Source organism: Zalophus californianus, chromosome X (genome assembly GCF_009762305.2).
Source record: "Zalophus californianus isolate mZalCal1 chromosome X, mZalCal1.pri.v2, whole genome shotgun sequence".
NCBI lineage: Eukaryota > Metazoa > Chordata > Mammalia > Carnivora > Otariidae > Zalophus > Zalophus californianus.
Genome location: NC_045612.1, coordinates 47,841,934 through 47,913,530, shown reverse-complemented (window position 1 = coordinate 47,913,530; position 71,597 = coordinate 47,841,934). Strand labels below are relative to the sequence as shown.

General features: G+C 42.3%; 2 protein-coding genes and 1 non-coding gene across 7 annotated transcripts in view; 2 read left to right on the top strand and 1 right to left on the bottom strand.

The window, feature by feature from the left end:
• The window catches only part of ARL13A (ADP ribosylation factor like GTPase 13A), a 12,047-nt gene extending 4,351 nt beyond the window's left edge, over positions 1–7,696 (top strand). The window contains exons 4-10 of the mRNA XM_035725682.1: positions 2,958–3,207; positions 3,918–4,023; positions 4,571–4,758; positions 5,393–5,483; positions 5,582–5,756; positions 6,909–6,995; positions 7,194–7,696. Coding sequence (XP_035581575.1) covers positions 2,958–3,207; positions 3,918–4,023; positions 4,571–4,758; positions 5,393–5,483; positions 5,582–5,756; positions 6,909–6,995; positions 7,194–7,201 — 905 coding nt within the window. The 3' untranslated portion in view covers positions 7,202–7,696. The remainder of the gene's footprint in view (positions 1–2,957; positions 3,208–3,917; positions 4,024–4,570; positions 4,759–5,392; positions 5,484–5,581; positions 5,757–6,908; positions 6,996–7,193) is intronic.
• Positions 7,697–18,812: 11,116 nt separating this feature from the next.
• On the bottom strand, positions 18,813–71,301 carry TRMT2B (tRNA methyltransferase 2 homolog B). 5 transcript variants are annotated; one of them, XM_027608205.2, is made up of 14 exons: positions 71,066–71,301; positions 64,520–64,779; positions 63,768–63,822; positions 60,461–60,595; positions 59,524–59,623; positions 58,444–58,514; positions 40,532–40,678; positions 37,666–37,760; positions 36,922–37,136; positions 36,466–36,567; positions 35,553–35,672; positions 35,009–35,108; positions 28,288–28,436; positions 18,813–18,905 (listed from the first exon to the last, which is right to left on the bottom strand). In XM_027608205.2, exons 2-13 carry the CDS (start codon positions 64,738–64,740, stop codon positions 28,310–28,312), a joined length of 1,488 nt encoding a protein of 495 aa, XP_027464006.1. In that variant the 5' UTR covers positions 64,741–64,779; positions 71,066–71,301; the 3' UTR covers positions 18,813–18,905; positions 28,288–28,309. The 5 variants fall into 5 exon arrangements, with proteins under 5 accessions (XP_027464006.1, XP_027464005.1, XP_027464007.1 ...); XM_027608204.2 differs by lacking the exon at positions 18,813–18,905 and adding an exon at positions 27,030–27,221; XM_027608206.2 differs by lacking the exon at positions 18,813–18,905 and adding an exon at positions 70,500–70,665 and having other exon boundaries at positions 27,273–28,436.
• On the top strand, positions 45,709–45,812 carry LOC113931617. The gene has a single exon (XR_003522783.1). It is a non-coding gene; the product is annotated as a U6 spliceosomal RNA (small nuclear RNA).
• Positions 71,302–71,597: the final 296 nt, after the last annotated feature.

Sequence of the window (71,597 nt, the reverse complement as noted above, 5' to 3'; positions counted from 1 at the left end):
AAAAACTCTGCAGGTGTTTCTGATGGCCAGCCAGCTTTGGGAAGCCTTCATCTGCAATTTGCCATGTGCTATTTTGTCTATGAGAACAGTGCCTGGTTCTTATTCTAATCCCTAGAGGAGAGAGCCTCTCGTCTGTTTAATGTGTTACTATATAACTTGCCTTGTGCTTGGTGACTAACCTGGGGCTGATTCATAAACCAATAGGTGTATGGTTGTGACTTCGTTCAGAGAATAATTTTGAATGGTCAAGAAGCAAAGTGCTGATGTCACAATCTGAAGGCTGTCTCATCTTTGGCCATGCAGGACAACCAGAGTCAATCTAGTAGGTGGCTTTGTACCCAAAATGCAATAGCTCGCCTCCCCTGCTCCTGCAGATGTTCATGATTGCCAAGAACAGACAATAACCTAGGAAGGAAATTCCCATCTACAAGTTCTAACTTGTGTGAACATTTGAAGATGCCATCTATAAAATAGTTTTGGGGACATTAGCCATTATTGTCAATGACACCATTCACTGTAATTGTTTTGCCTGTCATGGTCCCGTGGGGCAAGAAACCCAAACATGAGCACAAGCAGCTGCCCTAAATGAGGGCATTTAGAGCAGTGCCTCTCAAATCCAGCTATACACTTCAGTTACCTAGGTAGGGAGCTTTAGAAGAAGAAGAAAAAAAAGATGCTTCAGCCCCACCCCAGATCTATGGCATCAAACCTTCAAAGAACGAGGCCTAGTGTCATAGGGTTTCAAAGCTCCACAGGTGATCCTCGAGCACAGTGAGTACTGAGAGCCAAAACTCAGAATCACCTGGGGGGGATTTCACACCTACTGACCCAGGTGCCTGGAGGTTCAGATACTTTGGTCCGGGTGGGCCCACAGATTCAAAATCTTAAGTGCACCAGATGATGCTGAGGCGCAACAGGCATGAGTTTGATTGCTTTCTAAGGCAGTAAGTCTCAAGCTTAAAAGTGCAGAAAGATCACCTGGGGGTTTTCTTAACTAGGAGTTTGTTAAACATACGAATGCTTGGGTCCCAAACATAGAGGTTCTGATTCATTTGGTATAAAGTAGAACTTAACGATCACCTCCGTGTATCTCTGAGTCAGACAGTCCCCAGCCTGTGCTTTATGAAACACTCTGCTAGGCATGGAGAGATAAATTAGACTCAGTACCTGTCCTCAGGGAGTTTGTAAATTAATAACGGAGATAAGAGAAATGTAAATTATCAGGAAACAACTTCTCATGGCTTCTAAGGTTCACCAACAATAGATTGCATTATTGAGGGGACTGGTAAGGTTTCAAGTACAAAGAAAAAAAAAACAGGGAAAATGTTTTGCTCTGGCAGGGAAAAAATAATATAAAGCTTACCTGGATGCAGGAAACAAGATTTAAAAAATTACCTATGGAGTTTCAACCTATTTACTCACTATTTTTAAGTAGTCCAATACAGACATAGCAAATATCACATCAAAGTTGTGACTGAAAATTATATGTTATCCGAAAACTACAATTAAAAAAGATCATTGACTAGCATGAAAACAGGAGTTATAAGATCACATTAAAATGTAATAATATATATACTGTACACACACATACATGTAAATGTGTGTATAATCATACATTTTCAAAGATTTGAAAGCATCTCACTAATTTCTCAACTAAATGACTCATTCTGGCAATCCCATGGAAAATGCCATAGGTAGATCTAAGGCTCTATATAAATAAGAAGCTATTGATTCTGGTGTTCAAACTCCCAGGTATGAGTGTAGAGAATCCATAAAATCATTTTGCTACTCTATTAATGGAGAGAGCCAGGCTAGGACTCTCAGTTCAAAAGACCGAAATGTGTATTAAGCTGCCATTTTGAACTGCATTTCTATGGGAGCTGAAAGAGGCATGGAATGCCCTATGGGATTCTACGCTCTGGCCATAGCCTTGAAATGGCAAACATATCTGAGTTTGGAATGGTTTCTTGGAGGAAATATGAGGAAGAGGACTTCATAATTTCATCCACAGTAACAGACACCATAAACATTTGTTGAACACCTACTACACGTAAGGAGGTAATGCAGAGCCCCTCCCTGACAGAGCTTACAGTTTAGTTGGGAAGACAGGACATGCACAGAATGAGGTTAAGAACCAGTTCACTAGACCACGTGCTCAACGAGAGAGAGAACTGGACAGGTCAGAGAGGCTTCCTGAAAAAAAAAAAAAAGGTGGTACTTGAGCTGGGCCTTGAAGAAAGGGTGGGAGCGAAGGGCCTCTTGTTCATCATTCATTCATTCATTCCACAAATATTTGTTATGCCAGCTGTGTGCTCACAGATACAATGGTGACTAGAACTGAGTCCTGTCCTGTTGTAGCTTATAACTCAGATAACAGAATCATAGAATTTATAACACTAATATGTGCTGTGAGTGGTAAGCCTGGAAAAAAGGCACCTTGTCCAGACCGGGGGATGGTGGTGTGAATTAGGGAAAACTTCCTAGAGGAAACAAGATCTAAACTGATACATTTTCCAAAAAGGCATTAAGCAAACAGAGTAGTGGCAGAGTGTTCTAAGCAGTGGGAAATAGCATCTTGTGAAGGCCCAGGGCAAGACAGAGCATGGCATTCCTGTGGCACGGGAGGAACACGAGCCAAGGAGCAGAGGGAGGAAGAAACTGGGTGTGTACCAGGAGCTCTGTGGACACCAGTCAGGTCTGGCAGGTTAGGAGGCAAAGGAGTCTGTATTTTATCCTGCAAGCAGTGGGCACTCACTGAGGGCTGCTGAGCCAGGAAAGGGTAGCATTGACAGAGCGCTGGTTGAGGAAGATGAATCCGTGAGTGTGAGCAGGATGGCAAGACGCCTCAGTTGGATTCCTCAGGGCAGGCTCTGGTCAAGGTTCAGACTGTTGTTCAACACATTCTTACGTCTAACCCCTGCTTTGTGGTTGCTTCTCCTCTCCTCCCCTATGCCCAGTACTTCCCAGTAGGATGGACAACTGTATGAAATCTGAACTGACTACGCTCTTGCTGGATGAGTATGAAGCTTCTATCTATGACCTGAATGGAGACATGAAGGGCCGAGAAATCTGGCCGAACTACTACGCACAGGCACACGGACTTGTTTTTGTCCTGGATTCCAGTGACTTAGGACGTATGCAGGAAGTGAAGATCATCTTGACACATCTGCTGTCTGATAAAAGAGTGGCAGGGAAACCTATCCTACAGTAAGCCTCTGCTTTTGTGCCCAATTGCCCCTTCCCATGTACCTTCAGAAGAGAAGTAGGCAGAGGAAGGGTGGCCCCTTTGTCACACCCAGCTTGACCTCCTCTTCCCTTCAGCTCAGGGAGGGGAAGTGGGCCAGTCCTCTGGGGGCGGTTTTCAAAAGCCACTTGCAGTCTCTGACCCTGAGTAGGTGGCAGGAAACAAGCCCTATTTTGTCTAACTGATGCCAGTGGACTCCTCCTTTGGCCAACCACCCAAGAGTCATGTAACTAGCGTTCATTCCAGGGTGAGAATTCCGGTGGCCCGCCAATCTTCATCCTTCCCCCACTCCCGATTTGCTTTTTTCATTCCTCATTAGTACCCCCAACTCAAGCCTGAACAGAGGTTGGGAGAGCGTGTAAAAATCTCCAAATCTGTTCATATCCTAGTTAGCAATTCTAATTCAAGTTTGATGGTACACAGTAGAGGAAGTGAGAAACGAGGCCTGGGGATTATCTTGAATTCAAAGTATCTGCCCTCTTCTTCCCTCCGCTGAGAGCTGGCTAGAAATATTTCTGCCTCATCCCATCGGTGATGTTTTCAAAGCTAGTTCCTGGGTATGGAGTAGTCATACTAGACTGGTCCTCTTTCCCTCCTCTGCCTGCCCTTGGCCTCTACTTCTGTTACACTCTTCCTCTTCCCTTCCCTCCCTCTCTCCTACGCCCTGCTCTAGCCTGGCAAACAAACAAGACAAGAAGGACGCCCTCCTACCTTGTGATATCATTGAATACCTACTCCTAGAAAGGCTAGTGAATGAGAACAAGTCCCTGTGCCGAGTGGTAAGTATCAAGCTCCCTTCCTCCCCTCCACCCTCACCCTCACCCTCTCGAGCCCAGCTGATGCAGCCCTTGGCCCATTCCATAATCAGCCCCATCTGCCGGGTCTCCGGCAAAGCCCCTCCCCCACAGGCAACATCTACAGTGATGATTTCTGACTCAACGCTGACAGTAAATAACACATTCTTATATAACACTTTCACATCGGTTTTCTCATTAGGCCTTCAAAATAGCTCTGTACAATTAGAAGTTTCAACATCCTCATTTTATGGATAAGAAAGCTAAGGCTCAGAGGCCACGAGTGACTTGCCCAAGGTCACACATCCGGGACACGACACCACAATCACTTTTTTAAAGGACCTTCACTTTTGTCTTTCCCCATCTTCCTTCTCAGGAGCGAGTGCTGGGTGTCTCCTGGGAAGTCTGAGAGCCTCTCTAGGCATAGCAGAGCTTCAGTGTACCTCTGCTCTTGGCCGAGAATAATTGGGACTTTGGGCTTCGGGGGTTCCAGTCCTGTGGGCTAGAGCCTTCTCTTCTCTTTTTGTCACAGGAACCCTGTTCAGCTATCAAGAACCTCCAAAGAAGGAACCATCAGCCCATAATCGAAGGGCTGCGCTGGCTATTAGCTGCCACTGGGGATAAATACGAAGAGCTGTGTACTTGCCAACAGCCACTCACCTCGAGCGTCCCAACCTCCAAGGGCACCAGAGGCTCTAGGGAAAGATGCTCATCAGACAGGTACTGAGCTGCCTCTATTAGGTGTACTACAAAGAAGAGATGCAGGAGTCAATCTTCAACATATGCAGGGAGGTCTGGGTGGTGTTTGGATTCTGTGCAGTGCTGAGCAAGTGTCTCAAGATCAGCCGGCCCAAATGGGGCCAGGGCAACGACCATGAACATTCCAACATTGTTGGGTCTACCCTCCCCTCATGTTAGTGGGATGAGTTGTAGAAAGGTAAAGCCAAACCTATCCGTACTAGAGCTTCTCCAAAACAGGGTTTCTGTTGCCTGGTTTGCCACACAGAGGTAAACAGGAACATGAGCCCCTTAAGAAGCTGAGTGGAAATACGTTATGGCGAAAAGTCTTAAAGCTACCCTACATTCTCTGCTTTCGGTTCTCTGTCCCTCCCATTAATTAGGAAAGATGAGAGAGAACAGGAGTATGGAAAAGAAGAAGAAAAAGGAAAGAAAAAAAAAGAAAACAGGAGTTGATTAAGGTTTTGAGGACTAAAAGACCTAAATGTCCTCATGCTCTGTCATCCCTTTCAAGGTCCAAAGGCATATGACAGGGATGGGGTAATAGCTACATTCAATTAAGGAGCCTGAAGTGTGTTCATTTTCACTACTGCTTTGTCTTTCCTCTCTTCCCCAGCTTTGCTACCAGGATGGGAATGTTCAAAAAAAAAAGACAGCATCTAGGAAAAGGCGCAGTGGAAGTTAGACCCCTAAAGCCAATCCTAAAGGTAAGTGGCTCTTTAAATGGTGCCGCCCCAGCGACCAATCCCTGAAATGTCGGAGCACCAACTGGCTTTTTTTTCCCCTCCATCTTCTTGCTGTACAGAAAGAAGGTTTAAGGCCTAAAAAGAATTTATCAGTAACATTTGCCTTAGATGAACCTATGGAGGAGGGTGAATGTTCTGGCGGAAATAGAACTCAGAACACTACTGAGCTTTGCTACAATCAAAGGGATGACTTGCAGCCCCCAACTCCACTTGTCGATGATGATCTTTTTGAAGGTAATGCTGGACCAGTAGTCAGCCAGAAAAGAAAACATATATAGGCCTTCTCTCACAACTTATAAAAGAGTATTCCTATTTTGAGTCTGAAACTCTTTGCTCACACTAAGGCTGGTGGTTAGAAGAAGCAGGTGAAGTACAGGGAGAGTGCTTGGGGACTACCCTCTAGTAGCCCAGGATGATGCCCCAGCACCCCAGCACTGGCTGACACTGGGTGGGAGGGGCCGGGTGGCTGGGTGATGGACAATGGAGAGGGTATGTGCTATGGTGAGTGCTGTGAATTGTGTAAGGGTGATGAATCACAGACCTGTACCCCTGAAACAAATAATACATTATATGTTAATAAAAAATAAATAGAAATTTAAAAAATCAAAAAAATTAAAATGTGGAAACCCAATGTTGTATACAACAGCTAAAAGTTGGAAACAAGCTAAAGGACTAATAGTGGGGAAGAGCTAAATAAATTTTGGTGCATTCATACAATGGACTACTACGCAGACATTAAAAGGGATAAGGGTGACTTATATTTACTGACATTGTAGTTTTCCACAGCCTGATATTTTGTTAGAGAAAATGGTAAATCAGAGTCTAGCATGTTCAGCGTGACGTGTATACATGCACAGAATATCTGAAGGGAAATCACCAAAACAGCAGTGGTTTTCTCCAGGGGTGAGACACTGGGTGATTTTGAGAAGTAAAAGGCCTACGTGACTTTCTTTGGATTTTTTGGAAATTCTAGTTTTTATAATAAGCATATACAATCTCTCCCAATACAATAAAGGCGTTTTATTTTTTAAAGCTATGAGACCTTGAGGGCCCATTGTTGTTAATGGCCACTCCTTCTCAGTGTTCCTTGGGACCCCAGTGTCCATGATGGTCAACTGTCAATATTATGTCACCTCTGCTCTCCAAGGGATCTAGCCCTTCAGGCCACCCCAGAGCCTTGGGGTGTTATACCTATACGGAGGGGCCTAGTCTTGACCAGGGCCACTGAGGAGGAGAGAGGCACTGCTCTGGGGACGAGGGGCGAGGATGAGAGCTGAGTGGAAGAAATCTGGTAGAAGAGCAGAGGAAGTGTTTTTCTAGATGTCAGGAACTACCCCTGAATCTCTGTCCAAAACTGAAATCCATTTTTCATTTCTATAACCTCAGAACCCAAGGCAAAAAAAAACCTGGAGACATGGGACACAGAAGAGATGTTACTGGAAAATCCCTGTGAAGAAGCCTTTGGCTCCTGTGGTTAGTATGCCTTATAGGAAGGGGAGAGGGAAGAGAGCAAGACTGAAAGTATGAGGACAGGTGTCTGAAGGGGTGCAGTCTACGCCCCCTTGGGTGTAGGGGCCAACACCCTCCCAACCGGGAGTGATCTGGAAAGGACAGGAAACCTGGTGCTTAGCTTCACTTTGTAGTGACTGGCGGTTTTCTTTCTCTTATTAGACTTTTAACAGAGTACTAAAGAGAAAAATGGAGGGAAGTCCAAAGAAACCATCTCCTATCCTTCTTCCCTCAGTAAATGGGCTCATCTCTAGAACAATCAGGACTGCTCAGTTTTTCATTTTTTGTTGTTTTTTTTTTTTCATTTCTATTTGCTAATACTTCTAAAGTCTCCCCTACCTACAAGTCCACCTACTCTAACATCACAACCCTGTGGACTTCCACTGTTTCTATATATCTGCACTCTAGCCAGCAAATGAAGCTTATACCTGCCCCGAGGGGCTCGAGAAAAGTTAGGTGGCACCCATTTGAGAATGAAGATGACCTTGGCAAAGAACAGAGACGTTATGTCTCTGCACCTGGGTGCTCCTCGTGGAGTCCGCGAACAATTTGTCACGGGTGACCAACTGAAATCAAGCCTTAGAAGTAAAGGGTCAGGTTGGAATTACATTCCCCCCCTCCCCGAGGTTCTTGGGTGTAAGGGGACTGGCAGAAATAAACAGAACTTCGCTGCTGAGAACTGTGCCCTGCTGAATCGTTTTTAGTCATGCCTCTGAAAAAAAAAAAAAAACAAAAAAAACAAAAAACAAAAACTCGGTTTTAAATTCCCAGCGATGGTCTGCGAAGCCTGGCTACAATTCCCTTGCTACCGCTCCAAGAAATGGCAATTGCCACCTCTTCCAACACTTTGGTTAGGTCTGCAAAAACTGTAGGAGCGGGGCGCCTGGGTGGCCCAGTCGTTAAGCGTCTGCCTTCAGCTCAGGTCATGATCCCAGGGTCCTGGGATTGAGCCCCATATCGGGCTCCCTGCTCAGTGGGAAGCCTGCTTCTCCCTCTCCCACTCCCTCTGCTTGTGTCGCCTCTCTCGCTGTGTCTCTCTCTGTCAAAGAAATAAATTAAATCTTAAAAACAAAAAACAAAAAACAAACAAAAAACTGTAGGAGCTTGAACACATTCAACCCTCCATCCCATGGAGGGGGAGGGTAGTATTTACTATTACTGCGACTATTACTTTCACCACATGTATCGGGTGCCGGGTGCCTTCTGGACGTCAGGCCTAGGTACAGGCTAAGTTCTTCACATTCATGATCTTATTCACAACAACCCTTAAGGGTGGGCGGTATCCCCTCCTGCATTTTCCCAAATGAGGGAGCCACGGAGCAGACAAGTTAAACAACTTGCCCAAGGTCCCGCACCCTGTTAAGAAGCAGAGCAGGGAGTTGAATCCAGATCGGACTCCAGAGCTGGCAGCGGGCCAGAAAGATCTTCCTATGCTTTTCTCAGACTCCATGCAGAAAGAGAAAGCTTACATCCAGGAAAAGTGCTCAAGTGTAGCCATGCCCGAGTCAGGAGAATTACACTGATAGGGACAAGCACACCAATAATTGTAGCAGACGCAGGTGACTGAATCCTTCTCTCTGGCCAGGTGCTGGGCTAAGTGCTGCACATACTATTTGCCTTTCTTCTTCACAAGCTATGAGGTCGGTACTATTGTTATCATTTACAGAAGCAGAAACTGACACTCAGAGAGGTCAAATCATTTGTCCCGGGGCACCCATGAGGAAGTCGCAGAACCGGTTTTCAAACTAAGGTCCAACTCCAGAACTCAGGCTCTTAACTCCTACCTTATATTGCCTCACCAGTCAAAGATAAGCCAACTAGCCCCTAATTGTTTCTGAGGGATAGAAACCTCGCACTGAATGATCAGTCTTACAACCCCATCTAGAGGGTCTGACGCTAAGGCCGCATCATTTGCTATTACGCATTACACATGGCCTTATCTCCAAAAGAACCACCCGAGGCACCTTCTGGATCTTTTTTTAAAGATTTTATTTATTTATTTGAGAGAGAGAGCATGAGCGGGGAGGGGGGGCAGAGGGAGAGGGAAAAGCAGACTCCCCGCTGAGCGGGGAACCGCACGCGGGGCTCGATCCCAGGACCCCAAGGTCATGACCTGAGCACAAGGCAGACACCCAACTGACTGAGCCACCCAGGTGCCCCCCTCTCGTGGATGTTGGATAGAACTCTGACTGAGGCTCAGCCTATTAGTCATGGAGCTGGAAGTAAACTCACAGAGCCTCTAGTCCAACCTCAGTTGTCAAATAGATGAGAAGTTTGGGGTACAGAGAGGTTAAGTAACTTGCCCAAGATTGCACAGCCAATCACTGACAGAGCTGCTCTTAAAATCCACATCTCCTGTGTGCCCGAGCCCGTATGGTATCTTTCCCGTCCCCAAATACTGCTTCCTCCTTGGGTCTTCTCTGGCCACTCTTGACCCACCTACTTTCTTCCAATTTGCCTAATAAATGTGACTGGAGAATTCTGTTGACAATCATTCTCACCCAGGGATTCAGCAAATATCTCTACTGAAGAAGAGTTTCATCAAACAGGACATGTAATTCAACAAACTCGTCTTAAGAAAACTGGATCATCCACATTTGTCTCTACGGCATGTATGTTTATGAGGCAGGCATACTTTCCCAGCCAAGAGGGAAGTGTGGTTAAAAGGGGGTGGGAGTGCTACCTATAAATGTGGGCAAGTTGGGGAATTTAAGTTGAAACAACCTGATAAAACCGCATTTCAGTATATTGGCCCGATTCCCTTTGTACAATGTACGTGTTCCTGAGCGTCAACCAAATTTTTCCTACATAGAATCCATCAATCACACAGTTATTTAAAGAATACCCCCAAATACAGTCGGCATACCTCTCTTTATTTTTTGAGTGAATCTTAATTTTGTTGCTGCAGGCTGTTACTGTACTTTCCAAATCCCATATCAAGCTGGGTAACCCTGGCAATTTCCCCCAGTGAAGACAGAAATAAGAGTACCTACCTCACAGAGTTGTTGTCAGGATCAAAGGGGAAAATCCATATAAAAATTCTTAGCATAGTGCCTGGCACATATTAAGTAGCTCATTAAATGTTAGCTACTCTTATTATGATTAGGGGAGAAGCTTAGATCATTAGACAGCTACACCCCCCCCCTTCTGGGAAAGGGATCCTCTTTTCTGCAAAGGACAACCCAAAGAGCCTTGGATTCTAATGTAAAAAGAGCATGGAGTGGTGGAGGGTGGGAGGCATGGGGCAGCTGGGTGATAGACATTGGGGAGGGTATGTGTATGGTGAGCGCTGTGAATTGTGCAAGACTGTTGAATCACAGATCTGTATGTCTGAAACAAATAATACATTATATGTTAAAAGAAGAAGAAGAAGAAGAAGGAGGAGGAGGAGGAGGAGGAGGAGGAGGAGGAGGAGGAGGAGGAGGAGGAGAAGAAAGCAGGAAGAGAATGAAGGGAGGGAAATTGGAGGGGGAGATGAACCATGAGAGACAATGGACTCTGAAAAACAAACTGAGGGTTCTAGAGCGCAGGGGGTTGAGGGGATGGGTTAGCCTGGTGATGGGTATTAAAGAGAGCATGTACTGAATGGTACACTGGGTGTTTATACGCAAACAATGAATCATGGAACACTACATCAAAAATAATGATGTAATGTATGGTGATTAACATAACAATAAAAAAGAAAAAAGAGCATGGAGAATTTAGGGTGACTATATAACCACTGCTAACCACTGCCTCCCATATCCTTGTCTGAAAATTGTAAATCTGCCAAAGAGGTCTTATAAATCCACGTCTCAGCATGGCAGCCCAAGACCTAGATTAAGGATAGTTTCTTGACCCTCGGGGGCAAATTTTCTTTCGGGCAAGTGGTTGCCTTGGGAATTTCTCTCCTTTCATTGTCAAGGTCTTGGCCTCCCTCCTCTAGGACTTTTAGAGCTTAGCTCCTTGTCAGAGGCACTTTGTGAGCAAAAGACCCTGGTCCATCATTCCAACAAGCCCCATATGGCTCTGAGTACTTGTCCATTTTGTCTTGCAGGACAGGCCTGGGTTTTCTGACTAGAGAATTCAATATGCAGGGATAGAGGGGAGTCCCTCTGTTTGGAATGGTTTTCAACTCCTGGCATCTACTCACCACTCTTCATGTATATGTTGTTTCTACCTGCCTGGAGTACCCTGTCAGCCGTACTGGTATCCGGTGTGATCTGCAGAACACAGGTCATATAATGAGTACACAGTAAGAGTTAAGAAAGAACAGTGATCAGTTAGGATTAGGGCATGGAAACCAGTAGAAGCCATAGCTATAAATCCCTGACTGCTTGAGTGTTTGGTGCTTGGACCATACGAGTTGTGTTTTGAATATCACTCTTCCCTCCCAGGAACCAATTAGAATCACTCATTTTCAAGGCAGTTGCTACTAGTGAGACCTAACCAAGCGCACTGAATAGAACACTCTTCTCAGGAGAATCCTGCCAACTAGCATTCTTAACCATAGAGTGCCACTGGCCATGGGTGGGGTAGAGGTCACACCTGGACTCACCTGCTTTGTTGTGCATCCCTTTTAACCCTTTACTGGATGCCCAAACCTGGGATTTCTGACAGGAAGGGGTGTAGAGAGTGAGGGCTATGGCCCAGCTTGCCAGGCCTGGAAACCATCCCCATATCCTACTTCATTTTTCACAGGGGTGCCTCGAAGAACTTTAGCCATGGCACCCCTAACTGGTGCCTTACTTCTTTAGCTATAATAATCCACCCTCCCACTCTCCTTGCCTTTTCTCTTGTATTTCTATGTGAAATGCAGGTGGAGGGAACCCAGGTGAGTGAGAAAGCAGCAAGGACTTCTTGCTGTTGGCACGGAGATAGTACAAGCTGGGGGTCGTGGGGGTCAGGGGCTTGTACTTCCATCCCTATGCCTCTGAAGTGCACGGCTCAGGGCCAGGGAGCCCAGGAGGCTCTGCTGTCAGGTGGTGGGCAGAGTGATGTTAACAAAGCACTCAAAATGTGCTGTGTGAGGATGATTCAAGGATCCCACGCCATCCCACGCTCATGCTAGTCTCCACTTCCAGGAACTAAAATAGACCTCTGGTGCTAAGAAACAGCAAGCCTTTTATATCTGCTTAGAGAAAGGAGCCCAGTCCTAAGAACTATCATGCAACGGAATGTTACCCGGCCATTAAAGATGACGATTACGTACGCTGCAGAAGTGGGAAGCAGAATGTAAAATAATGTTAAATGAAAGCAGCAAAACAGAAAACAGCCTGCACACATGCTGATCACAGCTATGAAAAACATACATAGAAGGGTTCATCCCTAAAGAACCTAAGAGAACAAAGAGTGCCACAGTCCTTTTAGACTCCACTCCCCCTCCACCAACCCCTTTTGAAATTGTCATCTGGTCACACTAAGGTTACAGAAACACCTGCCTTTTAGCTGATAACAGGAGTTCACGCCACAGTTCATTGGATCCAGGGAATAGAGAAGGAACTGATTGCTCAGGGGGCTGGTGCTTTAAAATGAGCTGGATCCTTACTCTTCCCACTCCTCTCATGTTCAGGGCACCATTTCAGGCTTAGCACTACAGTGAGAGATTCCTTCCGAACACCCAGCTGACCAAACTCTAAGATGGGAGCTGAAGACAACATATATATTTGGACCTCTTTTTTTTTTTCTTCAGTTTTTGTTTATTCTTTCAGTTTTTATTTTAGGTCCAGTAAACATACAGTGTTAGTTTCAGGTGCACAATATAGTAATTTAACACTTCCACACATTGCCCGGTGCTCATGACAAATGCACTCCTTAATCCCCATCACCTATTTTACCCATCCCCCCACACCCACCCACCCTCTCTGGAAACCATCCATCAGTTTGTTCTCTATAGTTAAAAGTTTGTTTCTTGGGACACCTGGGTGGCTCAGTCAGTTTAGCACCTGCCTTCAGCTCAGATCACGATCTCCTAGTCATGAGATCGAGCCCCGTGTCAGGCTCCCTGCTCAGCGGGAAATCTGCTTCTCCCTGTCCCTCTGCCACTCCCCGCCCCGACTTGTGCTCTCTCTCTTTCTCTCAAATAAAATATTTTTGAGAAAGGAGTGTTTCTTGGTTTGCCTCTCTTTTTGTTCCCTTTGCTCGTTTGTTTCTTAAATTCTACATATGAGGAAAATTATATGGTATTTGTCTTTCTCTGACTTACTTCACTTAGTATAATATTCTCTAATATTCTATTTGTCATTGCAAAGGCAAGATTTTATTCTTTTGGGGGCTGAGTAATATTCCATTGTATATGTATACCACCTCTTCTTTACCCATTCATCAGTTGATGGACACTGGCTGATCCCATCATTTGGCTATTGCAGACAACGCTGCTATAAACATTGGGGTGCGTGTATCCTTTTGAATTAGTGTTTTCATATTCTTTGGGTAAATGCCTACTAGTATAATTGCTGGATGGTAGGGTAATTCTATTTTTACCTTTTTAAGGAACCGCCATACTGTTCTCCAGAGTGGCTGCACCAGTGTGCATTCCCACCAGTAGTGCAAGAGGGTTCCCCTTTCTCTGCATCCTCGCCAACACCTGTTGTTTCCTGCATTGTTGATTTTAGCCATTCTGACAGGTATGAGGTGATGTCTCATTGTAGTTTTGATTTGTATTTCCCTGGTAAGTGATGTTGAGCATCTTTTCATGTATCTGTTGGCCATCTGTAGGTCTTCTCTGCAAAAATGTCTATTCATGTTTTCTACCCATTTTTAATCAGATTATTTTTCCTTTTGGGTGTTGCCTTTTAGAAGTCATATTTTGGATACTGACCCATTATCAGATATGTCATTTGCAAATATCTTCTCCCATTCCATAGGTTGCCTTTTAGTTTTGTTGTTTCCTTCACTGTGCAGAAGCTTTTCATTTTGATGAAGTCCTAACAGTTTATTTTTGCTTTTGTTTCCCTTGCCTCAGGAGACATACCTAGAAAGAAGTTCCTATGGCCAATGTCCAAGAGGTGACTGCCTGTGTTCTCCTCTAGGATTTTGATGGTTTCCTGCCTCACATTGAGATCTTTCATCCATTTTGAGTTTATTTTTGTGTATGGTGTAAGAAAGTGGTCCAGTTTCATTCTTTTGCATGTAGCTGTCCAGTTTCCCAACACCATTTGTTGAAGAGACTGTCTTTTTCCCATTGGATATTCTTTCCTGCTGTGCCAAAGTTTAATTGACCATATCGTTGTGGGTTCATTTCCAGGTTTTCTATTCTGTTCCATTGCTCTATGTTGTCTATTTTTGTGCCAGTATCATACTGTTTTGATCACTACAGCTTTGTAATATAATCTGAAGCCCCATAATTGCGATGCCTCCTCCTGTGCTTTTCTTTTTCAAGGTTGCTCTGGCTATTCAGGGTCTTCTGTGGTTCCATACAAATTTTACGAGTGTTTGTTCTAGCTCTGTGAAAAAATGCTGTTGGTATTTTGATAGGGATTACATTCAATGTGTAGATTTCTTGGGGTAGTAGAGACATTTTAACAATATTTGTTCTTCTGATCCATGAGCATGGGATGTTTTTCCATTTCTTTGAGTCATTTTCAGTTTCTTTCATCGGTGTTTCATAGTTGTAAGATTACAGGTCTTTCACCTTAGTTATTAGTTTTATTTTTAGATATCTTATTGTTTCTGATACAATTGTAAATGGGATTGATTCCTTGATTTCTCTTTCTGCTGCTTCATTATTGGTATATAGAAATGCAACAGGGGCGCCTGGGTGGCTCAGTCGGTAGAGTGTCTGACTTTTGATCTCAGGTCTCGATCTCAGGGTTGTGAGTTCAAGCCCTGCATTGGGCATGGAGCCTACTTAAAAAAAAGGAATGCAACAGATTTCTGTACATTGATTTTGTATCCTGCAACTTTACTGAATGCATGTATCAGTTCTCGCAATGTTTTGGATGAGTCTTTTGGGTTTTCTATATAGAGTATCATGTCATCTGCAAATAGTGAAAGTTTTACTACTTCCTTGATGATTTTGAATACCTTTTATTTCTTTTTGTTGTCTGATTGCTGTGGCAAGGACATCCGGTACTAGGTTAAATAACAGTGGTGAGAGTGGGCATCCTGTCTTGTTCCTGACTGTAGGGGAAAACCTCTCAGTTTTTCCCCATTGAGGAGGATATTAGCTGTGGGTTTTTCATACATGACCTTTATTCAGTTGAGGTATGTTCCTTCTAAAGCTACTTTGTTGAGGGTTTTTATCATGAATGGAAGCTGTACTGTCAAATGCTTTTTCTGCATCTATTGAAATGATCACATGGTTCTTATCCTTTATGTGGAATATCACACTGATTGATTTGCAAATGCTGAACCATCCTTGCAACCCTGGAATAAATCCCACTTGATCATGGTGAATGATTCTTTTAATGTATTGGTGGATTCAGTTTGCTGATATTTATTGAGAACTTCTGCATCCATGTTCCTCAGGGATATTGGCCTGCAGTTCTTTTTTCAGTGGAGTCTTTATCTGGTTTTAGTATCAGGGTAATGCTGGCCTCATAGAATGAACTTGGAAGTTTTCCTTCCTTTTCTACTTTTTGGAATAGTTTTAAAGGAATAGGTATTACCTCTTCTTTAAATGTTTGGTAGAATTCACCTGTGAAGCCATTTGGCCCTGGACTTTTGTTTGTTGGGAACTTTTTGATTACTGATTCAATTTCTTTGCAGGTTATCAGTCTGGTCAAGTTTTCTACTTCTTCCTGTTTCAGTTTTGGTAGTTCATGTTTCTAGGAATTTATCCATTTTTCCCAGGTTGTCTAATTTGTTGGCATATAGTTTTTCATAATATTCTCTTATAATTGTATTTCTGTGGTGTTGGTTGTTATTTCTCTCTCATTTGTGATTTATTCAGGTCCTTTCCTTTTTCTTTTTTAAGAAAACAGTGGCTAGTCATTAGCCAGCAAATGACTGGCTAGTGGTTTATCAATTTTATTAATTGTTTCAAAGAACCAGCTCCTGGTTTCATTGATCTGTTTTAATAGGTTTTTTTTTTTAGTTTTGTATCATTTATTTCTGCTCTAATCTTTATTATTTGCTTCCTTCTGCTAGCTTTATGCTTTATTTGTTGTTCTTTTTCTAGCTCCTTTAGATGTAAAGTTAGGTTGTTTACTTGAGATTTTTCTTGCTTCTTAAGGTAGGCCTATATTGCTATATACTTCCCTCTTACGTCCGCTTTTGCTATATCCCAAAAGTTTTGGATCATTATGTTTTCATTCTCTTTTGTTTCCATGTATTTTTTCATTTCTTCTTTGATTTCTTGGTTCATCCATTCATCCATTCATAGTTTAGTAGCATGTTGCTCAACCTTCATGTATTTGTAGTCTTTCAAAATGTTTTCTTGCAGTTGACTTCTAGTTTCATAGCACTACCATCAGAAAAGGGGCGTGGTATGACTTGTCTTTTTGTATTTGTTGAGGCCTGATTTGTGACCTAATATGTGATGTATTCTGGAGAATGTCCCATATGCACTTGAAAAGAATATGTATTCTGCTGTTTTAGGATGGGATGTTCTGAATATATATGTTAAGTCCATCTGGTCCAGTGTGTCATTCAAAGCCATTGTTTCCTTGTTGATTTTCTGGTTCGATGATCTGTCCACTGATGTAAGTGGGGTGTTAAAGTCCCCTACTATTATTGTATTATAATCAATTAGTTCCTTTATATCTATTAATAACTGTTTCATATATTTAGGTGCTCCCATATTGGGTGCATAGCTACTTACAATTGTTAAGTCTTCTTTTTGGATTGTCTCCTTTATTATGATATAGTGTCCTCCTTTACCTCTTGTTACAGTCTTTGTTTTAAAGTCTAGTTTGCCCAGGGGCACCTGGGTGGCTCAGTTGGTTGAGCGTCCAACTCTTGGTTTTGGCTCAGGTTGTAATCTCAGGGTTGTGAGATCAAGCCCCGCGTTGGGTTCCACACTTAGCGGGGAGTCTGCTTGAGATTCTTTCCCTCTGCCCCTCCCCCCACTCATGCACTCAAGCTTGTGCGCACTCTCTCTCTCAAATAAATAAATCTTCAAAAAAGTCTAGGGTGCCTGGGGGGCTCAGTTGGTTAAGCAACTGCCTTCGGCTCAGGTCATGATCCTGGAGTCCCGGGATCGAGTCCCGCATCGGGCTTCCTGCTCAGCAGGGAGTCTGCTTCTCCCTCTGACCCTCTTCCCTCTCATGCTTTCTATCTCTCATTCTCTCTCTCTCTCAAATAAATAAATAAAATCTTTAAAAAAAAAAAAGTCTAGTGTGTCCAATATACATATTGCTACTCCAGCTTTCTTTTGACACCCGTTTGCGTGATAAATACTTCTCCATCCCCTCATTTTCAACTGTGCATATTTTTAGGTGTAAAATGAGTCTCTTGTAGGCAGCATGTAGATGGGTCTTGTTTTTTTTATCCATTCTGACACCCTATGTCTTTTGACTGGAGCATGTATATTTGGACCTCTTTTAGGTCAGGCTGCTGTGTTTTGAACCAGGCTAACTTATACTGAAAGAAAGGAACTGCTTTTTGATAGGCTGCCAGAAATTCCTTATTGTAAAATAATAGCTACCTGCTACTCCTGCCCCCTTGTCACCTTGTCACAGGTAATGCTTATGCACATAACTGGGTATCTGGGTGAGCACTATTCTATCCCTGGAGCCCTGGCCTGAACACCTGCCTGAACACACTTGGTTTTACTAGAATTAGCTTTCAATCAATATGCTTAGTTTTTAAAAGACTGTTTTGGGTTTTTTTTTTTTAATTTCGAAATAATTTTAGATGTGCAGAAGAGCTGTAAACATAGTACAGAGTTCCTGTATACACTTCACCCTGCTTCCCCTAACATGAACACCTCACATAACTCTGGTACATTGATCAAAACTACGACACTAACAATATAGTACAATACTATTTACTAAACTACAGACTTCAGTCCAACTTCACCGATTTTTCCACTAATGTCCTTTTTCTGTTTAGGATCTAATCTAGAATCCTACTATGCAGCATTTATAGTATGTGTAGTTTAAAAAAAAAAACTAGTTTCCTTTTAGGAGGTGGAAAAGGTAAGCCAGTAGAGGTTGTGTGCAATTTATGATCCTGAGCTATTCTACCCAGAAGGAAACTTTATCACTTCTGTACCAAAGCCCTTAATTCATGACACCTCATCACGGTTATTTTCAGAAAACATGTCTTACATTAGCACTTCTCACAGCAGTACAAAGGGATTTGACAAGTGGTTTATTTTAGTAACCAATATTTTGAGGGTGACAAAATGAGAGGGATGGCCTTATCTGTTTTCTATGCTTCATTTTTTTCTCCAAACTCTATTTAAACTTTTTACTAGAAGTTGCAATATTTGACTATAACGTAAATGCTGAGAAACACCAACACTAACAGGGAAGAGACTCTTTCCAGTGTGTCGTTGGTTTTATTTGCCTGAAATTAAGTATTGAAATCTTACAGAAACCAAATTGATTGGGTTATTTTGGCTTGTTAATCTCAAGAGAGGGAAGGGAAAGCAGGCTATGACATCCATTTATTCCTTTAACAAGTAATTGGATTATTAAGAATAACTCCCACCCTACTGCACGCAAACTAGGAGCCAGGCAATTTGCAAGGTGCTTTACAAATAATGTCTTGCTGAATGGGTCACGACAATCCCATGAGCTACATACTATTATTACCCTTCTTTTACAGGGAGAGGGGCAGGGAACAGAGGGCTGGAGAGGTTAAGTAACTCACCCAAGGTCACACAGCATGTAAGTGATGGAGCCGGGATTCAAGGCCAGGTCAGACTGATTCCAAAGCTGGTCCTCTTGGCCAGTATGCTATATTGCCTCTCTGAGCACCTGCACATTTCAGACACTGGACTGGGTGCTAAACAGAGATGCAACAGTGAACAGGAGATAGCCCTTATGCCTTCAAAGCTTACAGTCTAGTTGGAGGAGGAAAACTATTAAACAGCTAAGTATATATAATAAGGACCTCTCTTCTCAGGTATTCCTTGGATTGGTTACAAATCAGCAAGCAGTAAATGCCAACACTTTTAAATATTTAAATTCCTTTTTTTAGGTCCTCAGAGCAAAGGCCTCTCCCACTCTGTGTACTCTGAGGATCCCTAACAGTTAGGAATGGACTTGATATTGACATGTTCCTCCACTATATGAATCTGGGCTGGATGTCAGCATTGCCATCCCACTTAATCTTTGAGAAGAAACAATGGGAAATATAATGTGGAAATACATATAATGCTAGAACCAAAGCAGCTGATGGAAAATTTTTAAGTCTGGGACATAATTATATTCCATTTCGATTGTCCTTTTGCACTTGAATTAATTGGTAAGCTCTGAGGGAGCTTCATTTGGTTCATGACTGCATTTTATGGCCATGCCATTTTGAAATACAGCTCTTAGAAAAATGACAATGACGCCCCTGTAAATTATAAATTGGCAATGTGATTTTGAAGATGAAGGGTCAGAAGACTTACAGCTCAGCAAATGACAATCATTCTCTTCTCCCTTCCAAACCCCAAACCATCAAATACCCTAACCCCATGGTTCTCAACACTTGGCTGCACATTGGAATCACTGGGGAAACTTCAAAATTACCAATGCCTATGTCCCACCCCAGAGGCTGTGATTATTTAATTGGTGCTGGGTGTGGCCTGGGTTTTGGAAACTTTAAAAGATCCCTGTGGAATTTTATTATGCAGACAAGTTTGGGAACCACAGCCCTAATCAGAGGATAATAACCCCGACCGCACATTACAATCGCCTTGGGAGATCTTTTAAAACCCCAGATCCTTGAGCCATACCCTAGATCAATTAAATCAGAATATCTGGGGTTAGGGACCAAGCCCCAGGAACCAGGAGCTTTTTTTAAAAGCTCCCAGATGAGTCCATCATGAAGCTGAGACTAGGAACCACCGCCGTAGGTAAAACTCCAAACCTGCACTCAGGGCAATGGCAAAATTGCACTCATAGGTTCAGCAACTCTAGGTTGAGCCTAATGAGAAGAAGCTACTTCTGAAGACAGGTCAGAAGCAGGCTGAGGAGAAATCCTTAAAACAACTGTCCTACATTAATGTTAAAATGAGCTCACTTTTAGGGGTGCCTGGGTGGCTCAGTGGTCAGGCGTCTGCCTTCAGCTCAGGTCATGATCCTGGGGTCCTGGGATCGAGCCCTGCATTGGGCTTCCTGCTCAGTGGGGAGCCTGCTTCTCACTCTCCTGCTCCCCCCCGGCTTGTGCTCTCTCAATCTCTCTCCCTGTCAAATAAATAAATAAAATCTCTTAAAAAAATGAGCTCACTTTTCTCTTGCCATGGGTGAGGGTTACTTTAAGGCTTGGCTAGAATTACTAGCAACTGATGGTATCTCAAGCCCACTCTCTACCACACCTACCAAAATAACTGCTGGAAGAATGGTAAAGGGAATGCTTTCAAGGGATGAAAATCTTTTTTTTTTAAGATTTTATTTATTTATTTGACAGAGAGAGAGAGAGAGCACAAGTAGGCAGAGAGGCAGGCAGAGGGAGAGGGAGAAGCAGGCATCCTGATGCGGGGCTCGATCCCAGGACTCTGGGATCATGACCTGAGCCGAAGGCAGCTGCTTAACCAACTGAGCCACCCAGGCGAAAATCTTTTCAAAGGAGTGCAAACCAGTGCTTAGAGACCCGGGGTGGGTCTAGACGAGGAGGAAGCAAAAAAGCAAGATATTTGGCCTATGCATTACACACCTAGTTTTTTTATCTGCAATCTGATGTGCACTGTCACTCATCAAGTCAAACACCAGGCTTGGAGACAAAAACCCCAGACCATGGTTTTCAGCCTTACTTGCACATTAGAGTCATCTAGAGAGTTTTTAAAATAACAATGTTAGGGCCACATCCAAAATGAAGGCAATCTGACTTTCTAAGGAGGTGACACCCAGGAACCTGTTTTGAAAGGTCCCCAGGTGATTCTAATGTGCAACCAAGGTTGAGGAACAGTTGCTCTGAACAAGTGGGTCTCAAACTTGAGTGAGCATCAGAATCCCCTGGGAGTATGTTACAACACAAATTGGTGGGCCCCATCCCCAGTTTCTCATCGAGTTGGGGTGAAGTCTGAAAGTTTGCATTTCTAACAAGCTCCTAGGTGATGATGCCACTCCTGCTGGTCCAGGGGCCACACTTTGAAAGGCAAAGCCCCACCCAGACCACTGGTTCTCAAACCTGGCAGCACATGAGAATCACTGGGGTGGGGGGCATTTTTTAAATACTGACACCTAAGACCCTTCTTAAACCAATTAAATTGGAATGTCCTGGGTCCAAGGCTCAGTACTTTAAATTGCTCTCCAGGCGATACTAATGTGCAGTGAAGTTCGTGATCCACTGCTCTAGACCTAGATATTTTACAGTTGGAAGAGATTTAGTACAAACCCTTAAATCTCCTGGTAATTTACAGCTACTTTAGCTACTACTGGTATACATATCACAACTCCAATTTCCATTGTTCTTTCTTTTTTTTAAAATATTTTATTTATTTATTTGCCAGAGGGGGGGGAGAGTATAAGCAGGGGGAGTGGCAGGCCAGGAGCCTGATGTGGGACTCGATCCCAGGACCCTGAGATCATGACCTGAGCCGAAGGCAGACGCTTAACCATCTGAGCCACCCAGGCGCCCCTCCACTGTTCTTTCTTAATCATTACTATTAACAATGTGACCAATTCCAGGTCACCAACTTGTTCTACCAGTTTGCATAGGATGCTCCTGGTTTTAACACTGAAAGTCCCAGGTTGAGTAAATCAAGACAGTTGGTCACTGTACTAATGTTTTACAACTCACAGACAGAAACACAGTACTATTAGATTTTGCTTTTAACATTCAGCATCCAGGTCTTGGTTTCTAAATACCATTCTCCATTAAAAGGAACCAGGGTTCCGTGGAAATGGCTGTTTCCAGGACTGGGGCAGGGAAATGTATGGTGAGCGTAGGAATCTTGTACCAGAATCTAAGGAAGTGCTCGAAGACTCATGCAGGAATGTCAAAAGGACATGGGAGTTTAGCCATTCTGACAGGTGTGAGGTGATATCTCATTGTAGTTTTAATTTGCATCTCCCTGATGATGAGTGATGTTGAGCATCTTTTCATGTATCTGTTGGCCATCTGTAGGTTTTCTTTGGAAAAATGTCTATTCATGTTTTCTGCCCATATTTTAATTGGATTATTCATTTCTTGTGTGACTATAATCAACAACACAAGAAAGAAAAGGTGTTGGCGAGGATGTGGAGAAAGGGGAACCCTCTTGCACTGTTGGTGGGAATGCAAACTGGTGCAGCCACTCTGGAAAACAGTATGGAGTTCCTCAAAAAGTTAACAATAGAACTACCCTTCCATCCAGCAATTGCACTACTAGGTATTTACCCGAAGAATAAAAAAATATTAATTCAAAAGGATACATACACCCCAATGTTTATAGCAGCGTTGTCTACAATAGCCAAACTATGGAAACAACCCATCCACTGACTGATGAATGGATAAAGAAGATGTGGTACACACACACACACACACACACACACACACACACACACACACACACACACACACACACACACACACACACACACACAATGGAATATTATTCAGCCATAAAAAAAAGAAATCTTGCCACTTGCAATGACACGGATGGAGCTACAGAGTATTATGCTAAGCAAAATAGGTCAGTCAGAGAAAGACTTCACTCCTGTGGAATTTAAGAAACAAAACAAATGAGCAAAGGGGAAAAAAAAAAGAGAGAGAGGTAAGCCAAGAAACAGACTCTGAACTATAGAGAACAAACTCGTGGTTACCAGAGGGGAGGAGGGGGATGGTGGGTTAAATAGGTGATGGGAATTAAGGAGGGCACTTGTGATGAGCACCAGGTGTTGTATGGAAGTGTTGAATCACTATATTGTACACCTGAAATTAATATTACACTGTATGTTAACTAACTGGGATTAAAATAAAAACTTTAAAAAAATGTACAAAAAAAGGACATGGGAGCCAGCCTGAAAACTATCACTGGCCAAATGAGAAAATTTGAGCTAATATTACAAAGAAAGTGTCTGAACTGAGTGTAAAATACTGAATTTAAATAAGAAAAACACTGAGTCAATATAAAAATAAATCAATAAAACTGCTACTATTGGAAATAACTATTACATCAACTTCTGGCTCTGAAAATTCGTGTTCAAGGGGAATTAGGCTTTTACTTCCCCTTTTTGATTCATATTCCATAGATGAGGAAAAGCTCATCAAAACACAAGAATGCCTTGGGGCGCCTGGGTGGCTCAGTCATTATGCATCCGCCTTTGGGATCGAGCCCTGCATCAGCTCCCTGCTCTGCAGGAGGCCTGTTTCTCCCTCTCCCACTCCCCCTGCTTGTGTTCCCTCTCTCACTGTGTCTCTCTCTGTCAAATAAATAAAATTAAAAAAACGAAACAAAACACAAGAATGCCAGCTAAGAAAAATAGACTGGATGACAGAATTAGGAAATCAACATTTTCCAACCCCAATTAAATCACCAAGCCAGGGAATACATTTTAAAACTCAGAAAACCAAATTACTGAGTCAGGAAACAATAATCAACGGATGCTAAAATCTTTAGGTGAGATGTTACTGGGGAACAGGACAATCATATGGTACCAAAGTAACACCCAACAGATTTCTTGTTAATTATAAAGAGAAAATCACATGGGGAGTTCTGAGGGCCACTACCTAAATCATCACCTTCACTAAGAGTGGACAACTTACATTACATGCCTCCTGCTAAGATGTGACATAAAGCACACGACATTGCTCATGAAGCATTCTTATAAAAAATGGTTTAATCGAATCAAATCAAGCCTCTGATCCCAAGCACTTCTCATTTACAGGAAATTCAGGGGCTGGAAGGAAGAGCTAAACACCACCATAAGGAAACAAAGCATCCTATTCTGGGATACAGGACCAGTTTTTAAAGCAGGACAGTCACAGGATGGCTGGTGACACTACAATTAGATTCCTAATGTGGGGCAGAGCCAGTCTCTTAAAGTCAGTGCCATTAAAAAAAAAAAAGTGGAGAGACTGTTCTAAATTAAAAGAAACACCACACCCAAATGCAACATATGAACATATAGCCATATATATGGCTATCAAAGACATTTAGGAATTGTGCAAGACTGTTGAATCACAGATCTGTACTTCTGAAACAAATAATGCAATATATGTTAAGAAAAAAAAAAGAAGAAGATAGCAGGAGGGGAAGAATGAAGGGGAGTAAGTCGGAGGGGGAGACGAACCATGAGAGACTGTGGACTCTGAAAAACAAACTGAGGGTTCTAGAGGGGAGGGGGGTGGGGGGATGGGTTAGCCTGGTGATGGGTATTAAAGAGGGCACATTCTGCGTGGAACACTGGGTGTTATGCACAAACAATGAATCATAGAACACTACATCAAAAACTAATGATGTAATGTATGGTGATTAACATAACAATAAAAAAATAAAAAAAAAAGACATTTAGCAGGGCGCCTGGGTGGCTCAGTTGGTTAACCACTTGCCTTCGGCTCAGGTCATGATCCCAGAGTCCTGGAATCAAGTCCCGCATCAGGCTCCCTGATCAGCAGGGAGTCTTCTTTCTCCTTCTCTAATAAATAAATAAAATCTTTAAATAAAAGACATTTAGGGGCACCTGGGTGGCTCAGTCGGTTAAGCATCTGCCTCTGGTTCAGGTAATGATCCGAGAGTCCTAGGATCGAGCCCCGCGTCAGGCTCCCTGCCCAGCAGACAGCCTGCTTCTTCCTCTCCTTCTGCTGTTCCCCCTGCTTGTGCTCTTTCTCTCTCTCAAATAAATAAATAAATAAATAATCTTAAAAAAAGACATTTAGGAGACAGCTGGGGAAATGTGAATACAGAGCAGTGCTACTCAGCCAGCCCATAGATGTAAATGAACTATGTCACTAAGCACATTGTTTTATTCAGTTTTTATGACATACTTTCTCAGTGAAGTATGTGGTTCACTGATATACTATGGTCCAAGCTCCTTATCTCCCTGTGTACCATCAAGCGGTCTGCAAACCATACTTCAGGAAGCACTGGATTCGATATTAGATAATATTTGTGAAGATCAGTGAGGTACTGTTAATTTCTTTTAGCTGTGCTTATGGTATCATGTACCATATAGTTACATAGAAAAAGGTCCTGCTTAGAAGATGTATGCTGAGGGATTAAAGGTGAAGTGGCATGTCTACAACTTACTTTCAAATAGTTTACCAAAGAGCAGATACACAGATAAAGTAAATATGGCAAAATATTAACATTTGCTGAATCTTGGTGAATATATTGGTGTTCGTTGTGCTATTCTTTCAACTTTCTTGTATATTTGAAAGTTTTCATGATAAAGATGACAGAAGCATGATTCTAAAATCATCTTACAAGATAATAACACTAACAAAATTAGCAGGAAGCTGATTATACAGCCAATTTTATATTCCTCGGGGAATATCTAAGTTAAAAACAGAAAGATAAGTAAAATTAGCCAGAAGAGGTAATGAAAAGTGCATTCCAAGCTGAGGAACAGAGTATGAAAAGGACCAGAATGGGAGAAATTTATCTTTTCCAGGGAAAGGAATTTAATGCATAGAAAAATAAGGCTGTCCAGATTATGAAGGGGTATAGAGGGTGCATCAAGAATTTTGGACTTAAAAAAAAAAGAATTTTGGACTTTTTGGGGCACCTGAGTGGCTCAGTCAGTTGGGTGTCTGCCTTTGGCTCAGGTTGTGGTCTCGGGGTCCTGGGGTCACAGCCCGAGTCAGGCTCCCTACTCAGTGAGGAGTCTGCTTCTCCCTTCTCCTCTACCCCTACCCCAAGCTCATGCTCTCTCTTACTCTCAAATAAATAAATAAATAAAATCATTTTTTTTTTTAAGAATTTTGGACTTTTTAAAAGCAGTAAGAAGCCAATGACAGATTTTAAGCACTGGAGAAACATAATGACATTGGTATTTTAGAAAACTCACTATGGCTGTAGAGAATGGAATGGATGGGGCAAGAGTGGATACCACAGCATCAGTTAAGAAGATGGTTTTTTGAGGGGCACCTGGGTGGCTCACTCAGTTAAGCATCTGCCTTCAGCTCAGGTCACGATTGAGCCCCACATCAAGGCTCCCTGCTCAGCGGGGAGCCTGCTTCTCCCTCTGCCTCTGCCCCTCCCCCTGCCTGTGCTCTCTCTCTCAAATAAATAATAAAATAAATAAAATCTTTTAAAAAAGAAGATGGCCTTTTGAGCAATAATGCGGTAAGAAACGATGGTAACCTACAGGGATGGAGACTTGGTGATATGTTGGATGGGGGAAGGAGACAGAGAAGAAGGACTCAGATATAATTCCCAAGCTTTTGGCTTGAGTGACTGAATAGATTGGTATATTCATCAAGACTGGGAATATAGGAGGAAGAACAAGTTTGGGGGACAGATATGAAGCATGCAACATTAGATATGTTGAGTTTGGAGTACCCAGAAGATATCCAGGTGGAACCCCCTTTGTAGGCAGTTGGGTATGAGACTGAGAGACCTAACTCTGGTTTCTGGCTTAGGTAACTAATAGACAGTTTTGCCACTTACAGATATGAGGAACAAAAGAGAAGATAAAAGTTGCTTTCCCATTACATAAAATGAAAAATAGGGAAATGAAAATAAAACTTATCGGACTGCCATAAGTCAACACTTTTTTTAAATCACTTTACATTTCCTTCTAGCATTTTTTAAATGGATATGTATGTAGTAGCTTTAATGGCTACATTTTTTTCTGAGAAGGAGGCTTCTCCGTATTTAGGATTGAGAAAAATACTAGTTGACCCAATATAATTTTGTAAATCAGTTTTGTACATGTCTTTAGGCTGTTAAAAGATTTAAAATACAATCCAAATTGTTGGAGAAGTAACCAGGGACAACTCCAGAGTTGAAGAAATCATGGACTAGAGGATGTCAGTTTCCATATCCAGTTTATTATATACTAGATCATTAGAGGATTGTGGAGCTTTCTGCATCCATATACTACATGGCACAGTTACGGGTATTCAGTCTCTTCTTTGAAGATCTTCTTTCCCAGTGTCTCTACTATAACCAATTCTCCTTCCATATGTGAGAGCTGATTGGTGCTATTGTTCCTACCATTTTTGAAGGGTATTCTAGAAATTCAAATCCTAGAAAACCCAAAGGGATGAAGCTCTGAGATCACACAGTCACCCTGCAAGCACATTATAGCTTATGCTACTTTTTTTAAAAAAGCTAGATTTGTTTCTAGTTCTAATCCTTGGCCACTTAAGGAATGCAGAACATATCTACCAAAATCTCTCAGCAAATACAGAGACCAAAGTCAATGTGTTATTATTACCAGCTGCAGAGAAAAGCTTAGTTGTATTGTCTCCACACCACAAACAGAGTCAGACAGAGGAGATTAGACTGAACTAGGATCAAGGCAGCCATGACAGGCTGACAGCAATAGGAAAGAACAGTCTAGATCTAGGGCCGAGGAGTGGCCACAACGAAGCCAACATCTGTGAGAGCTAGGGAACCTGAAAACTAAGGTTATAAATCTGTATCAGATAGAAGGCCTGCTATAGTTGACCCTTGAACAACACAGGTTTGAACTGTGCAGACAGACTTATACACGGATTTTTTTTCAATAAATAAGATACAGCAAATGTATTTTCTCAATAACATTTTATTCTCTCTAGCTTCCTTTCTTTTAAGAATACAGTATATAATACATGTGACATACAAAATCTGTGTTAATTCACTGGTTCTATTATCAGTAAGGCTTCCAGTCAACAGCAGGCTAATAGCAGTTAAGTTTTTGAGGAGTCAAAAGTTATAGGTAGATTTTCGACTGTGTAGGGGGGTCAATGGCCCTAACCCGTGTTGTTCAAGGGGCACCTGTATATTCTTCCTGCTTGAGATCCAAAGGTTGGTTTCTCCAGTAATGCTCTCAGGATCTGCAATGTAGCAAGATGCCAGACCTGGAAAGTACTAAAACTCCAGCCTTAATAAACAACCTGCAGGGGCACCTGGGTGGCTCAGTTGGTTAAGCGTCTGCCTTTGGCTCAGGTCATGATCTCAGGGTCCTGGGATCGAGCCCTGCAACAGGCTCCCTGCTCAGCGGGGAGTCTGCTTCTCCCTCTCCCTCTGCTGCTGACCCCACTTGTGCTCATTCGCTCTCTCTCAAGTAAATAAAATCTTTAAAAAATTAAAAAATAAAAAATAAACAACCTGCAGTCCCGTAGGAGGCTGCTTATCGAGCAAAGAGGAGCACCAGCTCACAGTGTAGGGTGTGGGGGAAGAGATCCACAGGCACAGCTTTTCTCAGGACAAAAGGCTCACCAACAAGCTTCTTAGCAGAGTCTGGAGGACAGCACAGCCTGGAGAAAAAGATCATAATATTAGTTCCTAGATACCAAGGAGAACCTATAGGAACACCACTTCTTAAAAATTAAGCCCTTCCAGGGCACCTGGGTGGCTCAGTTGCTTAGCCGTCTGCCTTCAGCTCAGGTCATGATCTCAGGGTCCTGGGATCGAGTCCTGCATCGGGCTCCCTGCTCAGCGGACAGCCTGCTTCTCTCTCTCTCTCTGCTGCTCCCCCTGCTTATGTGCTCTCTCCCTCTTTCTCTCTCTCTGTCTCTGTCAAATAAATGAACAAAATCTTTAAAAAAAAAATTAAGCCCGGGGCACCTGGGTGGCTCAGTTGTTAAGCGTCTGCCTCCGGCTCAGGTCATGATCCCAGGGTCCTGGGATCGAGCCCCGCATCGGGTTCCCTGCTCAGCGGGAAGCCTGCTTCTCCCCCTCCCACTCCCCCTGCTCGTGTTCCTGCTCTTGCTATCTCTGCCTCTGTCAAATAAATAAATAAAAAATCTTTAAAAAAAAATTAAGCCCTTCCCTGTGTTCCAACAGTCCCCTATGTTTCTCTCTATAACACCATTTACCATATTTAATGTAACTACCTGGGTTTTTTTTTTTTTAACCATCTTCCTCAGTGGAGTATAATTTTTTTAAGGGTGGAAACGAGGCAAAAACTGTTTATTATTCATCTCTGTGTTCCCAGGTTGTGATACAGAGTTCAACAGTGAATAGAGCAAGCAGCCTAAGTCATATATGTTTCTGTATGATTTGTACATGAAAGGTAATTAACAAATATTAATGGATTATTCTATTGAAATTTTTCAAAGATTACTCATTTCGCTTACTTCAAAGGCAGTCCAGCAAAAATAGGCACAAAAATTCACCTATAAACTCACCAAGGAGAACCACTGCTGACTTCTCAGGATATATCTTTCTAAATATGTATATTTAAATTGGCTTCTTAAAATGGAGTCACACTACATATTGTACATACTGCTTTACAACTAGTTTCTTCAGTTCATCAGAGATCATATCCATCTCTCCACTATATGTCAGTCTACCTCACATTTATTGGTATTTCATTAAACGTGTGTACCATAGTTTATTTATCTAATCCCTTGCTATTGGAAATTTAGGCTGTTTCTAACACTTTACTATTTCAAAAAGTCCCTCCATGAATATCCTTAATAGTTTTATCTTTGCACACATTTTTAGTTGTTTAGTAGAATGGCTGAGTTGAAGGGCTTATATGTTTGTAAGGCCCTGAGACATGTACCACTAAACTGTTCTAAAAAAGGTTGTACCAATTTACTCTCAAACCAACAAAGCAGAAGAGTTCTTGTTTCCCTGGCTGACTCTCAACAGTTTAAATAGCACTGTCCCACTGAAATCAGAACAAGGCAAGATATTCACTATTGCTTCTACCATGGAACATTTTCTAAAAAAATTTTTTTTAAGATTTTATTTATTTGAGAGAGAGAGAGAGAGGAAGAGAGAGAGAGAGCATACACAGAGGGAAAGTGAGAGGGAGAAGCAGACTCCCTGCTGAGTAGAGAGCCCCATGTGGGGCTCCATCCCAGGACCCTGAGATCATGACCTGAGCTGAAGGCAGATGCTTAACTGACTGAGCCACTCAGGCGCCCCTACAAGGGAACATTTTCTTATCCAGTGTAATAAGAAAGAAAAAGTATTGGAAGGAGAGAGACAAAACTGGTTTTGATATGGTGGTCACATGGCCAGCTACCAAGAAAATGGCCAGCTACCAAGCAAGAGAATCAACTAGAAAACAAATAAAACTAATAAAAGAATGTGGAAGTTGGACACAAGGTTGGCAATAACCACTTAGAAAAAGTAATGAAAAAGATCCCATTCATAATAGCAATAAAAACTTTACAGTATCTTATATTAACCTTAAGAAGACCTATATTAGAAAAATTACACACACACACACACACACACACACACACACACACACACACACACACACATATATATGGCTTTAGAGAATTATATAACACTAGAGTAATTGAAGAGACATACCACATACTTATAGTGGAAGAGACTGAGCATCTTTTCACGGTTCATAAACACATTTATATTTTCTTCTGTTCATTTTTCTTTTGTACTTTTTTTTCTTTTATTTTAAGCTTCTATTTAAATTCCAGTTACTTAACATATAGTGTAATATTAATTTCAGGAGTAGAATTTAGTAATGCATCACTTACATTCAACACTCAGTGCTCATCGTAAGTGCCCTCTTTAATACCCAGCACCCATTTAACCCATCTCCCTGCCCACCTCCCCTCCAGCAACCCTCAGTTTGTTCTTCATAGTTAAAAGTCTCTTTTATGGTTTGCCTCTTTTTTCCCTCCATGCTCATCTGTTTCATTGCTTAAATTCCACATATGAGTGCAATCATATGGTATTTGTCTTTTTCTGACTAGTTTCGCTTAACACTCTAGCTCCATCCCTATCATTGCAAATGGCAAGATTTCATTCTTTTTGATGGCTGAGTAATATTCCCATGTGTGTGTGTACACACACACATATATACACGTATATACACATACACATATATACACATATATATAGACACACCACAACTTCTTTATCCATTCATTGGTCAATGGACATTTGGGCTCTTTCCATAGTTTGGCTATTGTTGATAATGCTACTATAAACATCAGGGTGCATTTGTCCCTTCAAATCACTACTTTTGTATCCTTTGGGTAAACACCTAGTAGTGCAGTTGCTGGATCACAGGATAGTTCTATTTTTCAGTTTTTGAGGAACCTCCATACTGTTTTCCAGAGTGGCTGCACCAGCTTGCGTTCCCACCAACAGTGTAAGAGGGTTCCCCTTTCTCTGCATCCTCATCAACATCTGTTGTTTCCTGTGTTGTTAATTTTAGCCATTCTGACAGGAGTGAGGTAATATCTCATTGCAGTTTTGATTTGCATTTCCTTGCTGATGAGTGATGTTAAGCATCTTTTCATGTGTCTGTTGGCCATCTGCATGTCTTCTTTGAAAAAATGTCTATTCATGTCTTCTGCCTATTTCTTAACTGGATTTTTGTTTTTTTGGGAGTTTGATAAGTTCTTTTTTTTTAAATATTGTATTTATCCATTTGTCAGAGAGAGAGCGAGAGAGCACAAGCAGGGGAGGCAGAGGGAAAGGGAGGCAGGGAGAGGGAAAGGGAGAAGCAGGCTCCCCGCTGAGCAGGGAGCCCGATGTGGGGCTCGAACCCAGGACCCTGGGATCATGACCTGAGCCGAAGACAGACGCCCAACTGACTGAGCCACCCAGGCGTCCCAGATAAGTTGTTCATACATTTCGGATACTAACCTTTCATTAGATATGTCATTTTTTTAAATCAATCTCTAGGAGTTTGTTATAAATTAAGGAAAAAACTCTTTATGATATAAACTACAAATATTTTTCCAGTTTGTATATTGTCTCCTATCTTTGATTTTGGTGCTTTTTATCATGCAAGTTATTGATTTTTTTTAACGGTTTTACTGAGAGATAATTCACATACCATATAGCTCACCCATTTATACTGTTCAGTGGTTTTTAGTATACTCAGAGTTGTCCATCTATCAGAACAATCAATTCTGGAATATTTTCATTAACCCAAGAAGGTATCACACCCTCCTTAGCCCTCACTCCCCATTTCTCTGCAACCCTCCAATGCTCAGCCCTAGGAAACCATAAATCTACTCTGTCTTTTGAGATCTGCCTAGTCTGGACATTTCCTATAAAAGGAATCATACAAGATGTGGCCCTTTGTGCCTGGCTTCTGGATACCTGTCCCTTATTAGATAAATGATTTGCAAATATTTTCTCCCATTCTATTAGTTGTCTTTTCATTTTTTGATAGTATCATTTGCAGCACAAAAGTTTTTTTAACTGTGATGATGTCCAATTATACACACACACACACACACACACACACATATTTGATACATATATTTTTTGTTGTTGTTGTTGGTTGGGTTTTTGATGTCATATCTAAGAAAGCTTTGCCTAACCCAAGGTCACAAAGATTTATTCCTGTTTCAACCCTTACATTTAGTTCTATGATCTGTTTTGAATTCATTTCTGTGTATGGTGTAACAAAGGGAGAAGTTATTTTTTATGTCGGCAGACTTAACTACCTTTTAGTATATGGCTTTTGAATTTTCATAGTTAGAAAGGGCTTCTGCACTCCAGGATTAAAAAGAAATTCTATGATTTCCTAGGCTACATTTATGGTTTCCCCTTTTTACATTTCAATCTCTGACTCCTTTGTAATTTATCCTGGTATATACAGGGTGAGATACAGATCCAACTTTTTTTTCACCCTGGCTACCCAGTTGTCCATCACCATTTATTGAACAGTCCATCTTTTTCCCATTGCTGTGAGGTGCCACCTTTATCATATACTCAAAAACATTTTTAAACAGTGTAACAAAAATTAAAATAAAGACAACTGGAAGAGGTAAACATGCAAGAACAGACAAGGAAATAAGACTGTGAAAACACATGGGCCTCATGCTTTTATTTTGGGTAGAAGCTCTTTGACGGGGCGCCTGGGTGGCTCAGTTCGTTAGGTGTCTGCCTTCAGCTGAGGGCATGATCCCAGGGTCCTGGGATCAAGCCCCGCATCGGGCTCCCTGCTCAGCAGGGAGCCTGCTTCTCCCTCTCCCACTCCCCCTGCTTGTGTTCCCTCTCTCGCTGTGTCCCTCTCTGTCAAATAAATAAATAAAATCTTTTTTTTTTTTAAAAGCAGCTCTTTGACAACTTTCTCCATTCTTTTCCGTGGTTACTGGTCTGTGTAGGCTTACCTATATCCTCTGCAATTAATATTACCCATTTTCATTTTCCCAGAAAATTGCCCATCTAGGTTTTTAAATGTATTGTGAGCAAGTTGTACAAAATACTTTCTTATAATTTTTAAAAACTTCCTCATAGGGGCGCCTGGGTGGCTCAGTCGTTCAGCATCTGCCTTCAGCTCAGGTCATGATCCTGGGGTCCTGGGATCGAGCCCCGCATCAGGCTCTCTGCTCGGCAGGAAGCCTGCTTCTCCCTCTCCCACTCCCCCCGCTTGTGTTCCCTCTCTCGCTGTGTCTCTGTCAAGTAAATAAATAAAATCTTTAAAAAAAAAAAACTAAAAACTTCCTCATAGCTGTAGTTATGCTTTTTCTCATTTTTTTATATTTTTATGTTTTATTCCTTTATATTCTTGATTAGACTTATTTATCTATTTTATTTTCTTCTTCCAATAACATCTTCTTGCTTATTTGTCAAGTCTATAGGGTTTTTTTTTTGTTGGGTAGTTCATTCATTCATTTCTGGATTTGTCTAACATTATTAATTTCTCCCTTTAGTTTCCTCTAGGTTTATTGTTTTTTTCTAGATCACTGACTTGAGAGCTCAATTCATTTACTTTTAATTCTCACTTATTTCATCCAGGCACATCACCTGTACTTCATACCCACCTATGTTGTTCAAATATTGCAAATTGTATTGCTTATGTAAAAGGGAGAGGGAGGGAGGGAAGGAGGGAAAGAGGGAGGCGAGGAGGAAGAGAGAGACAGAGAGAAGGAAGAAAACTTTTCAAAATTCAAAAAGAATTGACCAGGGCCAGAACTACAGCAAAGAAAGAGGCATTCACCTTGGGTGCAAAATTTAAGAGGGTGCAAAAAACTCAGTAATCAAACAAATAATATTTTAATGCAATATTTTGGAAAATCAAATTGGAAATAACCTGCAGACTGGTTCCCTGCTTTTTTTAAATAAAGTTTTATTGGAACCAGGACCAGGATTAGAGTAAGGTGAGTGAGACAGGGTTTAGCAAGCACAGGAGTGGATTTTGGTTTTTTTTAAAAAGATCTTAATGTGGGGCGCCTGGGTGGCTCAGTTGGTTGGGTGGCTGCCTTCAGCTCAGGTCATGATCCCAGGGTCCTGGGATCAAGTCCTGCATCAGGCTCCTTGCTCAGCAGGGAGGCTGCTTCTCCCTCTGCCTGCCGCTTCTCCTGCTTGTGTGCGCTCTGGCTCTCTCTCTCTCTCTCTCACACAAATAAATAAACAAAATCTTTAAAAAAAAAGATCTTAATGTGTTTTTCATCATGGCTTTCTTGGGACTAATTTTGATTTTTGAAAATAATGCATTATAAATGTATCTTAATTACTGAGATTTTGTGCACCCTCTTACTAAATTTTGCACCCAAAGTGAGTTGCTTTACTTGCCTTACCTGAGACCTGGCCCTATAACTAACTGCTGATAGTAGTATAATGACTTTTTTCTGTCTCTTTATATTACTCTGTTTTCTAAATCTGTACAGTAAGTACAGATTACTTTGATATTCAGGAAAAAATAATTTAAAAAAGAAGTCAATTGGGGTGCCTGGGTGGCTCAGTTGGTTAAGTGGCTGCCTTCGGCTCAGGTCGTGATCCTGGGGTCCTGGGATCGAGTCCCGCATCAGGCTCCCTGCTCAGCAGGGAGTCTGCTTCTCCCCCTCCTCTCTCTCCATCTGTCCCCACTTCTCATGCTCTCTCTCTCAATAAATAAAATCTTTAAAAAAATAAAATAAAAAAAGAAGTCAAGACTCACTCAATGATGTTCCTTGTGGTTTCACCATGGGGCTTGCAGGAAACAAAAATCAGTGTGCGGATAGCCCTGCAGTTTCGAATGGCTTGAACCACCTGATAGTCTGAAGGAAGAAACACATTGCTATTAATATAATTACTTTTGTTTTAAAGATTTTATTTCAGACAGAAACAGTGAGAAAGAGAGAGAGAGAGCACGAGTTGGGGGAGGGACAGAGGGAGAAGCAGGCTCCCCACTGAACAGGGAGTCCCATGTGGGGCTCAATCCCAGGACCCTAGGATCATGACCTGAGCTGAAGGCAGACGCTCAACCAACTGAGTCACCCAGGTGCCCTGCGATTAATATAATTAAGTTATCATGGTCTGGGTTATCAGAAACTACCAACTGGCTAGCACCTAGGATTGGTTAGAAATAGAGAAGTAGGGTCAGAGCCAGCCCACTGGGAGCCCCCTTAGCTCCCAGTAAGTAGGGAGTAAAGGACTAAAGATGGTGGACATCATGAGAACACCCAACTAGTTCTGTTAACAGGAGAGCTATCCATTCTTACGCAGTCCTGCCCGGGCTGGGTTCACCACAGCAACAATGAAGTGCCCATCTTCCTTTGACTTTAGTAGCTGTGGTAAAATCTTCTCTGCTCGACCAGCGTGGAATTCACAGTTCGTGATGCCTGCAGAAGAGAGGCCCCCAGGACAGAAGTCAAAACTCAAGCCCAGTAGTGAGGAAAGGGGCAAGGGAGGGAGAGTTTCAGCTTCACAGAAATGTACAGGAGCCAGGGCTCTGCCATCTTGCCTTTGGGTCTGGCATACCTCCGAATAACAAGGAAAAAAACACTTTTGGACCTGCCTCATTGTTGCCAACACATTTTCCTTTGCAATATCTCAGTAGGCCTTTCAGCTTGAGATACTAGAACATGTTATTTTAAAACTTAGTGACACATAGCACATAAGTACCTATACCAAGAAGAAAACCTTGACTTTTACTCAAGTGCTCTTTCTGCTACATTAGAGATTTTCAGAGCCTCAAGAGTTGTCTGGAGGTAGGGTAGAGAGAACAAGGAGATCTGCTTTCTATATTGTAGTGTGGCATACGATTTTGTTCAAAGAAAAGGTTCTGTGGCTAACAATTGTTTGAAATCTACTGTATTATGTTATAATGCCTCATGAGTCTAATGTCAAGAAGGCTCCTCTTCTTTATTATCCAAAGTTTTGCCAAGTTCTCTTCCTATCATCTAGGCCTGTTCACTGCCTCGGGCTCGTCTTCTGGATAGAAAAAAAGGGGGGAGATTAGCTATTGGGACCTCTTTTAGAAAACCATCAGGACCCAACTCCAATCACTCCAGGACACCCTCCCTCCTTCTCCATAGGTCATGGGTATAGTCGATGCCCTTTCCCACACAATGCTTTACACAGCACAGAAGCAACTGGAGCTCTTAATTTCTCTCCAGAACACGAGCAGTGTACCATTGAAGGCTGCAGTCCACCTGGCATCTTCTACTGCCTGTTCCACCAACTCAATCCCAAGGACCTGCGAGGCATACTGAGCCAGAGAGAAACCAATCACACCTGAGGAAGGAGGAGGAGAAGAGGAGGATATTTTAGGATTTTATTTTATTTATTTTATTTATTTGAGAGAGAGAGAGAGAGAATAAGCAGGGGGAGCAGCAGAGGGAGAGGGAGAAGCAGGCTCTCCACTGAGCAGGGAGTCCGATGTGGGGCTGGACCCCAGGACCCTGGGATCATCACCTGAGCTGATGGCAGAGGCTTAACCGACTGAGCCACCCAGGTGTCCCTATTTTAAGATTTTAAACCAATGATGGTATGCCTGCACCACCCACCATCACCTCCCCACTTGAGCCCTGGGTGCTGGGTAGATGGAAGCTAAGTAGCATGTAGATTCTGCCCTGGGCTGCCACTTGCCAGTTCCACAGCAGATATCAAGGAGGATGGTGTTAGAGTTCACTCCGCTCAGCTCCCGCACTGTCCGATATAGCACCTCTGCACCAGCAGTGTTAATCTGGAAAAAGGCATCTGGAGAGATGCGGATCTTCAAGCCCAGGAGATCTTCAAAGAGGTGGGGTTCCCCAAATAGGAGCTGATAGGGGGATTGCTGATGGCTGCAACGCGTCATAGTGCTGGAAAAGAATTTTTTTTAAAAGGTTTTATGTATTCATTTGAGAGACAGAGCACAAGCAGGGGGCAAAGGGAGAGGGAGAAGCAGACTCCCCGCTGAGCAGAGAGCCCAACGCGGGGCTCAATCCCAGGACCCTGGGAGCATGACCTGAGCTGAAGGCAGACACTTAACCAACTGAGCCACCCAGGTGCCCCTGGAAAAGAATTTTTAAAAAAGCATTTTGGAATAGCAGACCATTCCATCTCTACTGGTTTGCAGGGGGTGGGGGGGGGAGTGGGCAGCATCTCAGCCAGGAGACACAGCCCCCATGGCATGGCCCTGAAAATTCCGGAAGAATTCCCTCTCGGGGGATGGAGGTATATGCAGACACCCTCTCATCTAAATTTGGCCTGGGTTCTGGGACCTGGCTGGTGTACAGGGGCCGGTATCACTTAGCCCAGTTCCCCCCCAGTCAGCAGCCCTGCCTCAGCAAGCCACAGCTCAGAATATGGCAAGCCACCCTGCTTGCTGTCTGGCTACCCCAGGTTTACCTTTCCTGGAAGTAAAGTGATGTCAAGTCACAGACTGCTCCTGGCCCAGTAGTGAAAAACTTCTTGACAGCCTCCTTCTGAACATTGAGCTCCTCCTGCCCAGATCACAAAATCAGGAGTCAAGCACAGACTCATCTCTGACAAATTTTCTCTCCAAACTCTACAATAATAATCAGCCTTGCAATAGTCAGACAAGAAGGCACCTTTCTCAAATCCTATTATAAATAACACTTAAGATAAAGCAATGTTCTACATGACAAAAAATACACTATTTACACATCTTGGCAGAAGCATCGCTTTGCTTATCAGCTTTTGACAAATCCTATACAATAGACATGGTGCTTTCTCCAATTTGAGCCTCCTTAATAGTCTTCTAAAGAAAGTGTGAGAGTTATTCCTACTGTAAACAAGGAACTAAACTAAGTTTTTGCCTCATTATGAAGAAGCAATAACTTTTCAACTCCCTTTATGTCTCTCCACTTCAAATATCCCAACCACCCACTCAAATACCACCTCAGATGTGAGTTCTCAAAAAAAAAGAAAGAGGGCATGGGAGGGAATGATCAGGGTAACTAAATTCTTTCTTTGAATTCAGAACATTTTAAAATTCTTACATCACTGCAGAGAACCTAAACATTAGCTTGACACAGGACAGATCACAATAAACTATGCTGGAGCTCTAGAGTTAAAAGGCCAAGAATTGTATTTTGGGGATAAATACCCAGTAGTGCGATTACTGGATCATAAGGTATTTCTATTTTTAACTTTTTGAGTACCCTCTATACTGTTTTCCACACTGGCCATACCAGTATATTCCTACCAACAGTGCAGAAGGGTTCCCTTTTCTCCACATCCTCGCCAACACTTGTTGTTTCTTTTATTTTTGATTTTAGCCATTCCGACAGGTGTGAGGTGGTATCGCACTGTGGTTTTCACTTGCATTTCCCTGATGATGAGTGATGTTGAGCATTTTTTCATGTGTCTGCTAGCCATCTGTATGTCTTCTTTAGAGATAGTCTGTTCATGTCTTCTGCCCATTTCTTTAAATTCAAGAACACTAATTCAAAGGGATACATGCACCCTAATGTTTATAGCAGCATTATTTACAATAGCCAAATTATGGAAGCAGCCCAAGTGTCCATCAACAGATGAATGGATAAAGAAGAGGTGGTATATATATACAATGGGATACTATTCAGCCATAAAAAAGAATGAAATCTTACCATTTGCAACAACATGGATGGAGCTAGGCAGTATAAATGCTAAGTGAAATAAATCAGTCAGAGAAAGACAAATACCATATGATTTCACTTATATGTGACATTTAAGAAACAAAGCAAATGAACAAGGGAAAAAGAGATACAAACCAAGAAACAGACTTTTTTTTTAAGATTTTATTTATTTATTTGACAGAGAGAGAGACAGCGAGAGAGGGAACACAAGCAGGGGGAGCAGGAGAGGGAGAAGCAGGCTTCCCACAGAGCGGGGAACCCGACATGGGGCTCTATCCCAGGACCCTAGGATCACGACCTGAGCCGAAGGCAGACGCTTAACGACTGAGCCACCCAGGTGCCCCCAAGAAACAGACTCTTAACTACAGAGAACAATCTGATGGTTACCAGAGGGGAGGTGGGTGGGGGGATGGGTGAAGTAGGTGATGGGGATTAAGGAGTGCACTCGTCATGATGAGCACCGTGTGATGCATAGAACTGTTGAATCACTATATTGTATACCTGGCCTAATATAACTCTGTATGTTAACTACACTGGAATTTCAATAAATAAATAAATAGGGTTTTTTTTACATATGTAGATTAAACTTACTAATGTATTTTATCATTGTCTGTGCTCACCATTATTTACTGCATCTCCCATTAAAATAGCATTGTGTATTTTCCTGTAGTTCTGTCAGTTATTAAGTGTACGTAATTTTAAATTGTTGTATTTTCCTTTTAAATGGAACCTTCTACCTTTATTAAGTCTTCTCTTTTATCTCTAGTAATACCTGCTGCCTTAGAATCTACTTTGAGGAGCGCCTGAGTGGCTCAGTCATTAAGCATCTGCCTTCAGCTCAGGTCATGATCCCAGGGTCCTGGGATGGAGCCCTTCATCAGGCTCCCTGCTCAGCGGGGAGCCTGCTTCTCCCTCTTCCACCCCCCCTGCTTGTGTTCCCTCTCTCGCTGTGTCTCTCTCTGTCAAATAAATAAAATCTTAAAAAAATACATAAAAATAAAAGGCCACAGGAATTGTGTGTCAACTATACTCATTTTTTTTAAATTACAAAAAAAAAAAGGTCAGGAATCAATGACGTGGGTTCAAGCCCTAGCTTGGCTATTTACTGGCTCTTCACCTTGGGTACTTCTGTGCCTCTATTTGCTCATCTGAAATGAGGATGACAATACTTTTCCTTCTCTCACCTACTTTACAGGTGGGTTGAGATGATCACATTAAGTACAGGAATATTTTAACATGGGAATGTTTCAAAGCCCTAAGTGAATTACAAATGTAAAGTATTATTTGAGTTATGAAATTCTGACTATATTCTCCTCTCTATTGAATTGGCTTTTAGAATCAGTAGAGTACCTACCAACTTCCACCGGCCAAGTTCTTGTGAAAATACTTGGAAGTCCTCACATGGTAATTAACTTGGTAACCTCACCTCAGTCTCTGTGGTTTGATTATGCCAGCAGCATGGTTAGAGTACCTCGCTATCTCCTCCTCACCCCCGACCCCTCTTCCCAACCCACACAAATATTCTGTGGATGTGTAGTTTCTGCAATCTGCCCCGAAACTTCCAAAACCAACTGCAGGATAGTGAAAACAAGGGCTGCTACAGAAGCCACCCTTTATCATTCTGTGAGTCTCACCTGTCTTAAATCCTGGGGATGGAAAGTGATGATGGCCATTGTGTGCCCTTGGCTATTGGTGCGGACTATGAGCTCACGCCAGTACCCACCTTCATGGAACAGAAGGCAGGGCTCCATTGGGGACTGTCGAAGGAATACTTCATAGTACTAGGAAGAAAACAGTATTGTTATGCAGACAAATCTAACAAGTTTCACAGGTGATTATTCATGCTGAGTGATTGTTATGGACTAAATTACATCCAGCCCCATGGATATGTTGAAGCCTTAGCCCCAGTACCTCAGAATGTGACCATATGTGGAGATAAGGTCTTTAAAGAGGTGTTTAAATTAAAACGAGGCCCTACTACAACTGATTGGTGTCCTTTCAAGAAAGAGAAAATTGGGACACACACAGAGACACCAGGAATGCCCGAACAGAGGAAAGATCATGTGCAGACACAGAAGATGGCCACCTACAAGCCAAGGAGGCAGGCCTCGGAAGAAACCAAACTTGCCAACATCTATCTAGGATGTCTAGCCTTCAGAACTGTGAGAAAATACATTTCTGTTGTTTAAGCCACGCAGTCTGCAGTACTTTGTTATGTACCTAGTAGACGGATACAGATTTTGGTACCAAGAAGTGACATGCTGCTGTAACAAATACCTAAAAATATGGAAGTGGCTTTAAAACTGGGAATGGGTAAAGACTGGAAGCGTTTTGAGGGACATGCTAGAAAAAGTCTAGATTGCCTTGAAGAGACTATGGGCAGAAATATGGATATCAGAGGTGATTCTGGTGAGATCGCAGAAAGAAATGAGGAGCATGCTATTGGGAACTGGACAAAAGTTGATTGTTATAAAGCAAAAAAGAACTTGGCCGAATGGTGTCCTAGTGTTGGGTGGAAGGTAAAAATTCTAAGTGCTGAACCTGGATATTTAGCTAAGGAGATTTCTAAGCAGTGTTGAAGGTGTGGCCTGGTTTCTGCTTGCTGCTCATAGTAAAATGTATGGAGAGGAGAAAGATACATTGAAGAAGGAATTGTTAAGCAAAAAGGAACCGGAACTTGAAGGTTTGGAAAAATCTCAGACTATCCATATAATATGAAAGCATGTTCAGGAGGCAAAACCGAGGTCTGGCTGGACAATCCTTTGATAAAGTGATTACAGGTGTGACTCATGGATCCAATCAGCCATCTCTGCAGAAGCCAGGAATAGAGATGAAGTTTTATCAACAGAAACAAGGCCAGCTTTGACTAAAGGGGACAGAGACAAGATATAATAAAGGAAGGCTATCAGACTTCTGGGATTCCACAAGACAGGACAATAGACCTATCTGACTGCCAAAAGGTGTTATCCTTCAAGAAAAGAGAAGAATGACCCCAAGGCAATTCAGAGATCAGCAGGACTGCTGCTACCACTATAGGCCCAGAGGGGACAGGCCCCAGGGGGGCAAGGTTGTAGCCTCAGTTTCAGTGGGCCAGACTGCCAATGTCCAGGGCCTGAAGCATGAGCCTGCCACACCAATGGGCCAAAGGACACAATATCGAGCCAAAGAGGGTAATTCTTGAGCCTTAAAATCTAATGGAATTTGCCCTGCTAGGTTTCAAACTTGCTTGGAACCTATGATACCTCTCCTCTTTCCAATTGCTCCCTTTCGGAATGGGAATGTTCACCCTATTATCTGTCCCACCATTGTACTTTGGAAGCAGATAACTTGTAATGGTTTCACAGGTTCACAGCTGAAGATTTTTTTTTAAAGATTTTATTTATTTCAGAGAGAGGGTGTGAGCATGAGCAGGGGGAGGGGCAGAGGGAGAAGGAGAAGCAGGCTCCCCATGGAGCAGGCAGCCCTACGCGCAGCTCGATCCCAGGACCCTGAGATCATGACCTGACCAAAGGCAGACACTTAACCCACCACTTAAGCCACCCAGGTGCCCTTGAAGATTTTTGCCTTAGGATGAATTATGCCTTGAATCTCATCCACATTTGATTTAGATGATATTCAGATAAGGCTTGGGATTTGGGGTCGATGCTGGAATGGGTTTAAAATTAGGGGCTGGGGATGCCTTGGTGGCTCAGTCGGTTGGGCATATGCCTTCAGCTTGGGTTGTGATCCTGGGGTCCTGGGATCAGTCCCGCATCAGGCTCCTTGCTCGGCAGGGAGCCTGCTTCTCCCTCTGCCTGTTGTTCCCCCTACTTGCGCGCTCGCTCACTCTCTCTCTCTCACTCCCGCTCTATCTTTGGCAAATGAGTGAAATCTTAAAAAAAAAAAAAAAACTTAAAAAAAATTGGGGGCTGTTGGGGGTGCCTGGCTGGCATGTGACTCTCGATCTTGGAGTCATGAGTTCAAGCCCCATGTTGGGTGTAGAGCTTAAAAAACTGGGGGCTGTTATGAAGGGGTGAATGTACTTTGCATGTAAGGAGAATATGAATTCTGGGGGTCCAACGGGTAAAGGGTTATGGGCTAAACTGTGTCCCCCTAAAACTCCTATGTTGAAGTCCTAACCTCCAACACCTTAGAATGTGACTGTATTTGGAAATAGGGCCTTTAAAGAGGTGATTAAGTTAAAAATGAGGTAGTTAGGATGGACCCTAATCTAATCTGACTGTTATCCTTATAAGAAGGGGAAATTTGGACACACAAAAAGACACCAGGGATGCAGGTGTGCACAGAGAGAAGACTATGTAAATATATAGTGAGAAAGTGGCCATCTGCAAGGCAAGGTGAGAAGCCCAGAAGAAACCAAACCTGCTGACACCCTAATGTTAGACTTCCAGCCTCCAGACTTTGAGGAAATAAATTTCTGTTGTTTAAGCTGCCCAGTCTGTGGTATTTTATTATTATGGCAGCTCTAGCAAACTAATGTACTGATATAAGAAACAGGATCCCTGCCCTGCAACCTCACAGAGGAATATTATCCATTGTATTTTCCAAACACTAAGCTCCATGAAGGCTTAGAATTGTATCCTTAGTCTGGTACATAGTAGGTGCTCAATAATTATTATTGAAATAAAGTATGACTGAATGAACAGGAAAGGTGTTTCTATGTAGAGTCTCAATTTATTCTATGTACACTATGAAGTACAATAATCTTCTATTTCTATGAATTCCTCCTGGAAGCAACTCCTAATACAGCACTAGGTTGCTAGGATTCCACTCTTATTTTTAACTTCCTGATATACACCCATCATTTCTATATTCCTTCATATAACCAGGTACCAACTACACCATGGCTTAGCTGGATGCTTCATTTCCTCCTTGTGAGTACAAGTCAGATGCAATCCTGATTTAGTAGCTGGGATAGCAAAAATCCTTAAAGCTAAACTTTTCAAACACAAGCCAGTGGCTAGCACAACAGGACACACTGATTTACTAGCTCCTTTCATTTTTGTAATACGTGTGTTCTAGTTCCACTGTATTTTCAAACAAACCCCCAAACGATGCATGAAAGGAGAAGTTATACCAAAAAAAAGTGCTGTCTGAGAGGGTAAAGTCAATTAAGGCCACACTTAATCACTTTTGCTATACTGTCATAAACATGCAATATAAGATATGCTTAACTACACTGAACATATTTTTCAAATTTTGAGGTTGGTGATTTTAATAAAAAAGACCGGTTCAACTGTTAGTTACTGGCTGGTTGGAAAGCAATGTTTTCTGGAAGCAAGATTCAAAGGTCACTGGGGTCCCGGAAGGATAGGAAATTGAAAAACTGAGTCCGACCTGAAAGATAATGGTAAATAGATATGAAATACAGCTCCCCCACTGTATGAACCGAGACCTTGGTTTCTTCATTTATAAAATGGAGACTGAAACTCTTATTCCTATATGGCAAGGCCTAACTATGAAGAGTAAAAGGGGCTTCTAGTTAAAATAACAGAATATTCCTTATAAAAATCCTACTAAAATGGGAGCCCCTGGGTGGCCCAGTTGGTTAAGCGTCCGATTTTTGATTTTGGCTCAGGTCATGATCTCAGGGTCATGAGATCGAGCACCGCATTGGGCTCTGTGCTGGGCCTGGAGCTTGCTTAAGATTCTTTCTCTCCCTCTCCCTTGGCCCCACCCCCACCCCTGCATGCACACATGCACGCACTCTCTAAAAGAAATCCTACTAAAATGAAATAAAGGAATAAAAAAGGCACAAGCTGATTTAAGCTCATTACTCCACCAATTCTCCCTTCTCTTTCTCCTGCACCATCATTTTCTTGCCTTACTACTAGAACATTCCCATAAACATATAAGCAAGCTCTTACTCTCCCACCTTTAACAAAGAAAGGGAACTTCCTGACCCCACTATCCCTACCAGCCACTGTTATATTTCACTGCTCCTCCTTGTAGAAAAACTTAAAAGAACCGTATTTATTCACTGCCTTCCACTCCTCTCCTTCTATTCACCCACTAGAATCAGGTCCCCACCACTCCACCAGAATGGTTCATGTGAAGGTCACCAATGATGTCCTCATTATGCAATTCAACATACATCCATCTCCACCAGTACTATCACTGCTCTATATCATCTCTCACTTGGATTACTGCAACAGCCTCCCAACTGGTCTCTCCTTGTTTCTATCCTGTCCTCCAATAATCCACACACAACACAACAGCCAGAGTGATTCTGTGAAACCCAAATCATATGACACATCCTGCCCATCAAAACCTCCAACGGCTCAGAATAAAAGCCAAAGTCCCTACAATGACCTCCAACGCACTACATAATCTTGCCCCCATTAACCATCCTACCCCATGTCCAACACTTCTGGGCCTACTTTCAGTTCCTCTAAAAAGCCTGTCACGTTCCCATCTTAGGATGGGCTTTCTCTTTTCCAAGAAAGCTCCACCCTCAGACCTCTACATAGCCGACCCCCTCGCAGCCTCTAAGTTTTATTTTTATTTTTTAATTTTTTTTATTAGCCGCTAAGTTTTAAATGCAAGGTTTCTCATCCTCAGCACTGCTGCCCTTTTGGGCTAATTCTTTGTTGTGGGGAGCTGTCCCATGTGCTGGGGGACGTTTGACAGCATCTCTGGCCTCTACCCACACTAGACGCCAGTAGCACTGCCCAATCATCCCTCAGTGATAACAACCAAAAATGTCTCCAGATATTGCCAAATGTCCTGTGCAAGGCAAAACTGCTCCCCAGTTATTCAAATACTGTCTTCTTCATGAAGCCTACCTTGAGCCCTTTTAAAATTATAACCCATGCTCACTTTGGAAGCACCTATACTAAAATTGAAATAATACTGAGATTAGCATGGCCCCTGTGCAAGAAGGACATGCAAATTCATGAAACATTCCATATTTTTATCATCTCAAAGGATAAACACTGACAAAATCTGTTACTTATAGAATCATGATTTAACTCCCTACCTCTTCTCTAAATAAGCTTACTTAATATTTTTAAGTTCTAGAACAACAACAAAATTACAACCTAGGCTTCCTCCAACCCTAGAATTTCTTATCCTCCTGATCCTGCTGTACTTTTCCTGTGGCACTTGTTTTAATCTGGCTGGGCCCCTATAACAAAAATACTGCAAACTGGGTGACTTATAAAAAGAGAAATGTATGTCTCACAGTTTTGGAGGCTGGGAAGTCCAAGATCAAGATGCTGGCAGATGCAGTGTCTTACAAGAATGTGTTTCCTCACATTCCCTGCATATTTTCAAACCACAATGCTCTGAAACGGGAACTCAATCACAAAACGAAATTTGGAAAGAACTCAAATACATGGAGGCTAAAGAGCATCCTACTAAAGAATGAATGGGTCAACCAGGAAATTAAAGAAGAATTTTTAAAAAATTCATGGAAACATGAAAATGAAAACACAACTGTTCAAAACCTTTGGAATGCAGCAAAGGCGGTCCTTCGAGGGAAGAAAATAGCAATATAAGCCTTTCTCAAGAAACAAGAAAGATCTCAAATACACAAGCTAACCTTACACCTAAAGGAGCTAGAAAAAGAAGAGCAAATAAAGCCTAAACCCAGCAGGAGAAGAGAAGTGATAAAGATCAGAGCAGAAATCAATGAACTAGAAACCAAAAAAAACCAGTAGAACAGATCAACGAAACTGTAAGCTAGTTCTTTGAAAGAACTGATAAGATCGATAAACCCCCGGCCAGACTTATCAAAAAGAAAAGAGAAAGGACCCAAATAAATAAAATCATGAATGAAAGAGGAGAGATCACAACCAACACCGAAGAAATACAATCTTAAGAACATATTATGAGCAACTATATGGCAACAAATTAGGCAATCTGGAAGAAATGAATGCATTCCTAGAAACATATAAACTACCAAAACTGAAACAGGAAGAAATAGAAAACCTGAAAAGGCACATAACCAGCAAGGAAATTGAAACAGCAATCAAAAAACTCCCAACAAACCAGAGTCCAGGGCCCAGTGGCTTCCCAGGGGAATTCGACCAAACATTTAAAGAAGAATTAATACCTATTCTTCTGAAGTGGTTTCAAAAAATAGAAAGGGAAGGAAAACTTCCAAAGTCTTTCTCTATGGGGCCAGCACTATCTTGATCCCAAAACCAAAGACCCCACCAAAAAGAATTGCAGACCAACATCCCTGATGAACATGGATGCCAAAATTATCACCAAGATACCAGCCAAGAGGATCCAACAGTACAGTAAAAGGATTATTCATCAGGACCAAGTGGGATTTATTCCTGGGATGCAAGGGTGATTCAACATCCGCAAATCAATCGAGGTGATACATCACATTAATAAAAGAAAGGACAAGAACCATATGATCCTCTCAAAGATGTAGAAAAAGCATTTGACAAAATACAGCATCTTTCTTAATTAAAACTCTCCAGCATGTAGGGATAGAGGGAACATACCTCGATATCATAAAAGCCATAAACAAAAAGCCCACAGCAAATATCATTCTCAATGGGGAAAACCTGAGAGCTTTTCCCCTAAGGTCCGGAACAAGACAGGGATGTCCACTCTCACCACTATTGCTCAACATAGTACTAGAAGTTCTAGCCTCAGACAACAAAAGAAATAAAAGGCATCCGAATCAGCAAAGAAGAAGTTAAACTCTCACTCTTGGCAGATGACATGATACTCTAGGTGGAAAACCCAAAAGACACCACCCCAAAACTGCTAGAACACATACAGGAATTCAGCATCATGGCAGGATATAAAATCAATGCACAGAAACCAGTTGCATTTCTATACACTGAGAAAGAAGAAAGAGAAATCAAGGAATCGATCCTATTTACAATTCAACAAATGAATAGATAAAGAAGACGTGGTGTATATATACAATGGAATATTACTCAGTCATCAAAAATAATGAAATCTTGCCACTTGCAACGATGTGGATGGAACTAGAGGGTATTATGCTAAGCGAAATAAGTCAATCAGAGAAAGACAATTACCATATGATTTCACTCATATATGGAATTTAAGAAACAAAACAGAGGAGCATAGGGAAAAGGAGGAAAAAATGAAACAAGATGAAACCAGAGAGGGAGACAAACCATAAGAGACTCTTAATCATAGGAAACAAACTGAGGGCTGCTAGAGGGGAGGGGGGTAGGGGGATGGGGTAACTGGGTGACGGACATTAAGGAGGGCACTTGATGTAATGAGCACTGGGTGTTATGTAAGACTGATGAATCACTGAACTCTACCTCTGAAACTAGTATTACACTATATGTTAATTAATTTAAATTTAAAAAAGTTAAAAAATTAACAAAAATCTGTTTCCTCCCTGGCAACCATCTCTTCCTTGTAACTTCCCATGGAGGAAAGGACAAGCTAGCTCTCTGGGGTCTCTTTCATAAGGGCACTAATCCCAATCATGAGGGCTCTGCCCTCATGACCTAATCACCTCCTAAAGGCCCCACCTCCTAATACTATCACCTTGGGTGTTAGGATTTCAACATATGATATCTGGGGTGACACAAACATTCAGACCATAGCCACACTTATCACCTTCAAACATACCATATAATTTACTTTATTATGGTTTTTTTCCTGCTTTTTAAAATTTTTATTGTTATGTTAATCACCATACATTACATCATTAGTTTTTAATATAGTGTTCCATGATTCATTGTTTGTGCATAATACCCAGTGCTCCACGCAGAACGTGCCCTCTTTAATACCCATCACCAGGCTAACCCATCCCCCCACCCCCCTCCCCTCTAGAACCCTCAATTTGTTTTTCAGAGTCCATCATCTCTCATGGTTCGTCTCCCCCTCCGATTTCTCCCCCTTCATTCTTCCCCTCCTGCTATCTTCTTCTTCTTTTTTTTTCTTAACATATATTGCATTATTTGTTTCAGAGTACTTTATTATGTTTTTTAAAAAATCTATCTCCCTGACTAAAATGTAAGTTCTACAAGGGAAGGGATATTTCCTTCATTATTGCATCCTAAGCACCAAGAAGAGTAGTGCCTGGCACTTGTAGGTACTCAATAGCACTTGTTGAATTAATAAATGAAAGGGAGAACAAAGATAATGATAGACAAGAGCAAAACTAAAATCACAGAAGATGGAAAGCAGACTGAAGTGATAACTGAAGCAAGATGAAGGAAACTACATCCAGATTGCCTATAAAGGGGGACCTGATGAGATATAAGTTTTTTTTAAAGATTTTATTTGAGAGAGAGAGAATGAGAGAGAGAGAGCACATGAGAGGGGGGAGGGTCAGAGGGAGAAGCAGACTCCCCCCTGAGCAGGGAGCCCGATGTGGGACTCGATCCTGGGACTCCAGGATCATGACCTGAGCCGAAGGCAGTCACTTAACCAACTGAGCCACCCAGGTGCCCCACTCCATACAACCCTGGGAAGGCTCAAACCTGAAGGTGCCAGTAAGGCACAAGGGGGAGCCTGTGTGGCTCAATCGGTTGAGCCTCAGACTCCTGATCTCGGCTCAGGTCATGACCTCAGGGTCTGAGATGGAGCCCTGTATGGGGCTTCGTGCTCAGCATGGAGTCTGCTTGTCCCTCTCCCTCTTCTCCTCCCTCTGTGCACTCTCAATTTCTCTCAAATAAATAAACAAAATCTTTTTTTTAATTATTTATTTATTTAATTGACAGAGAGAGAGACACACACACAGCGAGAGCAGGAACACAAGCAGTGGGAGCAGGAGAGGGGGAAGCAGGCCTCCTGCTGAGCAGGGAGCCCGATGTGGGGCTCAATCCCAGGACCCCGGGATCATGACCTGAGCCGAAGGCAGATGCCTAACGACTGAGCCACCCAGGCGCCCCAACAAAATCTTTTTTAAAAAGAGGGTGTAATTGAAAGTCTAGACACAAAACTGGTAAATATCCTCATCCTACCAAGAACATCCATCTTCCTGTAGCAAGAGACTGGAGATCTTTTTCTCAGGAGAAAATGAACCCACAAAAGCACTGAATTTGGAGATACCAGGCACTGTTAAGAGTGACAGAGGGGTGGAAACAGGAAGATTCCATGTAAGCCTGCATTCTAAACGGTAGGAATCCCACCACTTTCCCACTCTTCAATTCTAAAAGGCCAGCAGCCAGGCAGGAAACTTGGAGATAATTCTCTCAAGAAACCGAATAGCTCCAGGGTAAAGATCACCTGAGACAAACATATTACATAACCACCAGGAGTAAAGCCAAGAATCAACAAACCCACTCAAGCTGAACTGCCAATCAGGTTTTTAAGGCCTCACTCTTAAATATGAATAGTCAGTCAAGTATCAACAGCTGTTTGGTTAAAGTCTCCAGTGTGGGGGCGCCTGGGTGGCTCAGTCGTTAAGCGTCTGCCTTCGGCTCAGGTCATGAGCCCAGGGTCCTGGGATCGAGCCCCGCATTGAGCTCCCTGCTCGGCGGGAAGCCTGCTTCTCCCTCACCCACTCCCCCTGTTTGTGTCCCCTCTCTCGCTGTGTCTCTGTCAAATAAATAAATAAAATCTTCAAAAAAAAATTTAAAAAAATAAATAAAGTCTCCAGTGTGAAAGACAATGACCAAAACAGGAAAAAAATTCCTGAAGGAACAGACGATTCAAAGAACAGAAAAAAATACATACGCACACAAACACATACACACACTACATTACTTTTATATTACTAAAAAAAAGAACAAGATGTTATACAAAAGGATCAGAGAACAAGAAAAATCTTTTGAAATTTAAAGGTAGGATAGCAAAAAATTTCAATAAAGATGTTGGCTTTTTTAAGATTTTATTTATTTGACAGAGAGAGAGAGCACACAAGCAGGGGGAGCAACAGAGGGAGAGAGAGAAGCAGGCTCCCTGCTGAGCAAGGAGCCCAATGTGGGGTTCAATCCCAGGACCCTAGGATCATGACCTGAGCCGAAGGCAGGCGCTTAACCGACTGAGCTACCTAGGCGCCCCTAAGATGTTGGCTTTTATATCAAAAAAATTTCACGGAAAGGAAAACAAAAGGGCAGAGATAGAAAATAGAAGAGGAATGAGCAGCAGATTACAGACTCAATCCATGAGGTCCTAAATTCAAATAATAGGAGATATTAGGAAAATATTGAAAATGAGGGAAAGGAGGTAAGAAATAATACAGGAAATTTTCCCACATCTGAAAGTATTAGCTTCCAGATTGGCAAGTCCTAATTTGTACCCACCACAATGAATGAAAAAAAAAAAGGCCCACTGGGTCATGAAGTTTCAGAGATAAAGAGATAAAGCTTCTAGAGAAAAAGAGGAAATTACCTACAAAGGATCAGGACTTAAAGTAGCATTTAGACTCACACAACACTGGTGGCCAGATGACAAAACCATATCTTCAAATTTATAAAGGCAAATTATTCAAACCCAAATCTAGAAATCTAGAAGAAGTTTCAGTCATATGTCAGGAAAGAAAAGACATTTATAGACATGAAAAGACTCTAAAACTTTACCTCCTAGGCACACTTCCTCAGGAATCTAATGGAGGTTGTACTCCAGCCAAATGGGAAAGGAAAGACAGGAAAAAGGAAGACAGGAGAGTAGCAAAAGGAGTCCTGGGATAATAGCCATGCAAAAGACCCTGAGAGCCTAGGATGGAAGATTCCAAGAAAAAGGTCTTCAGGGAAAAAAACTGAACTCAAGTTGTTGAGCATATGGAGAAGGCAGATAAATGTTTGACAGAGCTCTTAGAGCACTTGAGAAAAAAAATTAGCAATAGGTTCACAGAAAACTAAACCAATGGAAAAATGAGGTAATTATCCATGCCAATAAAAAGTTATAAATATCCATCACACCGAATAGGACTATGCAGCTATAAAAAAAAAAAAAACAATTAAGTGCAGGGGCACCTGGGTGGCTCAGTCGGTTAAGCATCTGCCTTTGGCTCAGGTCATGATCCCAGAGTCCTGGAATTGAGCCCTGCATTGGGCTCCCTGCTCAGCAGTGGAGAGTCTGCTTCTCTCTCTCCCTCTGCCCCTCCCCCCGCTCGCGCTCTCACGCTCTCTCTCTCCCTCACTCTCTCTCAAATGAAAAAAATAAAATCTTTTTAAAAAATGAAGTGCAATATTATGTGAAAAAAGTCAGGTGCAGGGGCGCCTGGCTGGCTCAGTCAATAGAATATACAACTCTTGATCTCAGGGTTGTGAGTTCAAGCCCCACATCGGATATTGAGATTACTTAAAAATAAAACCTTAAAGGAACACCTGGGTCGCTCAGTCGGTTAAGTGTCTGCCTTCAGCTCAGGTCACAATCCCAGGGTCCTGGGATCGAATCCCGCATTGGGCTCCCTGCTCAGCGGGGAGCCTGCTTCTCCCTCTCCCTCTGCTGCTCCTCCTGCTTGTGCTTTCTCTCTGACATATAAATAAAATCTTTAAAATAAATAAATAAACAAAACCTTTAAAAATTGTTTAAAAAAATGGGTGCAGAACAGGGTCCATATTAAGCTACCTTTTAGCTAAGAAAAGCTTATTTTTTTAAAAAAATATGCAAAAACAAAACTTGTTACTTATAGAAGGAGGGAGGGAACTGGGTAGAAGGGACAGAGATAAAAGCTAGACCTCTATAAAGGTACCTTTATTATGTAGATTTGACTTTGGAACCATGTAAATACTTCACAAAATTGTAAAATAAAATTTAATAAAAATGAAAAAACTCAATCCCTAAAATTTGAAAGGAAGCAAAATAAAAAAAGTAAAAAAGAACCTGTGCATCAAGTATCAAGTTAGTCTTAAAAAAATTTTTTTTATTTATTTAAAGAAAGAAAGAGAGAGAGAGTGCAAGTAGGGGGAAGGGGCAGAGGGAGAGGGAGAGAATCTCAAGCAGACTCTGCGCTGAGTGCAGAGCCCAACATGGGGCTTGATCTCAGGACTGTGAGATCATGACCTGAGCCAAAATCAAGAGTGGGATATTTAACCTACTAAGCCACCCAGGCACTCCAAGTTAGTGGCTTAACCACAAAGAGAGGTAGTATTTAAGTGGCACAATGATGTGACAAAAAGGAATTGGATATAAATCTTAAGCTCTTTTCAGTTATCAGTTGTTGGTAATAATATTGGTACTTATGTTCTGAAATTATAATACATACAGTAGGATATATATATAGTAGAATAGAATAAATAATTATGTTAATGTCAGGACTCAAATTTTCATTGTAAGACAAAAGATAAAAATATAAAAATTAAAGGATTTCAGTAAAAGTTCTGTCATTCCAAATTTAATTTTAATATATCACTCTGAACTAATATTTTCTCTTTAAGAAAATATTCCCTGGCTCTGTCCACTAGAAAGGCCTTGAAGCATTACCAACCCACTATAAGTAAGCACCCCTAGCACCCATACCGTGCCTCCAAATGCCATTTCCCGCTAAAAGAGACAAGGATTCCTTGAAGAAATGGTTGATTCCCAGTCTCAGGCAGAAAAGACTAGATGTGCTAGAAATACCTTATCATTCCAGAACTACTAGGGCCATCCTAGGGCTGAGACAACTTAAAGCAGTTCCAACTGGCTACAAACAAAACAATTTGAGTACCAAAAAATAATAGTAAATTCAGGGGACTAAAACATATCAAGGATGTTAAAAATCCATGATTTCGGGGCACCTGGGTGGCTCAGTGAATTAAGCGTCTGCCTTCGGCTCAGGTCATGATCCCAGAGTCCTGGGATCGAGACCCATGTCAGGCTCCCTGCTCAGTGGGGAGTCTGCTTCTCCCTCTCCCTCTGTTCTTCCCCCCGCCAGCTTGTGCTCTCTTGCTCTCTCTCTCAAATAAATAAAATCTTTAAAAAAAATCCATGATTTCATGATACTGAAACAAACAAATTTAACTGATCATCTTTTGAAGAAGGTGAAAGAACCAAGGATTTACCCTGTCTTGATTGTATCAGTACATCAGGGTAACCAAATAGCTGATAAGAAAAAGTTATTTTTAGAAGAATTCTAACTAATAAATGAAGACATGATAGACTAGGTAATGATCACCAATGACTGCGAAAACCATTAGGTGAAAACCTGACAGGAAATTTTTTAATGAGTGGATCAGGCTGATGACACTGAATTCACAATTCAATCTTAATATCACCAAAAAAGAGCCCATCAGACATATACACATTAAAAATATTCTCACCTCAAGTTAAATCTGAATCTAGTCATCTAGATCTACCAGTTTATAGGAAATACAGGGGACAGAGGAAGAACATTAAATGACATCATGAGAATTCAATCAGCAAAATCCAGAATAAGAATTTCCACAGGAAAACCAACCAGTTTCTTCAAAAAATAAATTGCAAGGACAAAAAAATTAAGAGGGAAGGATACTTACAAATTAAAAGAGAATGAAGAGACATGTTAATCAAATGCAATGTGCATACCTTGTTTGAATCCTGATTTAAACAAACCACCTACAAAACTCGAACCATTTATGTGATACGTCAGTGTCAAACCTGAATATTTACTGGATATTTGATATTATGGGACAAATGTTTATTTCTGGATGTAATAATGGTATGAAGTTATGTTTAAAAAATTAGGTTCTTTCTTTTAGAACTCACACTGAAGTTTCACATTTTATATGATATAATGTCTGGAATTTGCCTCAAACTAATCCAAATGGGTTGGTGGAATGTGGGGTGGGTAAGAGTATAGATAAAATAAGATTGGACACATACTGATAGTTTTTGAAGCTGGGGAATGGGTATATGGGGTTCATCACACCATTCTTTACTTTTATATGTTTGCAATTTTTCACAATGTAAAATGAAAGGAAAATTTGTACAATAAAGAAAAATAAAATCTTAGTACATGTACTTGGCTCAGGAATGAATATCTACGTAGTCATAACAATAGAAACACTAAATACTAATTTAACCAAGAATTGTGCTATAAAAATAGAAGAAGGGTAGTTTGGGAAGAGAGACAAAGTAAGGGAGAGAAATTCTTATATGCCATAACTGGAAGTCAACAAATAATATGTAACTTGGATAGAGCAAAATACATCAGAATAATGTACTATTTAGAAATACAGAACACCAGAAGAAATAGCTAAAATAAATGCTGTGGTTTCTGGAAAGCAAGACTCAAGAGCAAGGAAGGGTAGGACAGAGAAACATCACTTTTCCTTACTAACCTATTACTACTATTTGACTTTTAAAACTATGTACTTGTATTGTTTGATAGTATTTTATTTATAGACTGCTTCTTAGGTCTTGGTGCTCTGGCTGTCAGCTCCCATAAAATTCATATTTTGACTCAAGACTCAAGAGTAGATATTTAAACCTCAAATCAGGGCAAACTAGGGTTATCCTATCATCATAATGGAATGGACTGTCACTACCAGGAACAGGGAGAGAGATGAAGGTATTAAAGAAGTGAAAACAACCTAGGGCTATACATAAAGTATTATTTTTATTACAGTTGGCATCTGGCCTGTATTTGAGTACCTACTGGATTGAATCTTAGGTCCCAGCACAAATTTTGCAGGGAAAAGGAATTCGTCTGGGTAGATGTGGAGGGTAAACAATTTGCCCAACAGAAGCTGGAAGGGCTAGAAACTTGGTTAAATATTGCAAAGAGGTATCCATTCACCAAACATTTGCTGAGCACCACTCTGTGTATGAATCTATGCTAAGTGCTGGGCTACAAAATTAAATAATATCCAGCTGCTACCTCCCAGTCTCATGTGGGAAGCACCAATCAATGCACAACAATGCAATATGGTGTAACAAATGCAACAACAGGAGATAAGCAATGGGAGATTAGACTAGAGTACAGAAATGCGGACTCCCTAATCAGACAGAGGCATCAGATAAGGTTTTCTACAGGATCTAATGTTTGAAATGAATCTTTGAACATAAGTAGAAGCCAGGGGCAGAAGAGTGAGGGCACTGTGGAGAAAGGACAGCCTCAGGCAGGAGCGAGATAGCTCGGTAGGATAACTTGAGTTCCATACCAACAGAAAGAGGAAAGCAGGTGAGGATGTGGCAGAAGATGAGGCTAGGGACCTTCTCATGAAGATCTGTCAGTGCAAAGATAACAAATTTAAGCTTTATTCTAAAAGCTATTGGGTAACTACTGAAGAATTTTAAGCAAGATTGTGGTATGATTTTATTTGCACTTTAAGGACGCCTCTGGCTGCAGTGTAGAGAATAAACCAAGGTAAGGGGTTGGAACTAGTGAAACCAGTTTGGAGGTTATTGTAGTAGTTTAGGCAAAAGAAGATGGTAGCTTGGAATTGAGTGATGGTGGTGGTGGTAATGGTGGTGGAAATAGAAGAGGGGGAGTCAAGGTATTTTTAGGAAGGAAAACTGACAAGACTTGGAGACTGATTAGATGTGGCTGAGGAGGAAGGTGGGGATTAAGATAGAGGAGTCTAGGATGACATGTCTCTAGTACATGGTACTACCATTTACTAAGGTGAGAAAAAAGAAGCATATTCTGAACGGAAAGAGGATAAATTTGGTTTAGGGCAGTGTTTCTCAACTGGAGGCAACTGTGCCGCCCCCCCCCCCAAGAGACATCTGGAGACAGTTCTGGTTGTCATGACTAATGGCACGTAGTGGGTAGAGGCCAGGGATGCTGCTCAAGTCCTATAATGCACCTAACAGCTCCACACAACAAAAAATGATCCAACCCAAAATGTCGATAGTGCAGAAGCTGAGAAACCCTGATCTAGGGCAGTGCTGATTTGAATCTGTAGGCCAGTTAAGTAAGGAAGTTCAATAGCCCTTTAGAAATGTACCTCCTAAACCTCAAGAGGGAACCAGAATACAAATATAAGTTTAGGAGTTATCAATTTGTAGGTGGTCATTCCAGTCACCAACTATACTTGGGTGCAATCTCCCATGAATGTATTTGAAAAGAAGGCCAAGGACAGAGTCCTGGGGGATACCAACACTTTAATAATAGGAAAGGAGAGGAGAAAGAGATCCAATGGGAAAGACTTAGAAGTGGCCAGCAAGATAGGAGGAAAACCATCAGAGAAAGGAATCACAGAAAGCAAACAAAGAAAATGTTTCAAGGAAGGAAATAAGAAAAATAAGTGGTGTCAAAGGCAGAGAAAAGTTGAGTAAGTTAGGGAAAGTTTCCATTGGATTTGGCAAAATAGAGTCACTGATGACTTTGACAAGATCAATTTCTATGGGGTATTAAGGGCAGAAGAACCATGAGATTTTTTTTTAATGGGAGATATTTAATATGTTTATGAACTTAAAGAAAAGAGCCAATAGGGGTCACAGGGAAGGAGGTACAGAAACAGGAGAAAGGGCGCCTGGGTGGCTCAGATGGTTAAGCATCTGCCTTCAGCTCAGGTCATGATCCCAGGGTCCTGGGATCAAGTCCCGCATCAGGCTCCCTGCTCGGAAGGGGGCCTGCTTCTTCCTCTCCCTCTGCTGCTCCCCCTGCTTGTGCTCTTTCGCTCTGTCAAATAAATAAATAAAATCTTTAAAAAGAAACAGGAGAAAGAGGGTATGTAATGAAGAAGCAAGGATCTAAAGGAGGGAGGAGATGAGTCCAACATGGTGTTTCAAGGAAGGATAGGAAGGTTGGAAGACCAACCGCCTCTTTCACTGAAATAGGAGGAAAGGAGGGATAAGATTTCAGTGGAATTGGTAGATGTTAGGAGAAGAAGCTAAGAAAGTTCTCATGTGATACCCTTAACTTTTCAGGGAAGAATGAGGTACAATCATCTGCTAAGGGCAAGAGAAGTGATGGGGTAGGGAATTGAGGAGATGTAGGGTTTAGAGAAGTTACTGAAGAGAATGGGAGAAGAAACTGATGAGGCCCATGTAGGAAGACTTCTGGAGCACAATTCTACAAAGGAAGCTGCATCCTAGAAGCGAAATCCTAGAGGTCAGGATGTGTCCTATTAGAAGGCACCACCCAAGTGTCAGGAACTTAAATCATTAGGAGGGTGGGTGCTCATAAGAACTAACAGGGAACAAGACGGTCATTTGCGAGTGCTGTTCAGTCCTCATGAGCAAGGCTTTTGACTTGTTTTCTTAAGTTCTACAAGGGCAGGTACCATGCCTATTTGAGTCATCACTGGATCCCCAGCACCTGGCACAGTGCCCAAACACATAGCAGGCACTCAGTAAATAGTAGGTACATGAAGAAAGAAGGATATAAAAATGTCTTACAGGCCAACCTCATGATGTAGATGCCTTACCACTTACATCTCCCATGATATTTCTCAGTTCTGTTCTGCCGAAAACACTAGCCTTCCAAATATTTCAGACACTTGTCACCTGTTAGACTGCCCTCACCAGTACCTCTTTTTCCTAATACTTCCTTCCTGTTAAATTCCTTGGATGCCTGACATGAGCAATAATGGATGAAGTTCTCTCTCCTGCTCTCCACTGTCCCTGAAATGAAACACCATCAATGTTCTCTCTGTGTTACAAGGTATGCTTTCAGAACAGAGTCCCTCCTCCCCTATAGCACCAGGGGCCGCTCCATTATTAAAATGTCAGGGACACTACTGTTACAAACTGCAATGTCTAGGGTTATCTTCAACCAGCCCTTGTTTCTCATTACCTGTGCCACTTGATTGTGTTTCTCAGGGATGTTTTTCAGATGGTTAGACTGTACACAGACTATGCTTCTGTCTAAAGAAAGAAAACGAATTTGCTTTATATGGTTTTCTTGATGAAAGGTTATTTAGAAATGTCTGGCCATTCAAATCCCCTCCTTCAGAGAGGCATACTCAGATTTGAAGAAGTACCTAATTCAAGCTCAAGGCCATTTTTCAGAGAAAACCTGTTTCCTGGTCTAGCCATTTCAAAGCTGATTCTTAATAGAGCATAGAGCTAGTCTGCAATATTTTCTCTCATGCCTCAGATGCACCAATATGACAAGATCTGCTTTCTGTTCAGATTTTAAGAGGAAATAAAATGTAATGGGCTTTGTTTTTGTTACTGAATAATAGAACACTGACGTCATATACTCATTTAATTCAGCACACAGGGGGGAAAAAGCCAAGTGCCTGCCCTAATGAACTGCAGTTTAAGGCATATGGGTATTAAACAGTGTGACTAATATAAAATGATGGTGTTTCAAGTGGATTTATTGAAAATGGGCAAATGGAAAGTTCAGGAATGGAATCTGGGAATGGGTACTGGGATTAAGTCTCAGAAATACACCACTGTGAACTCCCTTACCACCACTCACCTCCTCTACCAATTACTTTAAGGCAGATTTATCACAGAAAGTCTAGTTTTCAGGGATATGGAGATATGAAATAGAAAAGGTGACTCTCTAATAAAGAGACTCCTCCCAGTACAGAAAAGGAGCATAAAATGATGATGATGATGACAATGGTGAGTGGGCAGTGGCAACAACATTAACATTTACTAAGTGCTAACTGGGGCTCAGGCATATGACTTTTCGAGGAAGAAAGGGTGAAAGTTGTGATTCCTAGTGCTATGTGACAATGACTACCCACCAAAAAGCACCCAAAATTAACTTTGTGATCACATTCTGCATCAAAGACTTCTCCTTCAAGGCTGCCATATTTTCCACTCCTCTCTATCCCTCCCCCCCGACACTGTTCCTATACCTTCCCTCTCCTCTCAGCCCTTGGTTTGCTATTTCTACTAGTCATGGCCTTCAACTGACCTCTCCAAGTTCCCAGGTAGTACCCCACAGTCTTCGGATTGCCATCTGGACCTCGGTTCACAGAGAAGGTGGACTTATTTCGGTAGCCATTGATGACAGGCTAGAGAAGGCGGGGCAGAAGAAGCACAGTAGGACAAATGAAACCAAAGAGAACAGCAATAAAAGGAACGTAAGAATGTTCTCTGGATGAGGACAAATAAATGGCACTTTCTTGGAAGGTATGACGTTTGTGAAAGTCCATAGCTGAGATCAAGACACTCCACAGGCACTTCATAGTGGAAAGGAGTTTCAATCTTGCCATGAAGCAGGGGTCAGCGAACTTTCTCAGTAAAGAGCCAGATAACAAGTTATTTTAGGCTTTGCAAGTCATATGGTCCTTGTCACAACTACTTAACTCTGCCATGCAGTGCAAAAGCAGCTAGGGACAATCCATAAACAAGCAAGCTCAGCTGTGTTCCAATAAAACTTTACAAAAAAGCAGGGGTGGGTGACAGATACGGCCTAAGGGCCATAGCTTGCCAACCTCTGCCATAAATTAAATTCTGTCTCTCTGAGGCCTCATTCAGCTTCCAAAGTCTGAAATCTTTCTACAGAGGTAATACTGTAGTGGTTGAGAAAGTGAGCTTTGCATCAAATAGACCTGAGTGTGAACCTCAGCTCTGGCACTTTCTAAATGTGTGTCCTTGGGCAAATTACCTAATCTCTCTGAACCTCAACATCTTCATCTGTAAAAGATAGTACCTACCCCTCAGGGTGACTATAAACAGTCAATGATGATGCATGCTAATCACTTAGCACAGACAATGTGCTAGACAATGATGCATGCTAATCACTTAGCATAGGGCCTGGTCTCCAGAAAGTGCCCAGTAGGTACTGGCTGATATTATTAGCTATTAAGGGGACTTAGTAGATAAAGGATAGGGAAGTAGTGGCTTACAGAGGGTATAATAGGATGGAGAAGACAAGAAAGCCCCTCAGCTTTGGGTGCAGATGTTGTCACATTGACTCCATTGAGTTTTTGGAGGTAAGACTCTAGTCTCCGTAAAATTCTCTTCTGAGCTTCAAATTTTACCTACAAAAGAATATACGTAATTAAACAAAGAGACTTATGCAGTATCACCTCGAAAAATGGAAAACAAAGAGGAAAAGAGAAGGTTGTCCCACAGAATCTTGGGTCATGGTCTTAGCAGATAAGGAACCCATAATGATGGGACAGCAATAGACCTAAGAAGGTATTGGGAGAAAGGTTAAAAGTGAGCTCTTGTGTAAGCTCTTCATTTTAACCGGTCTTTCAGATTGAACACCCAAGCTATAGGTCAGTGCTGTGATAATGGAAATGTTTTATGTTGGTATTATATGCCATATAATATGGTAACCACTAGTCACATGTGGCTAATGAGCACTTGAAATGAGGCTCATGTGACAGAAGAATGGAATTTTTTTTAAAGACTTTATTTATTTATTTGACAGAGACAGACACAGCGAGAGAGGGAACACAAGCAGGGGGAGTGGGAAAGGGAGAAGCAGGCTTCCCGCCAAGCAGGGAGTCCAACTCGGGGCTCGATCATCATGACCTGAGCCGAAGGCAGACACTTAACGACTGAGCCACCCAGGTGCCCCAGGAACGAATTTTTAATCTCATTTAATTTTAGTTAATGTATATAGTTAGTTGCCTCTGCTATATCAGAACATACGCATTTCTACGCAATGCTACGCAAAATCACATGAAAGAAATCACAGGGCATTAAGAGTTCACTTACCTTGATGAGCACTAACAACTAGAATTGTTGACTCACTATAATGTACACTGGAAACTAATTTAATATTGTATGTTAACTATACTGGAATTAAAATTTATTTTATTTTTTTTGTTAAGGATTTTATTTATTTGACAGAGAGAGACACAGCGAGAGAGAACACAAGCAGGGGGAGTGGGAGAAGGAAAAGCAGGCTTCCCGCGGAGCAGGGAGCTCGATGTGGGGCTCAATCCCAGGACCCAGGGATCATGACCTGAGCCGAAGGCAGACGCTTAACCGACTGAGCCACCCAGGTGCCCCATGGAATTAAAATTAAAAAAAAAAAATCACAGGGCTCATGGGAAAAATGGGGTTAGGCACACAACATTCCAAAACTTTATAGTATCACACATAGAAAGGATAGGAACCTAACAAAAAGAGTAATAGTTTTCCACATTCAATGGCTAAGAAATGGGGCGCCTGGGTGGCTCAGCTGGTTAAGCGGCTTGGGTCATGGTCTCAGGGTCCTGGGATTGAGCCCTGCATCAGGGCCCTGGGATCGAGTCCTGCATCAGGTTGCCTGCCCAGTGGGGAGCCTGCTTCCCCCTCCCTGCCCCTCCTGCTGCTTGTGCACTCTCTCTCAAATGACTAAATCTTAAAAAAATAATAAAAAATTAAAAATTAAAAAAAATAAAAGGTTAAGAAATTTATAGATAGATACTACAATAAGAATGGCACTTTACCCTGACAAAGACCTGAAGTTTGCTTGTGGAAGTGGCTGTCCACTTGGGAATGATCCTGAAGTGGTGAAAGGAGGGTTATGTGTCACACACAGAAAGATCTAGCAGCAGACGTGGATGAGCGTGGCTCATACCACACTCAGTGAACTGCGGGAACCTGTAGATGCTTGAAGCATGTGTGCGTGTTCATTTTATGCATTCTTATGCAGCACGGTTCTGCTGGGTACAGTTTGCTTCTTTCATCTGGTGTTTCTCGTGGACAAAAAAAAAGAAATCACTGCTAAGCCAACGTGAAATTTGCATTATGTTCAAATTGTTCCTTAATCTATCAATCCCTTGGGGCGCCTGGGTGGCTCAGTTGGTTAAGCGACTGCCTTCGGCTCAGGTCATGATCCTGGAGTCCCGGGATCGAGTTCCACATCGGGCTCCTCGCTCGACAGGGAGTCAGCTTCTCCCTCTGACCCTCTTCCCTCGAGTGCTCTCTATCTCTCTCATTCTCTCTCTCTCAAATAAATAAATAAATCTTTAAAAAAAAAATCTATCGGGTGCCTGGGTGGCTCAGATGGTTAAGCGTCTGCCTTCGGCTCAGGTCATGATCCCAGGGTCCTGGGATCGAGTCCCGCATCGGGCTCCCTGCTCCTTGGGAGCCTGCTTCTCCCTCTGCTTCTCTCTCTCTCTCTCTCCCTCTCTCTCTCTGTCTCTCATGAATAAATAAATAAAATCTTTAAAAAAATAAAAAATAAAAAAAAATCTATCAATCCCTTGGAACAAATTTGTGTTTTTAAAACAAGCATTACAGCAGAATTGACTGTATTTAAAATCAAATAGCCACATGTAGCTATAGTGGCTACTGGGTTGTAAAGTGCAGCTATGTATAAAGCAGCAAGAGTACTTGCTACTCACACATACGGAGAATAACAAAAAAGCAAGGGAGAAAGGAAACAGGCATTTCCCAGTATGTCTCCAGAGTTTGGAAGACGTAACAGGTGTAAAGTTAAAATTTCAGATTCATATTACTCAGCCACCAAAAAGAATGAAATCTTGCCATTTGCACTGATGTGGATGAAACTGGAGGGTATTATGCGAAGCGAAATAAGTCAGGCAGAGAAAGACAAATACCATATGATTTCACTCACATGTGGGATTTAAGAAACAAAACAGATGAACAGAGGGGAAGGGAAGGAAAAATAAAATTAGAACAAAACCAGAGAGGGAGACAAACCATAAGAGACTCTTAACTCTAGGAAACAAACTGAGGGTTGCTGGAGGGGAGGTGGGGCGGGGGATGGGGTAACTGGATGATGGGCATTAAGGAGGGCATGTGATGTAATGAGCACTGGGTGTTATATGCAACTATCGAACCACTAAATTCTACCTTTGAAACTAATAATACAGTATATGTTAATATAAAAAACTAAATACATTTGAAAAAAACTTTTCAGGGCACCTGGGTGGCTCAGTTGGTAAGCGACTGCCTTTGGCTCAGGTCATAATTCTGGAGTCCCAGGATTGAGTCCCGCATCAGGCTCCCTGCTGAGCAGGGAGTCTGCTTCTCCTTCTGACCCTCCCCTTCTCATGCTCTCTCTCTCTCAAATAAATAAGTAAAATCTTTAAAAAAAAAAACAAAAGAAAAAAGCTTTTCATTAGCATATTGATTTTAAGCACCTGTTGGGGGATCTGGGTAGAGCTGTCCAGTCAAGCTCCCTACAAGTCTGGCACCATTCCCCCTGATGGAACTGCGGAGTGAAAACATAAGCTGGGTACCAACCTTGAGCTGTTCCTCATAGCTCAGCCTCCAGAGTGGCGTCACAACATCAGCCAGCCTTAAAAAAAATAGTTCAGGCACTTCATTCATTATATAAATATGTACTGAGCACCTACTATGCATAAGTACTTCCTGCCACCATTTTCTCTGGCATTTTACTTATTCAGAAAACCTAACTCTCATGCCTCTGGGGAGATACAGTCTGGGAGAAGAGCCCATTTTGGTGCTGTCTACTTAACAAAGCAGAACAGATGGGCAAACTTAATATAAGAAAAATCCAGATTTATCAGGAGGTAATTAATCATATTACAAAAGGCTTCACTGTTGGGTTCCTTTAAATAGCTCACCTCCCTAATGCTTTTAAAATATAATTTGATTTAGAAAATACATTTGTTGCATAAAATGAGGTATATTTGTGTTTGCATGGCTGCAACGGGACTATTCATTTTTAAGCCATCTGATCGCTCTCTGGATTCCTGGTTTTCAGCATACCTGCCCTGGACCTTTATAGAGACAAGGTCCCAGTTTAATATCTCATTTCTGTGAAAAACATACTTAGAGGCAAGGAGAATATGCCATCACAAAGCATCTCCACCAACATTCTTCAGGTGTCTTCAAATTTGCCCTGGGTATCCTACCTCAGGCACCCCCTTGACCCCTTGCAATGCCACATTAGTTACATCAGGAATACAGAATTTTAGGAGACCCAGAGATTCAGACTTGCTAATGGGAAACAATATCCGCCTGGGTCTTACCTTTCCTGCCAGGAACCATCAAGTGGTCCAACATGGCTTGGTTTCTTCTGACTTTTCTGTCTTCTTTGACACTTCTTGGGTATCACATTGGTGAAGTTTCCCTCACATGCTGAGCCCAAAAAGAGCTGTGACCAACCTGGAGGCTTTGTGGCACACCAGGGGAGCGATCCTGGTTTGGGGAGGAGACCCACCCTGGAGAGGAAACATCTCGGGCTATGCATTGGGACTCTTCTCTTAATCCCTGCAAACCACAGAAACACCTGCATGAAAAGTGAACAAACAGAAGTTGGGAAACAGAAGCACAACTCCCAAACCCCTGCATTCATTTACAAACCCTTACAAAAGCTCAGCACCGAGCACAGTGCCTGGCACAGAGTCAACACTTGGTAAAAGCAGGCCTGCTGAATGGAACTGAATTACTGCATGTCAGGTCCTGGCTTAGGTTCCCAAAATAAAAAGATGAGGAAAATATACTCTTTGTTCTCCAGGGAAGAGTTCAACACTCTAGATACACTTCTATAGCTAGTCCCTCTCTATATTCTACCCTCCCACCCAAAACCAACCAGTCAACTACTATTTAGTACGTGCTAGACTATGTGCAAGACACCGTGCCACACAAGATTACAATCTAATTGAGAACATCAAGTGCAGATGCAGAAAAAGATGACAATAAATAACACAATGTGCTTAGTTCCTGACAAATGCTCAGGAAAAGCTTCCCAGAGCAGGTAAGCCTTGCACCAGAACTTAAAGGATGGCAGGGAGCTGAAACAGATGGCTAGACCAGTCTGGCTAAAACAGTAATTCATTTTGGGGAACAGAGGAAATGAGGTTGAAAAGTTACATCAAAGTGAGATCTGGAAGAACTTTAATGCCTGAATAAAATATGGACTTTATTATGAAAGCAACAGTGAGCTGATGGAGGCTTTATGTAGAGAAATAAAGATGAAATAGGGAGGTTAATGAAAAGCAAGTTCAACCACAGGGATGTCCACTCTCACGACTGCTGTTCAACATAGTACTAGAAGTCCTAGCCTCGGCAATCAGACAACAAAAAGAAATAAAAGGCATCCAAAGCAGCAAAGAAGTAGTCAAACTGTCACTCTTACCAGACAACATGATACTCTATGTAGAAAACCCAAAAGACTCTACCAAAAAATTGCTAGAACTGATACAGCAAGAGGGGCCTGGGTGGCTCAGTTGGTTAAGCATCTGCCTTCGGCTCAGGTCATGATCCCAGGGTCCTGGGATAGAGCCCCGCATCAGGCTCCCTGCTCAGCAGGGAACCTGCTTCTCCCTCTCCCTCTGACCCTCCCTCTTGTTCATGCTCTTGCTCTCTCTCTCTCTCTCTCTCTCTCAAATGAATAAATAAAATAAAATAAAATAAAATAAGACAGTCTCTTCAACAGATGATGGGAAAATTGGGCAGCCACATGCAAAAGAATGAAACTGGACCACTTTCTTACACCATACACAAAAATAAACTCAAAATGGATGAAAGACCTAAATGTGAGACAGGAATCCATCAAAATCCTAGAGGAGAACACAGGCAGCAACCTCTTTGACCTTGGCCGCAGCAACTTCTTGCTAGACACGTCTCCAAAGGCAAGACAAACAAAAGCGAAAATGAACTATTGGGACATCACCAAGATAAAAAGCTTTTGCATAGCTAAGGAAACAGTAAACAAAACTAAAAGGCAACCTACACAGTGGGAAAAGATATTTGCAAACGTCCTATCAGATAAAGGGCTAGTATCCAAGATCTATAAAGAACTTATCAAACTCAACACCCCAAAAATCCAGTAAAGAAATGGGCAGAAGACATGAACAGACATTTCTCCAAAGAAGACATACTAATGGCCAACAGACACATGAAAAAACACTCAACAGCACTCCACATCAGAGAAATACAAATCAAAACCACAACAAGATACCACCTCACACCAGTCCAAATGGCTAAAATTAACAACACAGGAAACAACCGATGTTGGCGAGGATGCAGAGAAAGGGGAACTCTCTTACACCATTGGTGGAAATGCAAAGTGATGCAGCCATACTGGAAAACAGTATGGAGATTCATCAAAAATTTGAAAATAGAGCTACCCTATGACCCAGCAATTGCACTACTAGGTATTTAGCCAAAGGATACAAACATAGTGATTCAAAGGGGTACATGCACCCCAATGTTTAGAGCAGCAATGTTCCACAATAGCCAAACTATGGAAAGAGCCCAGATGTCCATCAACAGATGAATGGATAAAGAAGAGTGGTGTATATATACAACAGAATACTACTCAGCCATCAAAAAGAATGAAATGTTAACATTTGCAATGACGTGGATGGAATTGGAGGGTATTATGCTAAGCGAAATAAGTCAGTCTGAGAAAGACAAATACCATATGATTTCACTCATATGTGGGATTTAAGAAACAAAACAGATGAACAGAAGGGAAGGAAAAACAAAATAAGATGAAAATAGAGAGCAAGGCAAACCATAAGAGATGCTTAACTCTAGGAAACAAACTGAGGGTTGCTCGAGGGGAGGTGGGTAGGGGGAAGAGGTAATTGGGTGATGGGCATTAAGGAGGGCACTTGAAGTAATCAGCCTGGGTTTTAATATGCAACTGATGAATCACTAAATTCTATCCCTGAAACTAATTAAATTGAACATATCAAGAATTTAATAAAATTCTATTATTCTGATCTAATTCTAAATCAGTTCTAAATCAAGAATTTAATTAAAAAATAAAAACTAAAAAGAGGGAAAAAAAGCAAGTTCAGGGGCGCCTGGGTGGCTCACTGTGTTGGGCATCCAACTCTTGGTTTTGGTTCAGGTCATGGTCTCACGGGTCATGGGATCAGGCCCTGCATTGGCCTCTGTACTCAGCGGGGAGACTGCTTGAAGATTCTGTCCCTCTGACCCTCCCCTTGCTCACACATGCTCTCTCTCTCTCTCTCTCTCTCTCTCAAACAGATAAATCTTAAAAAAAAAAAGCAAATTCATGTTTGAGACATGTGTTTGCAATGGTAAGGAAAATATCCAAATGGAAACATCTAACAAGTAGAGAAGCAGTACTATGAGTCATGAGAGAGGTCCGGGTTAGAGATTTGGTTGAGTGTCTATAAGTACAAGCGGTAAGATTTTTTTTTTTAAAAAAAAGGAGCTTTCAGTAAAGAGAAGAGCAAAAGACCAATGACTACACCTGGGAAAAAGACAGTATCTGGAGAACAAGAAGAGATGCTGGTGACCCAGGAGAACATGGAGCTTAGAGGCCAAGGAAGATGCTTTTAGGTAAGACACCGACATATCCAGTAAGTCAGAGTCCAAAGAAAGAAGTGAAATAAGGAAGGAGTAAGTGGCAGATAGGAGGGACAAATGAAGGTTTGAGATCTTAGGCATGGAGACCCTAGAGTTAGGCAGACCTGAGTGGTCCCCTGACTCCACCACTTACTACTTAGGTGGCCTTTGGCAAGTCAATCATTCCCCATGACTTTCCTTTTTTTTCATCTGTAAAGTGGAGATAATAATAGTACCTACCTCATATAGTGGTTATAAGAGTTAAATAAAGGATAATTAATAAAAAGTACCCAGCAGGGCGCCTGGGTGGCTCAGTTGGTTAAGCAACTGCCTTCAGCTCGGGTCATGATCCTGGAGTCCCGGGATCGGGTCCCGCATCAGGCTCCCTGCTCGGCAGGGAGTCTGCTTCTCCCTCTGACCCTCTTCCCTCTCGTGCTCTCTATCTCTCATTCTCTCTCTCTCAAATAAATAAATAAAATCTTAAAAAAAATGTTTAAAAAAAAAAGTACCCAGCAGAAGATTAAATAGAGCTGATGTTTGTAAAGCTCTGAGCACAGTGCCCAGAACCTGGTGAAAACTTAGTTAACTGTCATGATGCTTAAAGACAATACAGGACTGGGTGGGGTGGGGGTGGCAATATTGACAAAGGGGAGCATGGGGCGGGGGAGGGGAGGACAAGTAGGAGTAACTATAAGGCAAAAGCTGAAAGAGTCAGAACAGGTGAGGGCCTCACTTTGGAAAGAGGAAGGAATCCCTTTGCCTCCAACACAGGACTCGGTGTTGGTGCCTATTTACTTTATGATGTCTGATCACTGCTGTGTAACCTGTTTGGGTACCAAGGACACGTGAATGGACTTGGCTGGACACCTTAATGATGAGCTGTGAAATTACCTTTTTGCCCTTGTCCTCTACCTTGGATTACATCCCAATGTTAAGTCATACCTTAATTCAGAACACACACACGCACACATACATACACACACACATACACACACACACACACACGCTTCCAATGTATGTAACCGATTTATTAACAGAGATTCTTCCATGGCTTCCTCTTATTACTGAGAAATTAGTATGCTGTGACCACTGGGTAACTTAAAGGATGCTGGTATGGGTGCTATAGTATTTAGCCCATATACCACTTTGTGTGTTTACAAAATACTAAAGAACATAACTGTCACAACATGGAAGCATTTGCAGGGGATCTTCAGAAATTTCTAACAAAACATACTTAAGCTGTCTCAAAATTGAGGTGTTAATAGATAGCACCCTCTACACAACTCCCAGGAAAAGGCAAGTTATTAAGAACATGGGCTTTGGAGCCATATTCTAATCTCAGCTCTGCTGCTCACTAGCTATGTGACTTTGGGCAAGTTACTTAAAGCACTATGAATGTCAGCGTCATCATCTATAAAAATAGGACTAGTACCTTTCAAGGTTATGCTAAGAATTAAACAAGCTCGGATGCCCGGGTGGCTCAGTCGGTTAAGTGTCTGCCTTCGGCTCAGGTCATGATCCCAGTGTCCTGGGATCGAGGCCGGCATCAGGCTCCCTGCTCAGCGGGGAACCTGCTTCTCCCTCTGCCTGCCACTCCCCCTGCTTGTGCTCACTCTCTCTCTCTCTCTCTGATAAAGAAAAATCTTAAAAAAAAAAAAAGAATTAAAGGAGCTCAAATATATGAAGTGCTCAGGATGGCACCTAACACAGTAGGCATTTGACATGTGTCACTGCCCCTCCTTAGGCTCTGATTCGAAGCGCATCACTTGATTTCTTCATGCCTCGACGTGTCTGACCTGCAAAACTGGCGAAATGTAATAAAGCCTGTGAGTGCCGTTAGGATAAGTAAAATTATGTGGGAAACTTATAAAACAAAACACAAACCAAAGAACTTTCATAACATTCTGCATTAGTGCCTGCTGGAGTGTGGTGAGCTTAAGGCCTGCCCCGGACCACCTATGAATACTATCAAAAGTGTGTGATCTGTGATAAACATTTTTCTAAAGTGAGACAGAAGTACGTATTTGATATGAAGAAAAGCAAAAGCCAGAGAGAGGAAATGAGTGAAGAGGTAGGAGACAAAAAATAAGGAATGGGCAGAATGGGGGCAGACTGCAGGGGGAGGGTGTGCTGCAGGCCCATTTAGGCGTTGGCAGAGGAGGGACAGGGGAGCTGAGGGCTGAAGACAACTATCTGTACCCCACAACATTCAGACTTTTTTTGAGTGTGTGGGTCCTCTCACTGGTGAATGCCACCAGGACTGTGTTCTACTTGCCCTGTATCCCAGCAGTAGGCTCTTGTGCATCTAGGTTTCTTCCTCCAAATTATCAGGTTTGGTCTAAAATAGGACCCCACTATTGCCAACCGGTCACCGCTCCTGGTAAAGACCCTTTCATCATATTTAGTAATTTCTGAAGTGAAATATATTTTTCAAGGCAGCATAATAATACCAAAGTGAATTATGTTTCTTTGTTTCTTGATGTCAGAGGGGGCAACTGCCCACAGAAAAGACTAGTTTCTTTTCAGAGGTTTTCCTGTTTTAAAATAAATGCTTCGGTTAAAAAAAAAAAAGTGTGTGACATCCGCTCAGTTTCTCCTATAGGAATTAATCGGAAAGGGACTCAGGGTCCAGAGCTGCTAGATAGGAAGGAAGGCTAAATCTCTAGGGCTGGAATAACTAACCTGCCTGAAATGCTCAGAGATTCCAATCTGAGACTATGTGGTAGGTCTGATCCATGTGGGGCCAAAGAGCTTCTTGGAGCAAAATGTTAACCCCCAGACAAGGGTCCTGCTTACACTCTCTGTTCATCCTTCCTTCAGCTGGCCTGGCCCCACACACGGTTCTTGGCTAGAGAAGATGGACATAAAGGTGTATTGCTGAGTCCTCGCTGCAATGCACGCTCCATCAGGTCCTTCCCCCACCAGAGCCCCTCACCAGCCCCTCCATCCCCCTCTTCTCCGGGCAAGTTCTATCCACCGTGTCTGTGGGAAAGACTATCACTGAACTTGGGCCAAGGGAGGGCTGAGGTCACAGCACGGGCGGACGCAGGGCTGGCCGCAACCTTGCACAGCCAACATAGGTCAGGTCCGCGCGTCCCCCACCTCCGCCGGCCTCCTCAATTCCCCGCCACGCAGGCGGACTGGCTCGCTAAGCAGTTTTCTCTTCAGTACGGGTTCAGTCGGGCTTTCCGAGCTCTCCACGTACCCCCCCCCCCATACCTTTGCAACCAATAAACCCTCTTACAAACCTGAGGCGGCCAACGAAAAAGCCAGCGGCCGGCCTGGATCTCTGCCGCTGGGGCGAGTCACTTCCTGGTGCGCACGGCGGCTCGACTCCCGACGCACACGCAGCCAGGCCGGGGCAGGCGCGACGGGACGCGGGGCTCCTCCCAGGCGCGGGTCAGCCGGGCCTGCCCCGGACAGCCAGTTTCGGGGAGCTCTCCTCCCTACCCTAACCGGGCGCTTCTCTAGACAGCTTCCTCCAAATCACTCAACGCCCTATTGCCCCCTCCCCTCCCCGCCCCAAGGCTTCTCCCCAAGGTCCCCACTCCTTCCCTCCTAGCGACCCCGCCCACCGCCTGCTCTTCTCCCGGTCCCATTGGCGGACCTGGATAAACCTCAAAAATCACGAAGAAATTTGAACTACAGCGTGAATAGCGCTACCCATCGCAGGGGTGCTTGCGATTTAACTCAACCAAAATTATAGGCTCAGATCCATGATGGCTTGGAAGATTGGGAGATGAAGGGTAGGGTGGTTTCTTCAAATCGCAACTTTTTGTA

What these genes read in the sequence shown, in the direction of transcription:
- TRMT2B (XM_027608205.2), bottom strand. Translation starts at nt 64,740, where the DNA reads ATGCATAGCCCGAGATGTTTCCTCTCCAGGGTGGGTCTCCTCCCCAAA. An exon ending in GCTATGAGGAACAGCTCAAG is followed by an intron (nt 60,596 to 63,767) that starts GTTGGTACCCAG and finishes ATTCTTTTGTAG; the next exon opens with GTAAAATTTGAAGCTCAGAA. An exon ending in GTGGACTGCAGCCTTCAATG is followed by an intron (nt 35,673 to 36,465) that starts GTACACTGCTCG and finishes TCTCTTCTGCAG; the next exon opens with GCATCACGAACTGTGAATTC.